This window comes from Etheostoma spectabile, chromosome 11 (genome assembly GCF_008692095.1).
Source record: "Etheostoma spectabile isolate EspeVRDwgs_2016 chromosome 11, UIUC_Espe_1.0, whole genome shotgun sequence".
Lineage (NCBI taxonomy): Eukaryota > Metazoa > Chordata > Actinopteri > Perciformes > Percidae > Etheostoma > Etheostoma spectabile.
This window is the reverse complement of record NC_045743.1, coordinates 9,757,470-9,810,985: the sequence shown is the minus strand read 5'-3', so window position 1 is coordinate 9,810,985 and position 53,516 is coordinate 9,757,470. Positions and strand designations below refer to the sequence as shown.

Below are 53,516 nucleotides of genomic sequence, written 5' to 3'. Positions count from 1 at the left end.
ACAGCTGTAGCCTACTTACAATAAGGCAGGCTCAATACTTTCTACAGAATTTATTGAACATGCAATAATGTAAGACAGAGTGTTGGAGAGTAAAATGAGCACAGCGTAACTCTAGTTTGGGGACAGTTTTCACATGCACAAAAGTCTGTTTGCAGACGCGTAGGTTGGAAGAACCCTCAACCAGCAAACCACCAAGCTCTCCTCTGAGCTCCGCGCTGATTGGCCAGGGTCGAGTAAAGGCGGAAGTCTACAAGCAAGGGGGATTCCCCGAGGGAAGTTCCCAACTCAACTAGGCTATGTAAAACATCCATTGCCATATCCTCTCAGGCGCTTAGTAACTTTGCATCTGAAGATCAGGCGACGACGCTGCGGTGGTGTCAAATAATAAATTCGACTTTAACAGTTACACCGATGAAGGTAAGAGGACACTCACTCACTGGCAGCAAGGGGAACTGATCTGTGGAGTCGTTGCTCGGTCGCTTAATCCGCAACCGGTTGAATGAGCTATGGCTAACCGGCCAGTTACGGTTTAAGGAATACGGAACTGTGTGGATTAGGGTTTGAATGACACTTTAAAGTGCTTCCATACTGTGCCTCGGTGGGCTTCAACGTTAGAGTTAGTGTAGTGCAATTCCTGTGGCTTCATCCAGCAGCCGGTGGTGTGACAGGTAACATTAGTGTTGCTGTGACATTTATAATGGAGATTGATCAAAAATTGATGAGCAGTATCTTTCTTGTTTCGCACTCAAAACGTCCATATTAACTTTTCTAGTGCTGCACCTGCTCAAAAGTTTGTGTGAAAGTCTGTACTAACAGTGGACAAGAACAGACACTAAATGTAAGGATTGTTTAGGCCAGTGGTCTTCTATCAGTGCAAGACATTGACAACATTCAGTTTTTGCAATTACTTTTCAACGGCTCAGTTGCTCATCAACATCATCATTTCTTCTAGAACTGTAAGGCATCGATTGTTCAAATGTTGCTATTGCATGGAAACTGATATACCAATGCAACTGTCAATAGGAAGTATGTTAGTTTAGTCACTGCAACAGTAGCTTACATAAATCAACCAAGTAACTTGATATCACTTTAAGAAGTTATTGACTTCTTTTTATAATTTTTAAAGCATGCAGAGACACGTTGACTGTTGTGTGTACGTTTGGATGTTATAAAACGTGATTTCCCTCACAGGGCTCATGTCTGCTGTGTCAGGGATGACTGTGGAGCACACGGCATGGAAAGGAACATCGGAGACCAGCTCAATAAAGCTTTTGAAGCTTATCGCCAGGTCTCCATCGAAAAGGACAATGCTAAAAAGGAGCTGCAACAAATGGTAACGACGTGAGAAGAAAAACCTGTTCTAACTTTGTGTGAAATGAATCAAACATTACCACTATAGCAAAAATAATAACTCACACAGTGTGTTTACTCATTTTATTGTTGTTGACAGTCAAATAGCTTTGAATCTGCTTTGAACATGATTATTAATAATATATGTAAATAAAAATGTGACACACACATGATGTATAGGCATAGACCAGATTGCAGACATTTGTGCCAAAAGAAATAACAAAAAACACATTTTTACAGAGTGAATTTTATGAGCGATACACTCAAAAACTTCAAAAGCAGATAGAGGACCAGCAGCAGTTGATTTCAAAACTTGAAGCTAAGTTATCAGCAACAAGGCAACCATCAGGTTAGTGAGACGTGCAAGATGATCTCTCTATTTATATGTCGACATGATAATCTACTCTTCTATCGCATTGCATAATGGGTATTGATATTGGATTGTTGTACATTTTACTGAATCTGTTCATATTTAAACTGTTAATTTCCACTGTTTTGGATTCCAAGGAGAAATGAAATGTGAGCCTGCCAATCATCTCCTTGATGGGGCCAGTGCTTTTAAGAAAATACAGTACCCGGTATGTTTGTTGTGCTAAAGTGTGCTCTTTGTATGTCTACACTGTTTTTTCTTAATTCTCATGCTTGAAATCACACATGAGAATCCATGAGGCTTCCTGTCACATACAAACACATTGATAATACCTCTACTTGTGTCAACAAGGATGTAAAGAAAACACATCATACCAAAGGGAAATTAACATAGCAGTAACTAGGAGGGTTAAAATACGGTTGATCCATATGGGATTCATACTGTCTGGCAACTTTTGAGCAGTGCTGTTGTGACTGTAAGATCTCAGCATCATCCTTTAGTCAGGCTGCAAATATTTCATTTTTAAAGTGTTGGTGACCCTTGTTTACAAAGCTCTAAAGCTGCTTTAGATGATAGGTTGCAAATGATAGTTAAGATACATTCTACCCTTGTTTAGTAATTATTTCTAATGAGAAGGGAATGTTCATGCACTTTCATAGTTTTAAATTCATTTGTTTTTCAAAGATTCAAGCAATCAAGGAAACCTAATATTACATAGCTGCTGTAATACTATCAAACCCTCTATTTCCCTGCACACAAGGTGTATCCACTTTCACTTCACCAGATGGTGCTAGAGGATAATATCGCTTGCACAGTCAGCAGCTTGAGCTTTATTGTTCATCATCTAACAGGCCAGGCAACATTTTCCACTAGTAAATGTAAAAAAGTTGTGACGTGTAAATCACACTGCAGATGCATTAACAATATGCCTTTGGATAATTGTTAATAATGATCACTATAAATAGCAATGTCTTCTTTACAGGAGAACCTGGTCACTGCTGCTGTGGCTCCTAATAAGCAAGTCAGCGTTGACTAGTATGTGTCTCTCCTTCCACAAAGACTTTATTGAAAAAAAACATGGACATTATAGTTAAATAAATACAGAGTGAGAAAAAAAATCTATTCTTTGTTTGTCAGTCAGAACATGCTGGATGCATTTGAAGCAATTGAAGGGAAATTCCGGCAGATTCGCTCTCTTACCAGAAGACAAAAAGATCACCTAAAAAGATTCCATGGAGGAATCGATGCATCAAACGGTAACATTTACCAAATATTACCTATTTTTTATTTTATAAAAGAAAATGTGCTGAATGGAAACGGGATTTTTTATGCCAGAACAGCCTATGAGTTAACTTCATATTGCTTTGTTCTTTGTAATAGCAACACCTTAACTGGGACTACTACTTATTAGTAACCTTTTCAAACCATGGCTGACCACCTCTGTTTAAAAAAGGGTTCATAAACACATACTGTAAAATAACCAATGCATTGTAATGGTTCCAGATACTAGCTGTACAATTAAAAATGTAACATCATTATTCATACAATAATCATTATAAATGTGATGGAAATATATATATTATATATATATATATATATATATATATATATATATAATATCTCTAATGTATGCAACTTCTGAAATCGTTGCCAAGCTCATTAAAGCCAGCGCCTGTATGCGTTAACATGTCAACTGAGACAGAAACGCTGTGTAAATCTCATGTTTTTCTGCCGTCTGACAGATCAGCGGTTCTCCATGCCCATCCAGTGCACAGACCGTACAGCAGAGGCAGAGACACCCTTTTCCTCAGCGCAAAGGTCAGCAGTGGATATCCCGCTCCCGCCTACGTCTCTGGCGTCCCGTGGCGCTAGCCCTGAGGACAGGGACTTAGTAGACTCTCTCACCAAACTCAGTGTCAAATTCCCGCCCTCCGCGGACAGTGAATATGACTTCCTGAACAGTACTCCAGAGAGACACATTGGTCTGACCATGCCCACGAAGCGGCCTCTCAGTAGTGTCCCCTCCACATTAACAGAAGAGGAGCCCGTTGAACCCATGCCTTTTTTCTACCCTTCATCCCCCTCCCACTCAACATCATCTTCGCTCTCCCAGGAGTGCGTACGGGGACCCCAGCAGGTGAGAATCACAGGAGAAGGTCTGAGAAAACTAGTAGCAAATTATCAGTCTCTGATTGGTCTTTGCTAATGGAGGAGTGAAACTGTGAAGTCCATAAAAAAAATCCCCTTGGCTTAACTTGAAACATATTACTGTGTAATGTGTGCTGATTCTTTTTTTTACTTAAGCATGGATGCTCTGGTTATATTTGGCATCTTTGCTGGAAAGTGTGAGCCAGATGGAATCACATTACAGTGTCTGAATCTGATGAAACAAGTATGATGGTTTAGTAGGATTTTATTTGCTGATGTGTATAAATGCTTAATAGTTTAAAAATAACGAATAACATGCAGTAAGATCTAGACGCTGGTCCAATTTTTTTAATAGTATGATTCTTTCCTTGGATTATATCAACACAGGCGTTTATAAAAGGCAAGGCTGGTTTGATGGGGGGGTTGAACACATAAATAGTAAGATAATTAAACACTCGAGAATAGCCTTTTTGCCCTTACTGTGGCTGAGTATTTGTGCACTATTTGTGACTATTGGGTAGATGTGTTCTTGTATTCCTTAAAGCAACAGATACTTCAGCTTGAAGGCCAAGCGGTCCAGCATGCTTCAATAGAGTGAGTGTAAGAATTGTTAGGAGCATGAATAATATATTGTTTTCTTTGGTTCATCCTGCTCTGCAGCCTCTCTGGAGCCCTGAGCTGTGTGATGCAGTTGATGTGGGGACAGAGCTAGCGACGCCTCAGAGCAGCAGTCCCGATAAATGTGCTTTCTGCCATGCTGTGGTTCCTCAGGACCGAATGAACAGCCACCTCTACTCGCATTTCTCTCCTAAGAATGAAGCCAACAATTGACAGTGAAAGACTGACAGGCCCCTGGTCACAACTACTCCAAGACTTACTGTATTCATGGTCTAGTCCTGCCTGCCATGAAGAACATGCGCTGTAAAGGATTTGAAATTACACTGCAATAAGACTTGAATCCCTTTATTTAATAGTGAAGAATTCAATGGTACACTTTCTTGGTCATTATATTTTTCTAATATCACTCTGAGATTTTTCTCTAGTACTAAGTGACGATGATGCATAATATGGTATATATGAGCAAATAAAGCAGACATTTACTCTTTACATTTTTAAGTGTATCCATACATAAAGTCACAAGCTGGACAAGATGTGTCTTTATTAACGTTTTGCCACATGTTTATACATTCCTATTTTTAAACATAAGGTGCATTAATAACAATTTCCTATTTGAAGAAATAAGATTTGCTTTGTAAATTTGCAATCATTTCTGTTCAAGTAAGACACATTTGCCTCTTTTTTAAGTTAACAGCAACATTTTTTATCTCACACAAATGCATGCATCAAACCACTCAAACGTTAACCAATCTTTTTTAGAACGGTTGACATGTTGATTAGCACCTTTTTCACTAGCATTACATTCCGTTTGTTTTTTTATGTTTTGTCCTCCAACCAGGGCAATTTAAAGCAGCTGTGTGTCCTTGGTGCAGAGTTGGAAAAATCTCCAACTTTGAAATCATTTTAAAAGCTCGTATGCCATGTATTCATTAAAAGTGATGACAGATGGCAACACGTGTAACATGAATCATAAGCTTATTGTTAAATCAGAAGCCCAATAACTTTGCTATTAATATAGTAATGGTTTTACCTTAGACAGTATTACACTGTATTTATGTAGGCACATTTATTTTAATAGATAAATGAAAATTATATGATGGCTTCACTCCAATAATGCTATAAAAAGTGATAAAAGGGGACATTCCAGATGTACCAGTTTCAAAAGGCATTATAGACTAAGCAATTACTAGTTATGGGAAAATATGACCGTTTTACAAAATGACATAGAGACTACAGGTAATTGTAATTTGAAAATAGAATGGGTAAGGTTTCAGTCACTGATATAATGTATACTACCTAAAATATGACTAAATCCAAGTCTTTTCTAAACAGCAGCATCAGCTTTTGACTTGGGCAGTATTTATTCTCACCTTTGCAAACAATTGCAGTGATTTTCACCATTCAGCGTGATGATGTTTTTAGATACTGTGTGTTGGAACATCTTGCAGCCCTTCAGCTATGGGCTAGTAACACTTGGGCTGGCGTGAAGACTACAAACAACCTTTTTTCTCTCTATACATCTGTTCGGTATTATAACTTTCCAAAATCAAATACTGCTTAATAGACTGATTGACCTGATATCAACTGCTGCACATTTCACTGTGTTTCATAAATAGCTCAGGAAGGGTGTAAAATGTGTGATTTAATAATGCTATCAACTATTCCAAACTAGTGAGTCATTAGCCTAAGATAATAGAGCACTGCTAAAACATAACACATCAGTGTCCACATCACCCACACTGAGGAGAGAATCTATTCAGGGTTTTTTTTGGCAAATACATATCCCTAATGATCATCTCTGGTTAATCTGTGAAGAGTTGAACATTGTGCAGCCTGCATGCTTTTCTCTCTGGGATCATGAACAGCTGCTTGCTCATAATTATGTTGTCATTCATTGTTATTTGGAAGAAGAAACTGGTACTGACAGCTAGTATTTTTTTGTGTGTACTTTTGTACACTATATATTTACACGCTTGTGTATACAGTAGTGTGAACTGTTTGAGAAAGGTCCACTTTAGCTCAAATACATTGTTTTTGCCATAATTTCCAGTAGAACATGAGATATATGTACCATATTTGTCATTGGGACATTTGCTGCCAGAGGCTGTAGATTTGAGATTGACTTAAGAGCTGTAAAAAATAAAAGAAAGAGGACATAAAAAAGGAGAAGGATATGGATTGAGATGGAGAAGTAGCAGGCTGATTACAAGGTGTCAAAATTGCCAGGAGCAAGAAGGTGAAAGCAATCAGGGGTGAGAAGAGTGCAGCATTCGTGAGGGGCAACTAATTATCCATCTCATTTGTGGAGAGAAGCATTTGAGGCAGCTCTAGCCCACTGAATGGTGACAGATTGGTGCGGAGGAGAGGGGAGGTGTTAGAACAATGGAGCCCAGCTCACCATCATTACTGCATGCTAATCAGCAGTGCTTCTGCACCACCAGTCGGTGCTGCAAAGAGTTCGGGGAGACAGGGAAGTCACCGTCTTCAGGGGACCACAGTCATTTTCAAGCAGATGAGAGAGGGAGGAAACTAACGCCCAGTAAAGCTGTTGGCACTTATTGAGCTGTTAGGTTATACTTTGCAGAGACTGATCTCTGTGGTCTGTGTTGTCAGCTTGTACTTGCAAGATGAGCTGATGGTACTGTAGTGTTTTCAAGTGGATTGAGTGGAATAATAGGTCACCAAGATGTAACACAGTATATACTGCACATGTCCTAATGTCATTAAAAGTTTACATCGAAAAATGGAAATGCATATTAATATAAGTGTTGAGTTCTTAGAGAGTGACAGTGTCATTTAAATACATACTATTGTACAAACACTAATGTCCATGACACTTAATAAATGCAAGTTAAATTTAAAATGATGAAAATGAACAATGACAGAGAATAGTAAGCAAGCATAATAAAAGGAACATGAACATATACAACATATATATATATATATATATATATATATATATATACATATATATATATATAAACAGAAAAAGGAGTAAGAAATTTACTATTTTAGGATTTACTTTTTGTTTTAAATACATTTTTAAATTATATATACTTTGTTGTCAAAACTGCAGAACTTATAACTTATTCTAATCAGATTCAGCATTATTATTTCATGAAATAATAAATAATATACTAATATAATAATGTACCAATAGTAATACACCAAAACTAGTTTGCATGCATGCAGCCCATCTCTTAGGGTGTCGCTTAGTAATATATATATTTGTTATATTCAGCTGTATACAATGTATGGCTACAAGTGGGGCTGCTACAATAAACGTTTAAAGATGGAGGATGCAGCAGCTGTGTTTTCTGCATTGAAAATGTACACTCATTCTGTGAAACAATAAGCCATTTTAATAACAGTCTAAAACAGTTTTGTCAATCGGTAAAGTTGCAATATCAAGTGTTGATAAAAAAAACGCACTATTACATTACATGTGCAATTCATGTTCCACTTGTGCACAAAAAGGTAGTCCCAAAAATCGTAGTACTACCAAACCGCTTGACAGCCCTTTTGACTTACACTGTGCAACAACTACTATTGTTTCCGATGCGTGTGCTGAAGGTTTGTTTTCCTCCAAAAAGGCTGTAGACACAGATGTATAGCAGGTCTATATTTTGGGGTTTGCAAAACAGTGAAAATTCTTATTTTCACTGTTTTTAAACCCAAACTTCAATTATAAGTGTAAATCTACTGGAATTAAATATCCTTAAAATCATGTACGTTTTTTTGTTAGTAGAAGCTTTTCACCAGTACCTATTCTTTCTTCCTGTTTTGCTCTCTACACTTAGTAAAACTGTATACAATATACACACACAGTAGGTTTTCCTTTACAATGACCTTCAATAGCACCTGCATTGTAGACATCACATCTGTTATTGGTTCCTGACACTAAAAGATATCAAGCAATTAGTGCTGAAAATATAATCGCTAAACAACAATAATATTTTGAATATCTCAACTCTAGGAAATAAATAGATCTTGATTGGGCAGTAATAGGATTATAATTGCAGACAATAGACACATGAGGCACAATTCCAGTTAAGTCATTATTTTCAACAATTACTCTTCTAAATATTGAAACAATGGTTTTAAGATCGTGCCATTGCCAAAAAGATCTAACACGAATGGGGGAAAAAAGAAGCTTGTTAAAGGGTTTAATCAAATTGCAAAACAAAACAGAGAGATAGCAAGTGGATTAAGGTCACCTGACTAGAATGGCCTCTTCACATCAATGTCATTTCGATAATTAACAACTTTGGAGGGAAGCATATTCAACTGTTTGTGCACTGGTCACCGTTGGCATGAGAGACTGCCAACTCTCATGGCGTTGCGAGCTGAGAGTATCACCTCACAGTTGTCTTGCCATGCGTTGGGCTCCTCGTGCTCTCTGTGCACCAGTGGTGGAGCTGACTTTGTGTTCGATTAAATGTGTTGAAGCCATCACTGCCTGTGCAAAGTCTCAGAACAGCCTCCCCTCTCCATTGTGTTTGTTTCAGTGCTGGTCTGAGAGCCCTGGTTTCTGGAGCAGAGATTTGGCAGTCACAGCAAGTGATGACAGAGGCAGTGGTGAGATCGCACCCAGAACCCCAAAGGAGGCTCACATTTCAGGCGGATGGGAGGCTCGTTCAATACACAGAACACAAAAGCGCTGATCAGTGAAGATGGTGCCATTGTTTTGAAGATCTCATTGTTCAAAGACTACTTTTATGTATATTTTTTACTTGTGGAGGGAGGGAGTGTTGGACATTTGTAAACTTCTAAACTTTTTGAAGACACTTGACTGCCAATTTGAAATAACTGTATTACTAAAAGTCTGGCCCTCAAGATGTCATTCTCCTGTTATCTTTTTGTCGCTGTTTAAACAGTGTTGTTTTTTTCTTCTTGACACATGGGGGTGGGGTAGAGCATGGCGATGTTTGTGGAATGGTAACTTGCAATTCAAGGGTTAAGGCAGCATGAAAGAATCCATTCTCGGTTTAATGACCTAGCCTTGCTGGGAGCGGGAACGACAGGGAACATGCTCTTGACTTGTACTGAATTTGCTAATTAACACCTCCAATAACAGGCTGCCTCTGAACATCACCAATGTAGAGAGAGGAGGAGAAACTCTCATGCATTTTGTTTTTCAGCGTCTGATCCTGTAATGATGAGGTCTATGATTTCTTCATACACTGGAAATTATTTTTGCCTCATACACTGCTTGGAACATTTTCTCTCATAGAATTTCACATGAGTTGTTGCAATGGCTTTGAGATAAATCCTCCCTTCATGAGCTGTGTAGTCACTGATTGGCAATGATGTTGGAAATATTTTATTTTTCCACGTGCTGCTTGAATCCTTATGTAGTTATTGGACATTCTATTTTTCGCACATGCCCATATGGCCATGTGCAGCTTCAATTAGACACATGGCTGGTAGATACACCGCACTTGATTGGCTTTGTCCCTTCTTATTGTTAGACATGAAAATACAAAACAACAGGCTGTCCTCAATAGATATATCTGAAAAGATCTGTCCCTCCAAATAAGGTTCCCCATTCTAGTCGCCCCTCTAGTTTCACACATGCTTATCAGACTCCCAAACAACACCTAGTACAGGTGTGAATATCAAAATCCCTAGTGAAAATCACAGTGGGTACTTGTGTGTTGTCCTCGGAGTCCTACATGCAGCAGTGGCTTTGCATTGGGGCTGAGATGCTGCTGGCTAACAGCAACTGCAGAAACACCTTTGGCTAAGTGTAAGGTGGACATCCTTACACCAAATGTGCTTAATGACTGAAAAACCGCCACCCGGATCTAATTGAAAAGCTGGCAAAGTGTACAGTAGCTGGTTATTGCCCAGTACAATCACACCATAACACAGTAGTTTCACAATTCATTAGCAAGTACTTTAAGAATATACAATAATTGAAAGATGGCTGCATAATTGATAGCAGTTCACACCACATTGAAAGTGCAGTGATCCATCTACTGATAAAAGTGTAGTGTAGTGGGTTACGACAAAGAAGTTAACACTTGAGGTGTGAGCTTTGTACATTTGTGACGACAAAGGCCTTGTCCTACCACTTTGTCAACATAACAGATACAAACACTGTGAAGATGTTAGTCATATTCATAGCAGCAGAACTGAAGAGATTTACAATGTACTGGGTTAGCAGATCATAGCTCTTGTATTCTCACACTGACCACCTTTGTGTCACGAGGAAACAAAAATGAACCTTGTGAGAGATGCTCCATACATATCAATTCATTTATTCAGTGTTAAGAAACCATCTGGCTTGATTAGAGCTGAAAGTCATCCTGGCAGGCCAGTTTCCCGACTGACACCTCATAGAATTAGTGGGAGGACGGCTTAATTTACCAGAGTACACAATTTTATTATCTTGCTGTATTCTTAAGCCCATAGATATGAACTGAAAAGTCTTCCACAAACTCCATTTACCTCTAGTCTTTGTTACAGTATTAAACAGATTCAACGTATCTGGGTGGTTGTTTATTATTCTTAGATAGTGAGATATAACACTTTTTGTGTTCTCTTTGTGGTAGCTGTGAAAATGGCACGCCATATGTAATACACTTGCTTGCTGTTGGTCTTGCCAATTCCCCCCAGATCAGTTATTCCTGTGCCAATGCTCACACTCTCTCTTTGTCCTTGTGATTCGATTGAGCTTTGTGGATTGGATGGCTTTCTTTTTGATGCCGTATCTGGTGTTTAGTTGTTGATTTGATGTCACTTGCGGCCCAGTTAGAATAACCGTTTGAACCAGAACATATGTGTTCACATATACCTCCAAGCACATTTGTTATAATCAGTCAAAGATAGTTAAGTAAATATATTAAACAGGAAAGCAGACACAAACCAAAGCATGCTCCTGCAACGTTTTTTCCTTTCTAATTCTGCACAAAACAAATTGGCTGCAGATTTCGTTCACACCTTTCGTAACCTGGGGATAGCAAGCGCAATTCTCCCTCGTCATACCTGTGACAACAACCTGCAAAGTGCTCCCAGTGCCCTAATCTGTGAGCTAGAGACCTGCTGCTGCTGCATGTACTCTAGATGTTGTTTTCTTCTTCTTTAGCAGCTTGTCCCTGTGGTTTGTTACGTTTACACACCCACCAGAATCACACAAGGTAAAAGAGAATATGCGTGTCTCACAAGCTACCATTTTTTTCTTCTTCTCGAAAACATGGTCACGTTCAATTAAAGGCAGGAAAGGCATACTGATGGTGTTTGATTTAGAAATGGCAGTCAGACCATGATTTTAGCATCAACAGATGGCCAGTAGATTGGTTTAAATGAGTAACACCACTGCCTGCTTTAGAGTTGGCTCAAGTAGTAGAGTAGTGTACTACTGTCTTATCATATCTCCTTGTGTGAATGATGATGTCACCATGATAGATGCTACTCAAGTGGGATCAGACCTGCTCAGTGATGCCTGTGGAGACCAGCTCTGGGAGATCCCTGTCTGGCTGCATTATTCAACAATACTCCTTACCTCTCCTCCCAGGGAAAAGGGACTGTTGAATATTTGAAAGATAGAATTAGGTTTTTATTTAAGTGTATAGATGTAGTTGGGAGATGGTGGGGGGGGCATAGAGATAGTGTGCCAGTCGGTGCAGCCTGGATGGTCACCAAGGCAACTTGCCGAGTTTTTTGAACTGATCTACGGGTCTTCTTGGCCGTCTCACTTGGGGGACGTTTTGGAAAAGTGGGCTTCTTCGAGCGCCTTTTGACTGCAACTATGAGTTGACATTGATAGTTTCATAATTATGGCCACCAATTAATTTAGAATTTAATCAAACCTCACACTGAGCATTTCGGTCACCTGGATGTCCATTTGTTTTATGGCTGTGATGTTGCTACTCCAACATTTAAAGAGCTGAAATTGCAGCTTAAGTAAAACTATAGCGCTAATAAATCTTTTCTAAAAAATTGAAAAAAAACAGTAAAAGGTTCTGAGTCTCCTCTGGACTCCTGGGCTGTTTTGTTAAATTGAATGTATCAATATTTCATTTGTGACATAAGAAAAGAAATCTGCTCATTGATAACTCACCAGACATTGTGTTAGACGGTTATGGCTCATTTTCAGAACTTCAGAGTAAAAAAAACAAATAAAAAATAACATGGCTGCAGAACCACTGCTCAGATCCTGATGAGCCAAGATGGGTATCGATCCATCTGGCTCTGAAGACACTGTCATGTCACCTTTGCATTTAAGTGTTATCTTGTCAGCTTCAAATGATCTAGCTGTCAGATCTGGAAAAAGCTGGCCTGTGTGATGCTGCTCTGTCTCTAATGTCCAGCTGTTGAAACAATAGTCTGTCCAAGCAAGATATTTGAATCCAGATATTTGATGTCTTCTGTATGTCTTAAGACGACCAATAATCTCTATATCTAATTATTTGGATATGTCTTCATTATTCTACATGTTACATGTGATTGTGTGTTTACAGTTGAGCCTGCAGCTTCAGTCAGATTTCGTCTTCATCTTTCCTTGGTGTCACCCACTTCCTCAGATAATTAAAAAGACAACTTACAATGATTGTTAAACAAAAGTTCAGTAGAAGCTCAAACCGAGTGTAAATTGCTTCAAAATTGATTCCTTCTCCACCGCAGATAACTGATAGTTAAGGTTGGGAATCCAGCTTTGCTGTGAAAGGGCACAAAGACTTTCAACCAAGGTGTGGTAACAGGGTGAAAATTTGAAAGCAAATTTACTCCTTGCTAATGTAGCCTACATTGCCCCTAATGATTACACACCCACAGCACTCATTTTCCTGTTTTCACTCACATTTGCTGCAAATGTTTTTAGTCATTCTATGATTTTTCCTCTCCTTTTTTTCTTCTTTTCTATTACACAAATCAGTGTCCAATATTTAATTTAGTCCCAGTGTAGCGGGTTCATTTCCTGGTCATTTAAGGAGTGGATCACTTCCTAAAGGCTCTTGGAGATGCTGTAGGCCTGAGAGCATGTCAGGCTGCTATAAGGGCAACAGTAGGACACCAGCCAGTTCACACTTGTTGGGAGCATATGGAAAGGCTGTGCACATGGATTCTTTCTTGATTATATGGTACTATCTGTATTTCTCATCTTTCTAATCAGTGTGAAATGGTGGCACTGTGTGAGATTCTTTTCTCTATGCCATTTCTGAAACGTCCTGTAGCATGTTTGCAGCTGTATGGATTAAACATTCATATTGGCAAAAAAAGCAAATGGATCACTACATTTATTACCAATTGGTAAAGTTTGTGAGTAGAAAAATAATGGTGTTTGTTTGTGACAGCCTAGATGTGAGCGATGGAGACACAAATCATGTCACATTTATTTTTCCTCTCAACTTGGAACATGGTTCTCATCCCTGTAGAATTCAGAACTGATCATTAACCTTTCTTTTAGTTCCTTCCCTTGCCTGGTCACATTTCCTCTCTATTTGATTCCTGGCCCCATATGCCACTTTCCTATTTCCTGCCTGCAGACAGCAGGGAGTAGCTCTATTATCACCTTCCGAGAGCTGTCTTTGAATGTGAGAGGCAATTCCATTTCACTCAGCCATGGGGTGGAGGAGGATGAGGAGGAGGAGGATGAGGAGGAGGAGGAGGAGGAGGAGGAGGAGGGAAAAAAGCACACCATAGAGTGCACAGAAATTGGTTTAAGGTTACTTCTTATAGTCAAATGTAAGACTATGTTGCTTTTCCGCTTGTACTGCTAGTATTATGCGATGTCTGTTGTGAAGGTGCAGGGTTGCAGTCCCAAATCAGAGCAAAGGTCAAGTACCGTGTATCATGTCTGGTTGTTGTGTAAACACTTTATCGTCCAGTCCATTTTAAAGTCATCTTTTGAAATATTAACAATCTTAAAGCAGCTATATTACACTGCTGTGAAGCTGTGCTAAACATATCGAAGATGCTTCTAATGCCTCCACTCTCAAGTGTGTTCTTTCCATTTTGTGACATTTTTTCTCAATGCCTGTGTTATTTTTGGGCTTCCCAAGACGTATTTCAGCTTTTATCATTCTGTAGTTCTTTGGAATGGTAAGGCTCTTGACAATATTGCTCCTGGATAAATTAAACATGAGTTACGTAGAGTGATAATCTGTGGGCCTCTCTTTTCACACTGCATTCCCAATGAGCTGTGTGTTGGCCTGGTGTTGTTGCCTGTGATTTTAATGAAGATTATTCTTGTAACACGACAGTCGCCTGTTTGCTCCTATACTCCCCCAAAATATTTTCTCTTCAAACAGAGAATGTTGTGTTCTTTCGAGGGATCTTTGCAGCATTCCTGTTTTATTTGAATTTCTGTTGCAGGTTAATCACTAGTTAATCACAGATATGATTAAATATATTTAGGTACCAAATTTTGGACGTTGATTAACCAGGTAACAGGTTTCTAAGTTGTTGTATGTAGATCACACATTCATAATCATGTCAACCTAGCTATCGATTGAACAATACGCTGGTAGACACAGCTGTCACTGCATAATTAGTACCGTATTTATTTTCATCCTGTCTAAGAAATGCAGGCATCGCATCGAAAAAGGCAAAGCTTCAGTTACTGGATTGGAGCTTTCTGTTTTCGATTGTTCAGCTTTAGGCTGATAGTGCTAAGAGAGTAGTGAGTAAGTGCACACTTCATGGCATGACTACTCTTAAAATGGAACTGATGTTTTTTTTATAAATAATTTCAAAGTAACAAATATCAGCCTCACAATCACAGCAATTCAATGATATTCATTTGGCATAAGTCAGTTTCATTTCTGTGTGCTTTTCATCAGAAATGGCTCAAAAAGTAGAGTTAGTCTGAATTTTTTATGCCGTGGGCTTACTGGGGACAGTGGCCATGTTCTTCACTTGCAGATGTCTGACAGTGCATGGCAGCAGAAATAACAAAATGGTCACAAACCCCAACTGCATTCCCTGGGTCACACAGCCTTTTTAAAATTTAAAGAGACTAGCAACTAACCAAACAGTTGATAACGGGTCAGTTGCAGGTGATAAAAGTAGTTATCGTAAGGACATTAGCCCTTAAGAATGACAAATAACTTTGTTATTCTTGACATTATATCTTCACCATTTGTTAAGACAAATAATACACATCAGAGCGCATGATGCAGTTGTAGGCATTACTCTCTGAGGGTGTGTAGTACCCAGAAGGTTACAATATTTCACAAGTGTTACTTTGCTACAGAATTGGTACGAGACAAAACTCACACATTTAAATTATGCATTCATTTTTTTTTTTACATATGTCATCTGTATTAACGTTTTTTTAAATGGGATGGCTTAGTACATTCTACCATAGAGTAATACTATTATTTCCATAGGAGTGTGTTAATTACCACACTGTCACTGTCCTGTGATGTAGAAACAACTGACAGGGATAGCAAGACGGAAAATAAAAATAACTGACGACATCTGCTTTACCCTCCGCCTTATTCAAGAGATAAACAAATGTTGCACAGGAATATTAAATGGCATATTGATGATCTTTCATTTAAAACTGAGTGTTGAATAACAATAGAAACTATGTAATGCATCAAATTTGAGTGGTACATGGTAACATCATCATACCTATGAATGAACTGGGTTCACATTCAAAAATCTATATTCTGACATTTAAATGTCTGCAAACTATGATAAAAGCTAAATTGCATGTGACTTTGTTTACCTGATAAGAAAGTAGTTGGAGGATGTAATTAGTGGTTGCAGGAATAGAGAGATAAATTGTTGAGTTTTTTAAGAAAATAGTACTGGTTTTCTTTTATTGTTCTTAACTCCAGATAAAGAAGCACATGTATAAATATTTGTTTTTGGGTGAATGATCTCTGGAGTGGAGGCTCAGGTATGGTATTAGCACATGTGCCATGTCACTTGTATTTCCATTGAACATCACGATCACCTGTCCTGAGGTTAATTTGAGCTTTGTGGTAAAGAACCATGTTTGGGTTAGACCATCAATAATGAGCAGGTGTAGGAGTGCACTTCTGCGTAGACGCGTGTCTTGGTGCGTCCAGGGAGGACGGCTAATAAGGGTTTAAAAGCCACAACTGTCCACTCCGCCCCTTAGCAGGCCTCCAGCTGTCCTCCCTGTCAGAGAGCACCCTGATTCCCTCTGACAGAGCAGATCACTGATGGCAGGAAACCACTGGGGGGAATAGTTATGTTAGCGAAGCACAAAGAACCAGCACACTTGATCATGATTAGTAAAGCTAGTTAATTAACGACTTAAGGTAAATATGTTTTTATTTTTATTTTTTTAAATCAAAGAGCCATGAAGAAAAGAAGAAATACATCACTTTGATTTATTGATGGAAATTGCAATGTGACGTCTGGCAAACAACATATAAATAACTAAAAGGCCATCTTAAATGCATTCCCATGAAATTTTTAGTGCCGCTGTAATATAAGCCACTACCTGTCATGAATCCCAAATAACCTTGGCTCTATCCTCTTAGTTCAGCCCAGTGTGCCTCATTCCTTATTACTGGCCTGACAAGGAAATGTTTACCCATCCGACAAGAGACAAGCCATTTCATAGTCGGAAAAAGCAATTTCACCTGACTGGAGTAGCACACTATGTCCCCATATCCTTGCTGGCTATAATTTTGTTGTCATTTTGTGTGCTGTGATCATATCATTGAAGTGACAGAGCTGGGCATTAGGTAAAGTCCCTAAGCCGGTGCTCACTTTCAGGCTTTTTCTCTCCTTGTCATTCACATTGATTAGATTAGACCCAGGTGGCAAGCAGGTTCCTTTGGCACAACAATAATAAATGGTGATACAGCGGCTTGAAAAAAAGAACAAGCACATTGATTTATGCTTAACTGAACATTGTTAACCAGAACTAGTTTTATGAAAAATGTTTTTATTATTATTATTTAAAAAATAATTTTAGATATTACATATTTCTAATGGAGATATTTCAAATAGGTTTGTTGCACTTGAGTTTAATGTCTATGTGCTTGTATTGACAAATTGTAGATGTATACATGTCCTTACAGGAATGAAAGTTAAGTATTTTGATTTTGGAGTATAAATGGCAAAAATACTCTTCATAGGGACTCAGTGCATTAAACTCAGCTGGTCAATTGGGGGTTGGTACTAGGCAGAAGATCCTAATCTGCTCTAGCTATCTCCCAGAGGGGCAAGGTTGGCCACAGCACCCCCCCCCCCCCCCCCCCCCCTTTTTGGTTATGTCCACTAGCTGGCTAAGCCAATAGAAAGAAAGGACTTAGTCTGATAAATATGCACCAGATCACCTGGGGAAACAAACTGAGTTGCTGCACGGGTGATTCAACAATTGGTTTGTTCAGGGGGAGAAAACAAGCCCCACTTATTAAAAATCAGTGGTGGAAGTTAACCATAATCCTGTAATGAGGAGAGCAGCGAGTGGCCCTATTGCTTGGGCACAGACAAGCCTGTGCTTGCATGTTTCACAGGAATAGATTGCTGGACCCAATAGCGCTATACTGTAATGACCCCTCTTGTTAGCTTCAGAGATTCATGGCTGCTCCTTAGAGATACAAACGTGTGGATGTACCAGGGAAATAGGCCTTGATTGGTATTCTCTTAACCTTATCTGGTTCAGATTGCATGGCACATACCCTCAAGTTAAAGACACTGCAGGAGAACTAAATCATGAGTTATTCAGTGAAGTGGAAATTATCAGTTTTTGACACCGTAGTCTGTGATGTTGTACTGCACTGATTTGCATTGAAAAGTGTTTCTAATATTTTGTCCACCCCCATTCACACAAACGAGGAGGACAGATAGATACTAATTTTAATATAATGCAATTGAATAAATCTTCATAAACTTACCACAATGTTGTATGGACACCTTCCTGACACATTAAGCTCCATGAAGCTTGCAATGAGTTACGTTATTGTTCAGGTCTACCCAGTGAACCAAAACATAATCAGTACAATTTAAAAAGGCATTTCAACCACAGAAAAGACAAAGCACTCTCCTTGAAAAGCAGTTTGTGTTAACGTGATAATAACCTTGTTACTAAGTTACGCAGGAAGGTGTTTGTAGTCTGGGATTTTAACTTGTAGCCATTCTAATATTTTATTTCATCTTCTGACAGCATCATCAACATCCTGACAAAGTTTCATTACACTGCAGTGAGGACTTCAGGGAGGCTAGTAAAGATAAAAGGTCTGAAAACGGCTAAAGCTTTTTTCTATTTTAATTTGATGTAGGCCTGATTAAACATAACTTTAAACAAATGATCTCAGCTCATCAGACCTGCATCCTGCTGACACCGAACATGGTTTTGATTTGAATATCACATCACATTTGTGGAAAATGCTTTATAGGCAGATCTCATGTATAAGTCAGACTTAATATACGTTGACAGCCTCTAACTCTTACAATAGCTTCTCCAAAAGACAAAAAGAAGGATTTTGATTAAATTCTTTAAAAACTAAGTCCAACATATTTAAGATCTTCCTTTACTTTCTGTGAGATGTTCTGTATTTTCCACAGCAGCCCTGTTATCAGTCCACTGGTTCATAACTTTAGGGCATCAAATATTTATCAGCACTGGGACTCATAAACACATCTTCAGTGGGACGCCATGATTTCACGCTATACCACAAACATTTTAAGGCATCAGATGCACTGCCTGTCATGGACTGTCATTTTTGGTGTGTTAATAATATATCTTGGGTTCTTCGGTAAACATACTTTGGCACTCATGGCACATAAATAGGTAAATAACGCGGATAAATAGGTAAATAACGCAGCTGGCGTTCCAAGTGACAGTAGAAAACTATCTATCACCGTTATACTTTATATTTCTTATTATTCGCATTCATATACAATAACATAAATAGTCGGATCTATATATTTTAATCAAATATAGGCCCAAATCAAACAAATTGCTTTGCTCACAGCGCTCCTCAGATTGTCCTAATTAAGAGCTGTCTAATTAAATTACAGCCTTGAGTTAACCAATGACAATACTTGTTTCATTAGCAAAGCAGGGAAAGTGATGGAAAGAAAATCTTTCCTGATTGCAGGATGGTGTCAATTGGCTAATTTGCTGCCTTCGGTAGCACAAGTCACAGCAAGGCGTTTTCATCGTGTTAGATTAGGGAAGGCGCGTGCAAAAGCTTGTGACATAGTTTGAGTTGATAGTGGCTTCGTATTGAGCTATGCAAGTCGAGAATTGCATCTCGCAAGCGAGTGATCTCTCCAAGAAATTTATGAATGTGGGCAGTGGCTTTTCGAGCTCCGATGGATCAGAGCTTTCATTGCAGGACCATCCTATTATATCTGCAAGTGATAACCTAGAGAGAAGTTCACCTCTGAAAAAAAACTCTAGGGAGATGACGAATCAGTCAGAGGCAGACAATTTTCCCGACTCCAAGGACGCATCAGGGGACGTCCAGAGGGGCAAACTCTCTCCTGGTCTTCACGGAGTCTCTGACATCCGTCATAATTTCGATGGATCTGCAGGAGAAAGGTGCATCTTTTCTCCATCTACCCAGCCACAATCAGTCTCAGCAGTGACCAGTGCCATGTTTCCTTACCCGACCCAGCATGGACCAGCGCACCCGGCTTTTTCTATTGGAAGTCCCAGCCGTTATATGGCCCATCATCCGGTCATAACTAATGGAGCTTACAACAGCCTTCTGACCAACACTTCTCCTCAAGGCTACCCGGCAGCAGGCTACCCTTACGCGCAACAGTATGGACACACGTACAACGGAGGGGCTTTTTACCAGTTCTCCACGGCGCAAGCAGGACTCGTTCCGGGGAAAGCGCAGGTGTATCTGTGCAACAGGGCCCTGTGGCTGAAGTTTCACAGACACCAAACAGAGATGATCATCACAAAGCAAGGACGGTAAATGCGTGCATTTTGGCTCATCTGTCACACACCTGCAAAATGTTTTGGTTACATCACTGTTATCACTTTTATTTACAAAATGATAAATGTATGTGCATGTGTCCCCAAATTAAAAGCATAACGGATTTAAGGAAAAAAACATCAATCCATCTTGATTTGTGTGCCTTTTTTCGTTGTGAGAGGCGTTTTCTAAATCTGTTCCTTTATTTTCTACAGACGAATGTTCCCATTTTTAAGCTTCAACATTTCTGGCCTTGACCCAACTGCTCACTACAATATATTTGTGGATGTAATACTTGCTGATCCAAATCACTGGCGATTTCAAGGAGGCAAGTGGGTGCCATGTGGAAAAGCAGACACAAATGTAATAGGTATAATTAATTTCTTCCTATCGCACATTTAACATTTTTAATTCCACAGTAAAACCTGTTTTTATTATTGACCACTGTATGTTGTTGACCGTGCCTATTTTAAAATGTGTACATTTTTTTTTAATTAATAAACCATAAACCATGTGTCTTAACTCTGTATTTTTGCGTATTCTTTTTCAGGAAATAGGGTTTATATGCACCCGGATTCACCAAATACCGGAGCGCACTGGATGCGTCAAGAAATATCATTTGGAAAGCTAAAGCTTACAAACAACAAAGGTGCCTCCAACAACACGGGGCAGGTAGTGCAACATCACATCCATTGCTTCAATTACAAATATATTTTTGGATTATTTAGGCATTTGTAAAAACAGTTGAAAAAATGCAACAACTTAATTATAAGTTTGCATCTGTTCTGCTTTAATCAGCTACCCAAAGTTTGAAGCTGAGTTTTTGACGTGCGTCTTTAATTAAATCTCCAGATGGTGGTTCTCCAGTCTCTCCACAAGTACCAGCCCAGGCTCCATGTGGTGGAAGTAAACGAGGATGGGACAGAGGACACCAGCCAACCAGGAAGAGTCCAGACTTTCACCTTCACAGAAACGCAATTCATCGCCGTCACAGCTTACCAGAATACCGATGTACGACCACTTCATATGTCACAAAACGCTACAAATGTCGACCCAAAAAAGTCAATTATCCACTTAAACAAAAAAATATTTAAAAAATACACAATGTTCTATATGTTCAAACAATAGTTATTTTACTTATTTATTTTGTATTTTGTATTTGATTTTAATATGAATCAAGACAATGAATGAGAGTGACGCTCCAGTCCGCTGATCTCCAAACACATGCGGATTTTCTGATCAATTTGTTCTCTTTCCACAGATTACGCAACTGAAAATCGACCACAATCCGTTTGCTAAAGGATTTCGGGACAACTATGACACGTAAGAATTATTATTTTTTTTTTTTAGGATTTTTGGACATTCATTCGATTGTAAGCTTTTGAGTGTATCCTATGTTCCATTAGGCTGCTGTAATATACATCCATGCAACTGTTAATCAACAGCCAGGTTACTTCTCATTTAAAAATGTAAAGGCATTTCTGAATATTTTGTCAATTGATATCCAAATTGGATGGGGCTCATAACATTTAAAAAAAGAATTGAATAAAAAAAAGAAGTGTTTTGTACTTTTGAATTGACTACATCTGTAGCGAAGACACATTTTTTTTTTAGAGAAACATGAATAGGCCTATCACAAATAATGGTTTAAATTGTTCTGTTATTGTCTACCCCGTTCATGTGAGTTCGGCTTGTCTTGCTCTCAAAATAAGTGCATAGCGATTGTAATATTGACCCATAAAATTCAGATGTAAAACAACTGAACAAAGCAATAACTTTTTGGCAATGAAACCTTGCATGTAGCCGATCTTTGTATAAAACAACAGGCCTGTTTGGAAACACTCCACTTGCGCAAAGGTTAGATGCGATGCCATAGCCTAAATGTTTAGAAATCATGTAATTCTCTCTAAAAAATACTTTTCACATATAGCCTATGATGTGTGAGAAAGCTAAATAAAGTATTGACTAAATGTAGATTGATCTTCATAGCGCACAGTGTAGTCACTGAATTGTTTCAATGTTTTTCTCTCCATCTTTTCAGTGTCTACACAGGCTGCGACATCGACCGCCTAACTCCATCACCGGGTGACTCTCCGCGTTCACAGATCGTGCCGGGTGCGAGATATGCCATGCCTAGCTCTTTCCTGCAGGACCAATTTGTCAGCACTTATGCCAAATCTCGCTTTCACCCTGGCGTGGGGACTGGTCCTGGCACGGAGCGCAGCGTCCCACTCGGCAACAGCTTGCTGTCCCCGCAGCAAACCGACGAGCCCACTGTTGCCACCCCCCCGCAGCGATGGTTTGTCACCCCTGCCAACAACCGACTGGACTTTGCTGCCTCGGCATACGACGCCGCTGATTTCGCCGGTAACGCGGCCACCTTGCTGTCCTACGCAGCGGCCGGAGTGAAGGCTCTTCCCCTGCCGACTGCAGGCTGCTCCAACCGGGCTCTTGGCTATTACGCCGACCCGTCAGGCTGGGGAGGACGCACACCGCCACAATACTGTGGCGTAAACAGCAAATCCAGCTCTGTATTTTCCTGCTGGCCTGCTAACTCTATCGGGGGCAGAGCGGGCACCAACTACCTGGCTGAGGAGGGAGACTCCATCCCGACAGAGCGGTCACCGATCGGCGGCTCGGAAGAGACCAAACCCAAAGACATGACATCTGAGTCCAACTGGATAGAGACGCCGTCCTCCATTAAATCCATTGATTCGAGCGATTCTGGTATCTTTGAACAGGCCAAAAGGAGAAGAATCTCACCTTCTGCCACGCCGGTTTCAGAGACAGTGTCCCCGCTAAAATCTGAGCTGCTGGCACCGAGAGAGTGTGAGAAAAACTGCACAAAGGACATTGGTTATTACAGTTTCTATCCTCACAGTTAAAAACAACAAAACGTGAATCTATCTATCTATCTATCTATCTATCTATCTATCTATCTATCTATCTATCTATCTATCTATCTATCTATCTATCTATCTATACAAATTAATAAAGATGAAAAGGACTTCTTCACAGTTAATGGCCAAAGTGTAAATTCCTCAATGGCTCCGGCGCCTTGTTTCCATAAAACACTGTAATTGTGAATATAATGTACATAATATTGAACATTTGGTGATAGTGATTGGATGTACACAGAATAGATTAAATCTGATTCATAAATAGCCTAGTGTTTTAAAAAGCTCTTCTGTTGAGTAGCCTAAACGGTTAGTAAAGAAAGATATCGATGATCTTGTAAATAAAATGTTCTTGTGTAGCATATGCTGGCATATTAATCCCTGTCAGTGAAAAAAAAATGTATTTTGTACTTCATCAAAGCTGTAGGCTTCCAACAGTTTATGCCGACAACTGCTATGATACCTGTGGCACAGAAGTGGTAAATGTTGGTAATGTAGACTTTTATTTTAATTTTTTATTTCAGCCGGTTATTTTTCATAGCCTGTAGGCCTATGCTATGCTGTTGTGAAAATCTCTGTATCCGCTGTAATGTGATTGAAACATAATAAATGATGTTATCATCAGGACATCAGTAAATCCTCTTTTTTATTATTAACATGCTGCTTTAAAAAATGATTTGCATTTTAACATTCTTACAGTAAATTCTTCTTCTTGGAAATTCTTCATGGACGCATCATCATTTCAAAGGAAGGAATATTTTAATCTGACACACACAGACACACACAGACACACACAGACACACACACACACACTCATATGTATATAAATACATATATATATATATATATATATTTATATATTTATATGATCAATTAGAAATGATGCTAATTAAGAAATGCTTACATGAGACAATCACGTGTCTCAACAAAAAATCTTTTTTTTTCTTCTTAAAATTGGAGATTTTGTGTCCCTTTTGTGTGTCTACTAATTGGTCCAGAATATGTGAAAAAAAAATCGTGGATTCAAAGATCTGTTTACTAATGAGACTTGCACGTGACAAAAACTGCACAGCCAGAAAAGAAAAGTTCAATTAAAGATAGCACAAAAATAGTGTGAGACACTGATAACGTGAATGGATCTACACTGTTTCAATGTGTATTTCGTTTTTTAAATATCGGTCATCCAGGTGGTGTTTGCTGTAACGCTTATGAAAGTAAGCCTACCTGATATTTTTTTTCTCTAGACTCAACAATAAGCATTGTTGCAACAACATTGGGTTGGAATGCCTTTGCCAATCTAAGATGGTAAAAACTTAATAGTTAGCTAGAAAAAAACAAAACAACAACTGTGAACTACGTGTGTTGACAAGGTTTCTGTTCGGCAGCCAAAGAAAGTGACACATCAAAAGAAAGTCTTGCTTGTGTGAAAGAGGAACAGAACAAGACGGGGGCTAAGATGAACCTCACATGACACAGTTTATAAAATATCTTGCGTTTTGTATTATTACTATAACTGATTGCACATTGATTGGTTGGTTAATTAAGGATTGAATGAGTCAACCCCTATTCGTTCTTTGCCTGCATAATTGCATTTTTAATGGCTTCATTTGAAAAATATGTTAAACACTGATATTAAATTAATCAAGTCAATTAAAACTGATGCATAGCAAACCCAATATGCACTCAATTGGAATTTTGGTGTGAAGGAGATGCTCACAGCTGTCAATGAGTCTTAAATTGTGTGCTGTCAGCGACAGGCCTTCTCAGGGATAAACAGTAGATGGCGATATCTGAATACATGTCCTGTAATCATCCAACTTTATTAATACAGTATGTAGCCCTTTAGGAGGTCAGTCAAGTCCAGGTACAACTATGAGAAATTTCTTTTAATAAGCCCTGTGTATGTCTCAGTTAAAGGCTGTTGGGATTTGCCTCTGGATTTAAATGGTTTGTGATCCCCAGATGCCGTGGCGGTGCTTTACTATTATTATATCAGCTAAAGGAATCCCTGCTGTTAAAAAGACTCAAAACTGCAGTGCTATAAATGGTTTCAGCTGCTGCCCACATTGTCTTACTCATCATTGGGTGCCAACAACCCAGTCACCACTGCCGTTGCAAGTGGGGATCATTTCAGAGGTCCGGAGTTAGAGGGCACCCACATCGACTAGAAGAGGGGGCATGAGGCATACTAAACAATTTTTAGTATGCCTCATGTTCTTGTTATGTCAAATCAAATGCATGTTCTTTCTGCTCCACCATAACATCCCAAAACACTAAAACAATAAGAATGTAATCACTTCTTATCTGAGAATTTGCTCGTTTTTGCTTTTGCTCTGAGTTTTCCTGTCTATCCACCGGGGGGTACAGTATTGTTAAGCAGGAATATACATCTGCTAAGACTTTAAGTTCGTTTTAGCATCTGCTAAGAGTGACGCGTCCACGTCAGCTGGCAGAGATGCGCATGTTTCCACGAACGAGGCGGACAGCAAGAGAGGCGCAAATCACCACCGAGCTGCTGACTACGACGCTGGTTATTAACACGTGACCGCTGTGTGGTCGCTCAGTTCTGCTACACCTGCCCGGATTATACAAAGCGGAGGTCTGGGCTTCATCTCTCTGGCACGGTGATACGGCTGAGAGGGGAAGATGGACACCACGGACCAAGGTGCTCAGATAGAACCACTGCTATCAACGGTAAGGAAACCTAATCTCTTGAGACAAATATTCACTCGGGTAGATTCATATTTCAGGATGCCTTTTTATCCAGACTGTCAAACTTAATCTATGTGCTGTAAACTGCCAGAAGACAATGATAAAAATGTAACAATTCCTTCAGGAAGCAGATCGTCAATGTGTTTCCACAGGTGAAAAAGTCGCTACCTGTAGAGCTTTGAGCAGGTGTAGCTCACTTGCAGAGCTCCACTCACTTACAGACAAAGCAACATTATATTCAATCTATTTTTTTTGTGAGCCAAAATGTGACTTTATGTTGGCATGTTGTAAAAGTTAACCTACTTTCTGAATTAAAACATGCAGTAGTCGGTGATGTCTCATTACTTTGTGTTATATATTACTCAAAATATGCCAAATCCCTGCTGGGACAGATATTCGATTAGTATAGTAAATTCAGACAGAAGTGACCTTGGGTCATTTTAGGTTTCAACACAATCGTAACATGGATTAAGGTTTAAGTACAGTAGCAAATTTATGATGGTACAACAACAAACTCTCTGTGGAGGAAGTAGTAAATCCTATAGATGTATAAGAAGTTTCCCAGGGGATGTTTTCAGAAACGCATGGGCCCAATCCCCATTGGTCTCTACTTATCACTTTGGAGATTTGATGTCATTATTTATATGCTCTTTACATCAAAACAGATTTTTCCATTTAGCTGAAGGTTTTAGACTGACAGGCTTTGGGCTGAGAGCGTCTTTGCTCTTGTAGTACTTTTAGACCCATGTGGCTTTGGGTTCAGTTAATCTTCATCTCATTTGGGGCAACACATGTCTGAATGTGAAAGTGTTTTGAATGGCCGAATGAACTCTTCTACAAAAGTGCTGATTTATTATCTTTCAGGTTAATTCTTCCTTTTGCACATCAGTCGGGCGCAGAAGTTTGGTGAGTTACATTCCCTGGATTCATGGCTTCTACCAGTATTAGGATAAAAGTTAAAATAAAAATAAAAAACAAGCACATAAAATGTACTTTTTTGTTGCATTGTGGCCATTTTTTAATTTTCTTACATCCTATTCTAAAGAGTGCAAGTAGAAGAGAGACGCACAGGTGGAGCTGCAGAAACGTTCATTGGAGGGACCAAGCTGATTTTAATCTACATGACGAACGTATAGTTCTACTTTACATAGGTATAAAGAGGGAAGAGAGGAGGGAATCAAGCTCTGTCTTTGATGAGATGCTGCTGGGCAGCAGCGATGATGTCACTGCTGTAATCTCATGATGATAGACTGGTGGCTGTCAATAGATGCACAATCACAAACACTGTTCTTTGGCATAACCGTAGAGCATCTGTGTCAGGGCATTGTGTGAAGCAGGGCAGCAGGAGTTTGTACAGCAGAGCTCAGCTTTTAAACCGTGTTGCACCCTCAACTGATTAAATAGCAGAGGACACAGAGGGAGACCTTATGCATTCTGGAAACTTGGAGGCTCCTTTGCTCTTCAAATACCAGGTAGGACAAGCACCTCTTTGAAGTAAATATTCAAATTGTTAAGTGGTTAACAGAGGGCAAGGCGTGTTTCACAGGACAGACATCTGGGACAATTTGTAGGAAGGGACCTCTCTCTCTGAATCTCCAAAATGAGCGTAAAATCTTGGCGAAAATACAAAAAGTGGAAAACAACTTTCTTCTGCTGACCACTACTGATCCATCTTGCAGCTTGGAGATAGATGCAGACAACAAATCTGCCAGAATGGGGGCTCAAAGCTGTAAAACAACTTAAATTGGATCTCTGAAAAAAAAAACAAATTTGATACTAATGTGTCTTTTAACAGGATGTTGGTGTTTATAGCAAAAACATTTAAGGATTACTGTGTATTTTGTGCCACATGAAAGCCTGTGCAGTTAATGCTGTTATTGCTGCCACTGATGGTTCAAAAATTGCCACAGCCATCTGTAGGGATCAGATCCAAGTATGTGCCACATCCTGTGATATCACTTCACAGGATGGTTTGCCAGCCCTTTGAAAAGATTTCGCTGGTGTATAGATGATTAGTCTAAAAAGCATGCACAGGCCTCTATACTAAAACTCTTCTTTGGATTCCTGTTTCTATGCAGAACCTACTTTACCTCATCTGATCTCCTTGTTCTGATCACCATGTCCAAATTAGTAGATCAATCTGTCATGGTTATGTGTTAACGTCGAAGCATCTCTTTGTCCAATCAACCCCTTTAACAGTTAATCTAAGATCCAAAATACATTAATGTAACCAAAACAATTTTTATATAGCTAAGGATGTACACCAACAACTTTGGTCTCCTAACAGTAACACTCACTGTCACTCTTTACACATTGACCTGAAAAACACTAACAGACAGCACTACAATATGTATAAATATTGGCTTTTGACATATCTTTTAATCATCTATTTATTTAGAAAACTCAGATTCCATTACAACAACAAGGTCACTTCTATATTACATTATTATTTATATTATGCTATATAATATAATATAATATTATTTACTGTATATATATGTACTATGTTACATAGATTGTGCTACCCTACAGTATATGTCTCAGAAATGAATCAGATAAGCTGCAATATGCAGATAAGCTGCAATATACTTTAGTGGGTAATTTATTGTGTTTTTGAAGAAAATCATTCCTCTGTGGGTTTGAGGAATGGAGGCTACATCCACAAACAAATATATTTCCATCCTAAAACACATAACTTTTGCTACGCTTAAGTCTAGTGTCCACACTACGCCAGGGTTTTTGAACCTCTAAAATAGAGACTTTTGAAAATGCTGCTGACCCTGTTTGAAAATAGTTTGAAAACTCCAGGATTGTGTTTTGGTCTGGACGGGCGGAAACAGTGACTTTTAAAGGTCCCGTGGCATGAAAATTCCACTTTATTAGTTTTTTTTTAACATTAATATGCATTCCCCCAGCCTGCCTATGGTCCCTCAGTGGCTAGAAATGGCAATAGGTGTAAACCTATTCCTGGGTATCCCGCTCTGCCTTTGAGAAAATGAAAGCTCATGTAGGGCAATCTGGAATCTTCCCCTTATGATGTCAAAAGGGGAAAGGTTACCTCCCCTTACTCTGCTTTGGCCGCCCAGAGAGAGAATTTGGCCTGTATGGGATTATTTTTGTGTCTTTTTTCCAAGCAAAACTTATTAGGTATCAAACAAAAACATTATCACCTCAAAGGTAAAACGTAATACTTGTAAACAAAACATATGTTTAGTCGTAAACTATTGTTTTTTATTTGTTTGATAATATGTCCTTTTGTTTACAATTCCCTCTGCTTCTTTCTCAATGATCAGGCTTTTGCTCCCAGCTTTCTCGTTTGTGATTCCAAAGTCTTTGTTTGCAATTCTGACACAAAGCTCTCATATGTACACTGCCTTACAGGTGTGCGTCCCCGTTGGCTAATGAGTTTTGGGAGTATTTTTAAGTGACAGCTCTGCAATTTACAGTGTTAAAATATACAAAAATATGTTTGTCATCTTGTCAGTGCAATAACAGAAGAGACAGTGTGTACAGATAAGAATAGATCTTATTCACAGCTTCTACATTGTACAACTTAACCAACACCCTAGCTGGATAATAACATGTCATAATAGACCATATAGCTACGTCACTGACCTACCTGGGATAGCATTGTAGTTCTGCTTGGGTCCTGTAGGTTCTACAGAGAAAAGACGACAATCAATACAGCTCCATTGAGTGAGGCCTCACTAAGCCTACATGGTTACTATGGCAAATTAGCTCAGTAACGTAGCAACAGTATGCCAAAGTTACTTGGTTTGGCTAGCATTTTTTTAGAAGTTAGCTAACGTTAAATGCTAACTTTACAGCTTCACTAGCTAGTTAGTAACTTAACGCAACAAAACAGCAAACGTCAAGTAACCATGCTTGCAACGTACTGTAGATCACAGACAATATGTATGATCAATACCCACACTTTATTAATCTTGTAGGAATCCGCTCTTTGGACTAGTTCAAAATCTCCAACGTTAGCTGTACTGAAATGTCAGGGAAGGCAGGCAGGCAGGCACTGAGCTGGGCAGTAATGATAATGAGGTGACCTCAACTTCGATGTTAAAATTTATACATCATACACATTATTACATCCGTGAGGATGAAAAGTTATTTTACTGCTTCAATGCAGAAATGTTATATACGTGCACGTCACTTATGTACATCCTACATAACTTTACCGTTTTATTTTAAAATTCCTTAAAATGTACCTTCATTTTCAATTCAAAATGATTTACAAACTTTTTCTTTGAATCTGCGTGCCGTGCAAAGTAAATGCAGATCAGACTGTGAAATTATTATCAGGCTACAGGCCGTCTGTTGAACCGGGTAGTAGCCTAAAGATTAATATCTATACCGGCGGTAACAGGTTGCTGTTTGTAAAGTTAGATTTGATTTATAAAAGATGCTAGCAAAGCAACACAGTGGAGAAAATGACTGCAGAAACACCCCTTAGGTCGGTGTGGAGCACAGAAAAAAAGATTTCACTGACAAATGTCTTTTAAACACAGGAAGCAAACATCAATTCACTCCTGCTGTACATAAGGTAGGCCACAGTCCGTCTGTTGTCACTGATCAATTGGTTATTATCTCTAAACCACTTTTCAACTTTTTTCAGATTCCTTAAAATGTACCTTGATTTTCAATTCAAAATATGCTTTATAAACTTTATCTTTAAGTCTGTGTGTTCCTGCTAGGTATGTACACAGTCAGGTAAACAGTACAAAATAAAATAACAGAAGAATATAATTTAGACTTCTTTGGATTCCTTGTTTATTAGCTTATACTTCCCATTTCAAGACAAAACAGGAAAAACACATTTTCAAACACAGTCTCATTTTCTTTTTTTCCAGGACTACAAAACCTAAAAAAAGGACATATAGGCTATCTATAGTTTTTTAGTTTCTGAATTGAATTGAATAATTAAATTGAATAATTGAGTGAGGATTTTTTTTTTTTTATAAATGGCAAAATGTACCCAACTGTAGTCCAATTCACAGGGATGTTACACACAGGTGTATACAGTTTATTTCACATACAGGTATCTGAGCATAGTGCAGATTTAATATGGGCTAATGCGTCTGGTGTTTTAGTAACAAATACTGTCAGTTTAATCTGAGCAGGGATGTTTATCCATGCCCTGTGTATTTGTAGACGGATTATCAACATCAGCCTTGTGGCCTGGCCAGCACATGTGGCACTGCAGCTGTGGACAGCAGTGCTCTTCATTATCATAATGCCTTGATGGTCAAATAGTGGTCAAGATGGCTCATAGAAAAGCTGATATCAAGTAAGCTATCAGAATAAAAAAAAATACCTATTGTAAAAAATGCTTTGATCTATTTGTAAATTCCTGGAGAAGGGATGGATTCTGCAGAGCTCTCTTATTGTATGCTTGTTTTGCCCTCTCAATCCCAGCTGGGACTGCATGAATTTAAAATAAATGACAGTGTTAAAGTGTTTTACTCTTAAAAGTCCACACCATTGGTGTACTAATCAACACCAGGAGTGTTGATTTGTCACAGATTTCACCTATTATTCAGCTAAACGGTTTGTTGATTGATGAATGTTTGCAGTAGTAATGGTGGTTTTCTTTTGTTATGCATGCATTTATTGTTCATCAGCTAACGTTACTGCTGAAAGTGTAAAATGCAATAGTAAGATGGAGTCAGTTTTTAACAAAACACTACCTCTGTTGCCCTACAACGGCAGTTCATTCAGTCTGTCAGTGTTTGCTTCAACAAGATAAGCGAGACAACTACTGGATCCTCATGGCAATTGGTGATAACATTCATGGTCCATAGAGGGCCAGTACTAATAACTTTGGTGATCCTAAGACTAAAAGGGGAACTTTTTCGAGTTGAATGGTGGTCGTGATGCTTCCCCCTAGGGCCCGTGAGCGGAAAAACCACCCTCGCAACTTTAGGCCAGAGAGCCACCGGCTGAAGCATCAGGAAGTATTGGGTGATATCAGGTCTTGCAAGGTAACAAATTTCTTCACGGCACTGCACACATACGCCCATTCAGGAACCAGCTAACAAGGTAGCGATGGAGTTTTTCACACTATCGTCATGGCTGAGCCAACAAAAAAGAAGCAGAAAGCTAGGAAAGCGTTGTTGGAGGAAAGGAGAAAGAGGAAATAGCAGACTGACCGAGCATGGAGTCAGACACAAGTAAACATAGGAGCTGCCAAATATCTATTCCAAAGCTGAAGGAGGAGCTCTATAGAGAAATCTGCAAGCTAAAGTGAAGAAATGGCCAAAACTGTATAGCGCCACTTTGATAAAGCATCAACTGCCCAACTCCACAACAAAGAAGTTATAATAATAATAATTATATAATATATTATTATCTTATATAATTATTATAAACTCTTTGTCCACAACATAACTAAATTCCTTTCAGCTTGCTAGCTTGCTTAGTATGGTAACCTGCTAGCATTATTATGCTAATGTTAGTGGTTAGACTATATGTTAATTATTATATGTAATGTTAGACTTTTTTTGTTGTTGCCCCTTACGGCTATTTAGTGAAAAACACCCGCTACAAATGTGGTCCAGTGCCAGTGGTGTTTTCCGCCCTCTGGCCATTAAAAACTTAATTAGCTAGCCAAGTTAAGCCAGCAAAGCAAAGGGAATATTTGTGTTTTATCTCAAGTGTTTTCAAATAGAAACTTTTGGTTTTACAAGAGAAAAGACTTTGAGTCAGATATGGGTGAAGATCAAAGCAGCTGCTGCTGCACCAGATCTGCTGGCTGTGCAAATAGGTAACTGGTTGCCAAGATGTTAGCCAAAACCATTCCAGCTAACAGTTAGCTTAGGTGTGTTAATACTGTATGTCAGAGGTACGTTATGTGCCTTCCATGTTATGAAGTCTTCCATGGTTTAAGAAATGATTCTCATGTGGGTGGTCATATGTATATGTGTATGTGTGTGTGTGTGTGTGTGTGTGTGTGTGTGTGTGTGTTTGTATGTGTGTGTGTGTATGTGTGTGTGTCTGTGTGTTTGTCTTCCATGTCAAAAATGTTAGAAAACGTTGTAGTAGAGCAACTGACCCTTTTGCTAGAGAATCACGAGTTTGCTAGAGAATCACGAGTTTCACGAGAAAAAAACATTCTACGGAAACTGCACTACTTGAAGTTTGTAGTGATATTATGATGTCAGCTGACTCTAAGGAATTTACAGTTTTTGGTCCTATTGGACCTTTGCTTTTGACTCTATTTGTGATCTTGTTGGGATGTCTGGATCAGTTTTAAAATGGTTTTCATCTTACCTTTCTGGTAGAAACTTTTGTGTTTATGTGAAACAGATTTACGTTGATAGCTGTGTTGTGGTTCTGAATGAACAAGTAGCACTAAATCACATTCAGTCACCTTTTAAACTACTGTGTGGCCAATTTTTCCATCAGTTGAAACTGCAGAGTTGTCATGTGGGGTACCTCAGGGTTCTGTCCTGGGACTTATTCTTTTCCTTTTGTACATATTTTCTCTAGGACAGATACATAGTCAATTTAGTGATGTATCACCATCTGAATGCGGATGATATCCAACTGTACTGCTTGTTTATGGAAACCAAGTTCTCTAAACTTCTTTAATCACTAACTATTTGACTAGTAACGGTTGTTACGTGACGTTCTGTTTTCCTTCTGAACTCAACTAAAACAGAAACACAAATTATTGCCCCTGAAAATCGAATCCATCAGATAAAGCAGCACATTGATGACTTAAGCTTGTCTGTCAAGCCGAGCCTCTGGAGCTTAGGTGTTGTTTTTGATTCAGCTATGTCCTTGGAGCTCCACTCTAAACAATTAGTTAGGAACTGTTTTGTCCAACTGAGAAATATTTTCAAATGATCAACACTTGTGCCTAAGGGCAAGTTATACATGATCATTCATGCTTTCATTTCTTTACGTTTGGATAACTGCAACAGTCTTTTTACCTGTTTGAGTAACAAGAAGCTTTACCATCTCCAGGCTGTTCAGAACTCTGCTGCAAGGCTTTTAACTCACAGTAAGAAAAGAGCACACATCGCACATGTTTTAGCAGCACTTCACTGGTTACATGTCCAGTATAGAATTCCATTTAAAATCCTGGTTCTTACTTTTAGAGCCCTGCACGGTCAAGTTCCTCTACACATCTCTGACTTGATACAGCTTTATACACTCACCCGTAGTCTGAGGTTATTAGGTCAGAGGCTATTAGTGGTTCCACGCATTCATTTTAAAAACTAGAGGGAATCAATCATTCCAAGCAGTGGCTCCTAGTCTGTGAATGATGGTTCTCTATAGCTCTATAGGCCCATCTGCTCTAAGCCTTTTACTCTTGTTAGCTGTCAAAAAAATGTAACTGGTTGTGGTTAAAGGTATATTAGTCTATATCCTCAATGTTCTACTCCTGGGATTGCTCTGGTGCGCAGGAAATTCCGCCGGATTCGCCGATGTAAGTTTCCTTAGGCTTTCTTTGTGTTGGAATTTTAAACTCTGGATTTATGAGGACTATGGTTAACTGCTCCTCAGATCTCTGCAGGGTAAATCCTGACAGCTAGCTAGACTATCTGTCCAATCAGAGTTTTCTCTCACATGACTAAAACAACTTTTGAACATACATGTTCCACCAAAACAAGTTCCTTCCCTAGGCTATTTTGCAGCGCCACTTAGCAGTGCCCTTATATACAGTATTTATGAACACTGCAATCAAAATCCCCCCTTGGCAATTATGATTGGTTAAAAGTAATTCCAATAAACCAGAGCAGATTTTTCTCCCATCCTGGAATGCAATGTGGACTAGCGTTCCGCAGCATGTGGTGGATGGTTTGGCCAAGCGAGAACAGCAGTTTAATAACATTTGTCACGTGTGGGACAGGTGTCCAGTACTACTGAGAGGGTATCATTCTGGTGGTTCTGTAGGACAGGACGGTCCATGGAAAATCTCTTGTGCTCAAACAGCGGCCATTCAACAATCTCTCTTGTAATCTCACAAAAACTCTGAACTAAAGATGATTTTCTTTTAACAATGCTTGTTTTCTGCTGCTCTCGTATATGAATGTATGCGTGACCTGTCAATGAGTTTGGATAAACTCCAGGTGGATTTGCGTCGTATAACTTGCTTGCCTGTTGCAATGAGTTAGTAACATAATATCAAAGTTGATGCTCCTAAAACCCTTTCATTTTTTTGGAATGCAGCCTAAGTTTTTTTATTTTCATTTCTCTCTCCTCTAATTAAGAAGTGTAATGTATTGTTGCAACTGGAAAAGTGTTGGTGGAAAAGGAAGATGATGGATAAATCAGAGATAAAAATGGAAAGAAAAAGTAACTTGACTGTGAGGCAGCACCAAGTCAACATAAAATTTATTTCATGCAAACTTCAGGTTACATACGGGAAGATATGTTGTTTCTTGTTCCAGTACAGCTCAGATGAGATATTGAATGAAAATAGTGTATGACTGGTGCTCTTGAATAATGTCTATAATGTTGAATATGTGTTTATCTGTGTTTGCCGCTATGTGTCCAACAGAGGAATGATAATGAGGCTGTGGTGGACAGAGGAGGAACACGGTCCCAACAGGGAACCAACTTCGGGCAGGAGGATCTCGAAGGTACCTGGGCTGCACTAACTGCATCTGGAATCCAGCAAGCTTCAAGCTGTAAAAGGCAGCTGTAACTGAGTCTGCCCACTTTATCCATAAAATGTCTGCTTTCCTATTGAAAGCTATTTTAAAGGTCCTATGAAATGGTGCTCTTTGCATGCTGTTATATAGACCTTAGTGGTCCCCTAATACTGTACCTGAAGTCTCTCTCCCAAAATACAGCTTTGGGGCAGAATCACAGCCACTAGAGCCAGTCCCATTATGATATTAATGTTAAAAAAAACTTATTAAGTGAAATGTTCATGCCATGTGACCTTTAAAGTTAAAATACAAGAGCAGAGTGGGAGGTAGAAACTGTGGGTGAGCTGAATTTGTATCAGCAATTTCATAATCACTAAAAACGTGGACAATCAAAACAAGATACAATCAGCATGATTTTTAAACATTGGCTAACTAAAGGCCAGCAGCTTTCCCCATCTGAATCTATAGATACAGATAGCAATACACAGGTTTTTAGTTGTTGCTTTTAAATGAAATTAAAAGGCTTCAGAATTTAAAGATGCAATAGGTAATACTTATAAAACTAACTTTTTGTCATATTTGCTGAAACTGACTTTGTGTTTGAGTAGTACTACACAAAGCAGGTAATTGAAAAACACCACCACCAGCTTGTAGACCAATTTGCAAAAATCTACCGCTCCCTGTTCCCGATGCACCAATCAGGACCAGTGGGGGTGTCTAACTGCGTGTCAATCACTGCTCATGCACACACATTCAGGGGCCAAGGAGACCGTTTTGAGCTTTAGCAAAACGGGGGGAGGGACTGAGTAGTTGTCAAAAAACTTTGGCTAAGTACTGGATCTTAGCAATCCTACCTACATTACCTGTAAGTATGAATATTGTTAAAATACAACATTTTTGATACCTTTATCTTTAAGGGAAACATAAGCCACTACAGTAATCTATTTTGGGTACTGTGCTCCTCATGCTTGACAAAGTTGTACTTCTTGGAATAATACGACCACCGAAAGATTTAAAATGCGATCGGAATGGGAGGGGTTGAAAAGTAATAATCAGTTGGATGTCATACACATTTTCACCACTAGATAGGAGAACTTGTTACACAATGTAACTTTAAAAGTGCACACATATTTCAATACTTTGTGGTAATGTCTGAAGTTCTATCATGGACTCTGTAACATGATTTGTGGAAAAAATTCCTTGGTTACCTTGTTTCAAGCCATTCTAGCATGGTATAGAAAGCCTGCAAGAAGACTCAGCGTGATTTGTGCCAGTTCTCATTAATATTCAATGAGCTAAGCTGCTTGACTCTGATTGGTAACAGCTAGCCAATGAAAGCCTGACTATCAGTATCCTTTACCCAACGCAACTGGGCGTGCTCATGAATAGTAATGAGCTCAGGCAACATGACATCAGACTGACCAGCTTTTGTAATTGGCCTGATTTCTCCGTTTATTTCTTTTCAGTGGCTAGAGCTGACAGAGGAGGTAGCAGTTCATTTTCACATTCACAACATAACACAAACACATATGGACCTAACTTATTTCAAAAAACGCAAGTAAAAACAGTTATGTGTAGCAGGGCACCTTTAAATAAGCACTGTATGTGGTTGTCTGAATCTTATTGTCCTTCTGCAGTGAGCTTATAAGTGCAAACAGACATGCTCTTTCTCTCTTTTACTCATTCTCTCGCACGTTACAATCCTCTAACTGCTGTGTGATATGTCACCAGGTCACAGGACTCTCTATATCGGGGTCCACGTCCCTTTGGGCAGTACCAGGCACCGCAGTCATCGCAGACACCATCACCATGGAAACAAACACAAGAAAAGGAGCACAGTCCGCGCCCCCACCTTGTTGGAGGGTAGAGAGTCTCCTGTTTATGGTATTAACTACAGTAATAAACTTGCACACATTAATGCATAGAAAAAATAAATTTCTACCTTTGCTCATTATCTCTTACTATCTCAATGTACTTAGTGTGACCATTTCAGTTCAAAACACTACAATTTCTTGTGTTCCCAGACACTCCCTCCCAAAGAGTGCAGTTCCTGCTGGGTACTGAGGATGATGATGAGGAGCATATTCCTCATGACCTCTTTACAGAGATGGATGAAATCTGTGTAAGGGATGGAGAGGATTCTGAGTGGAGGGAAAGTGCCAGGTATTGTTAGATTGCTATGTCATCACAGCATCTACACAAAGTCATGACCTAAATGACCTTACTAAAAGCTTTAATTGAATGGACGGGTCCTGTCCACCATTCCACTTACTGATGAGAGACAGTATAGTAGCTGTGTGTCTGTGTGTCTAATGTGTGTGTTTCCATTACATTAAGTAATCACAATTTATTGTTGTAATTGCTTGTGGAATTAACTTGTTGTTACTTTCTTTCTTTGATAATTGTCAATGTTAATCAAGATGTAGAATGTATTTATCATATGAATTATGTCCTCTACTAAAATGGTAAATCAGACATGTTTTATTTACAGTGATAACTTAATGAGAGGCAATAAGTAAAGAAAGTAAATGAGCATAATGTGAGGAGAGAGGGACCCACAATGAATGAGGGTTGTTATTGCAGCTAGAACAGATGGCCGGCCAGTTTGCCGTCTGCTAGCCTCTCTCCTGACTGGTACTCAAACTCCTGTTACAGGTGGCTGAAGTTTGAGGAGGATGTGGAAGACGGAGGAGAACGATGGAGTAAACCCTACGTAGCCACTCTGTCTTTGCACAGCTTGTTTGAGCTGCGAAGCTGCATTATCAACAGCACTGTGCTGCTCGACATGACGGCTAATACCATTGAAGAGATTGCAGGTAAATATTGTAATAATACACTTGTAGCAAGTGACAAAGTTGCTGTTTTTGTCAACTTTAGAACTCAGATAAAGTTGTCCTAGTGACTATTACATTCTGTAATGCTCCTTTTCCTTAACAATGTACTGTGAAAGCTAAGAATAGATTGATGCACAAAATTCAAGTTGCTCTCAACTAGAACCGTGAAACATGTATCCAAATAGCTTGTCATTGTCAACCTTAGACATGGTCTTGGACCACCAGGAGTTATACTCACCACTGGGAGATGAGCTCAGAAAGAGAGTGCGTGAAACACTGCTGAAGCAGCACCACCACCAAAACGAAAAGAAGCTGGCTAATCGCCTGCCGATTGTACGCTCCCTTGCTGACATGGGTCGACGGACATCCGAGCTCCACCTGGACAAGAATGGTGAGAAAAAAAATATTTAAATGAAGCATTCTGAGAAAGAAGAATCAGTCTTTGGTTGAACTGGCCACAACATGTTGAAATACTATATGTAAACTGTGAGAAGGGGTCCAAAGTAGAAGTAACTTTGTTGCAAGGGGGTCGCAAATCAAAAAGGTTGGGGATCACCGCCTTACTGGATTCTGTAATGAATGTGGTCAGTAGTGTTTAATTAAGTGTAGATGCTTTGTAAATGTGCAATATGTGTATGTGTCTTCAATGCATATGGTCTAAATATGGTCTTAAGCGCGTGTTCCATCTTCTCTTCATTCCTGATTCTATCCACCACCCACCATCTGCCCACCCACCTGCCACAGCCCCACTTAAATCAACAGGTGCTGGTTTATACTATATTCCCTTGCCCCTTTACCAGCTTATACTTAAAAAAACATATTGTAGAGGGGAATATTCTTATGATTCATGTTGATATTGGCAACTTAAAATAGGTTGTTTTTGTTGGGCTGAAGTGGTTGAGTTAAAAAGGAGATTAAAAAGCAATGTGCAAAGTATGTTCTGTAAATGCGCAAAGTTGTTGGCGGTCTTCACAGCACAAGTAATATTTATCCCACCAAAATGTCTAGTAAACTAGATAATTATTTAACAAACCAAACTGTTTGTTAAATAATTTACTATAATAGTTTACTAGACATCTTGGTGGGACATCATACGACATTTAACTTCACTGGTGTGGCATTTTCAAGCTAATTTCAACAAACTCTGATAAGCTCCACGCCATGTTTTGTGAGTGTATTAAACACTATAATTAGTTATAATTTTTTCTCTAATGTTTAATGAATACAGAATTTAGGCCAGACCTGCCAGGCAGCTTGGAAGTAATCATGTTAACATGAGCCTGGTTTTTTTTGAGACAACAGTAATGAAACCTTTGTGGATTTATCCACAATAGCACCGGTAGATGTTGTCCTAGGATCTGTGTGTGATCCTCACACAGAGATATTCTAGAGATATTCTGCGTACTTGGTCAATTTCATAATATTTAGTAAAATCATCAGTTGCTGAATTGTTGAGACATTTTGGAATTAATTCATTATTCTCTTTTCTGGATTATCCAGGTCAGATGACGGCTTCCCAGTCTCAGTTAGCGGGTTCAGACGGGAAAGGGGACATCAGTAAAGAGAACAGTTCTGTGGACTTTAGCAAGGTATAGTACACACACTGTGCCTGTAGTATATACAGTACTGTGTTTCTCAAGTTATGGGCAAAATGTCCAAAAACCTTTCTTAAGTATTTACATTTCATTCTACTTTAGACTACAACTTCACATGTCAGAGATTCACATTTGGCAGCCATAGTTAATAGATAATTTGTGAAGTGAGATTACAAAAAATATATCATAATTTTTTTAACTATTATTCATTGTCATAGATATAATACCTAACAATATATAAAGTTATAAGAATTAGCTTCACCTCTACCACCTGCAACCCAATACAATGCTGCCTACACATTAATCTATCTGTCATCTATCAATAATATTACAGTATTATAATACATATATGTATATATATATATATATATATATATATATATAATATATATATAGAGAGAGAGAGAGAGAGAGAGAAAGAGAGAGAGAGAGAGAGAGAGAGAGAGAGAGAGAGAGAGAGAGAAACAAAAATATGGTGTTTTTTGAAAATTAACCATGTAAACCTATTCTGAACCTCTAAATACAATAATGAACCTGAAAATGAGCATAAAATGAGCACTTTAATGTCAGAAGGGACTGATTACACTTTTGTCAGAGTGGGTATTGTATTGTGGAACTGTCAGGGTACTGCATATTTGTGTATCTGTAGTAGCCCAAATGTAGCCCAAATGTAATTCTTACTAAACATTTATTTTGGCAAATATTATATATTAATTGTGTGTTTTGAACATAGACCAGGAGGTCCTTGTCGGTATTTCAAATGGAAAGGTAATCTAGTAAAGGATTAGGATTATAACCATGCTAAGTATTACAGCCACTAGACAACCACACACAGCAAATTATACTTTTTGCATAATGTATAGGAGTTTAATCTTTTGTCCATGTCCAGTGTCCAATATTGTTATTAACTATTTCATGTGCTTTGTACTGTTCTCCCAAAAATTAATTAAATGTGCTCTGCTTATATGGAGTGTGTTTTTTCAACTGTTGAATTGAATGTACCTAAGCATCCATATTGCACTTTATATACAGTATTTATGAACACTGCAATCAAAATCCCCCCTTTGCAGTAGCTGCATATTATTCTGCATTGTAGTATTTACTTGATGCACACGGCAAAATAATCACTATTAACTGTAGGATTTCAGAAACCAGCACCATAACAGTGTTTATGGAAGAAAGTGGCTCATCAATAGTGTTTATTTTTTTATTGTTTTTTTAATTATTTTTTATGTGTTTATTTTAATTAGTGATTACTAACAAAACAGAGTGTAAATTGTAATTTCCCCACTGGGGCTAAAAAAAAGTATAAATTAAAAATTAATTAATCATAAATAAATTATAATTAAGTACATCCCAAATAATATTTGGTATGGTTCTAAACAGCCACACTGAAGCTACATGAACTCTAACAAATAACTCTTCTGACAACACTTAGATAATTATATTATTTTATAATATTTATTGTATTATATTATTGCTGAAAAAGCAACACTTTTAACATTCCAAAATCTTCTGTACTATGCCGTTCCACTTCATAAAAGAGTGTAAAGAATACACAGCTACTGTAAGAAGATCAATTTCATAGTCAGGGATAGCTTTTTTACGCTTTTAGGCAGCATACTTCAGGGAAATGAAAGATACTGCCATCCCTATAAAATTTGATGCAACGGGTCAAACTAACATCTATATTTTAATAATCTTTTGTAATATTTTATTGTATCACATCTGTGACTCACATCCTGCACAAAGCCTGGACAGCTGGGCCGTCCAATCAAACCATTTCATTTGGGGCTTAATGTGAGGATAAACGTAATTATTGACTTATTTATAGAATGCATTAAAGACCTTTCTTACTACTCAGCTAACCACCGGAAAAGGTGTAAAGGCCTTTTACATGATATTCTAAATACTATACTTCCTCTTTCAGAAAGACCTTCATTTCATGAAGAAGATCCCGGCAGGGGCCGAGGCGTGTAACGTGTTAGTGGGAGAGCTGGAATATCTGAAGAAGCCGGTGGTGGCATTTGTCCGCCTGTCACCAGCAGTCACACTCAGTGGGCTGGCTGAAGTCCCCATCGCCACAAGGTTGCTATGGGCTGATTCAACTAACCAGTTCAACAAGCCATAAATATATTTTATTTACTCAGCTGAACCCTGTTTGACATTTGGTAGATTTAGTTATTTAGACTTAGTTGGTTCTGATTGAGATTAAATTTGTTAATGTAATTAAAAATGTATATCTGTTTTTGTCTTTAGGTTTCTGTTTATTCTTTTAGGGCCATTGGGTAGAGCGCTTCAGTATCATGAGATTGGAAGATCCATTGCAACACTCATGACAGATGAGGTGATAATTCACTAAAGAACACTTAATTACCATGTTAGCATTCTGCAGGGGTCATTTATTCATTCATGTTTTGAATAGTGTGGATTGTTTTGAATGTCAACCAGATTTCACACTCAGATATTCTGCAGGCACTTTGCATAAATTCACAGTCCAACAGAACTGAACAAATTCCTGAAGTGGTGGAACATTTCTCAGCATGAAACACAGCTCAGAGCTTTAATCGAATGTTTTTGGCGATTAGTCAGCCCTCATGTCCTGCTTTTTGTCTGGGATTTAGGCTGGCATCCATCATCACTGAGAACGAAAAGATGGGTTTTCACAAAGTCCAACTTTGTTATACTCTGTGGAATTAGTAGATCTGATGATAATGGATATATTATTGTAGGGAATTGTGAGTCAGTCACTGTTCTTTCCTAGTTAGCATCATCTGGCAGATCTTAGCAGACCTCAACTGCTCTTTTCTGCAAAGAGCACTGTGCACTGCCCCCCCAGATGGAAGCCAAACACTGGTTATTTAGACAAATTTCCATGACACAGAACTGGATTTAAATCAGCAAAATACAATAGTACTGGGGGTTCTGCCATGGTGTGAGTTAACTTTCTTGCATAAACTAAATGTTGTCCCTCAGTAAACCAAGGATGTTTATGAAAAAACTACTACCTCTGTAACATAAATGTATAATTGGCCTTTATTATTTTCAGTTTACTGAATGATCTTTCTCCTGCTGCCACAGTTACTGGTATAGTGCTAAATTGCCCCAGTGCAATGCAAATGTCATCATAAATGCGCTCAACCTTCATGTCATTAATCCTGTTTAACAACTCTATGGGTGTTGATGATCCTGAGAATGTGGAACTGTATATCCTTTTCAGATGGACTTTATTAAAGCAACAATAAATGCTATGTTTACTTTTGTTATATTTATTAACAACATGATCATTGGAGGCCTCCATGTCCTCCCACCTAGCGGCTGAGCCCCAGAAAGCATTCCTCTTTTTACTCCCTCATGTGCAGCCCTACTTGCACTGCATTCAGTCAAGGTCTGAGTCAGGAGTGCAGCCTTCATTAATCTTCCCTATTTTTCTGTCTCTAGGTTTTCCATGATGTTGCCTATAAAGCAAAAGACCGCAATGATCTGATCGCTGGAATTGATGAATTTCTCGATCAAGTGACAGTCCTGCCTCCAGGAGAGTGGGACCCATCCATACGGATAGAGCCTCCAAAAAATGTACCTTCTCAGGTTTGTAGGCATTGTTTAGCTGGTTTTCTCTTTCAGATTTCATTTGTTAAGATTTTGTACTTGGAAAAGATCCCAACTTGCTTTGGATTGTTTGTTAAACAGGAGAAGAGGAAGAAAAGTAACATTTTACCTAACGGATTAGTAGAGGGCGAAGAGGAAGAGGAGGAAGGTGGCCATGGGGGTCCAGAACTGCAGCGAACTGGAAGGTGTGGAATCACAAAGGGAAAGAATGGGCAGTGTTTTTGTTTATAGTGATTTCAGGACAGCGGAAGACATGAAAGTGGAGAGAGAGGGGGAAGGACATGCAACGAAGGGCCGCAGGTCGGAGTCGAACCCGGCCGGCTGCGTTGAGGAGTGAACCTCTATATATGGGTGCCCACTCCACCAAATGAGCTACCCAGGCGCCCGTTTAAAGTGATTTCTGATCACTAGCATTAGAATAGCATGAAGTCTGTTTTAGAGAGGTGAAGAAATATTAATAATACATAAGTGCCTCATACTAAACTCTGGAAATGCTGTACTGTGGCAGTACAGCATGCAGCCCATTCATTTGCTCACTACGTTGTGCAGATAATCTATTAACAACTGGACAGCTTCACACCACACTACATTTATTGTGTTATTTTTTGTAAATGTAAAATAAGGCATTTTAAAAGCCTGTGTTTTCAATTGGGTTATGAAAAAAATAAGTGCTTAGAGAATATGTAATGTAACTAATTGAATGTATACCAATGCTAACATAGTGCACTAAATAATGCTTGGTATGTTGAATAATTGTATGTAAAATTACAAAATAAAATACGTATTATTTCTGATATTACATTATTATTGGGGTAATTTGACATCAGTCTTTCCTTATTATATGCTGTCTAAAATGTACACAAAACCTTTAAAAATCAAGCCAGTGAACTGAAATAATATAACTTTTCTACAAACTGTACACTGTAATGCTGATTGGCTATTTCTGGGTAAACTTGGTCTGTACTGTGGTTGTAGTCATAACGTGGTTTCCATAGAAACATCCTGCCTGGAGATTTCTATTTGCAGCTACACTTTTACACACCTACACTATGGTAGGGGCCTATCACACTAAGCCACACGTTGGGAAGACAGCAATGGAGGGAAAGCAAGTAAAGGAAAAAGAGAAAAATAATTATTTTAGAACATTTTTTAAGAATAAAGTGAAAATTAATTCATGTTGCTGTTTAAAAAAATCAGGGTATCTGTTACAGTAGTTTAAAAAATAAAATAATTTCACGTGTGATAAATTTCCTTTTTATGTTTCCAGGTGGTTTGGAGGTCTCTTTCTAGACATCAAGCGCAAGGCACCCCACTACCTGTCCGACTACACTGATGCTTTGAGTTTACAGTGTGTGGCCTCTTTCCTATTCCTCTACTGTGCCTGCATGTCCCCTGTCATCACCTTTGGAGGACTATTGGGCGAGGCAACAGAAGGACGCATAGTAAATCACATGTTCTTTACTCTAAATGTTCACAGTGTTCTGCCAAGACTGGCTGTACACTGCTGTCCACTGCTGCTAGCCCCTCCGTACAATTAACCAGGCGACAGTTGTAGTTTAATATGGTGAAGGTTTTTTAAGATAACTATCCATCAATAATCTCTCTATCCTTTCCCAATCCCCAGAGTGCAATCGAGTCGCTGTTTGGAGCCTCACTGACTGGAATGGCCTATTCCCTGTTTGCAGGGCAGCCCTTGACCATTTTGGGCAGCACAGGGCCAGTGCTTGTATTTGAAAAAATATTGTTCAAATTCTGCAAGTATGTTTTCTTTTCATGTGACTGTACACATAAATCATATAATTTAAATCTACTATTCATTTATTCTATACCTTGCATTATTTTGTGTTTACATTGTCTAAAGTTTATCAGCTTGCTGTGGGATAACCTGTGGACATAAATGAACCATCTCACAAACATCTGGCCTCCCTAAAGACCATTAACTGTTCTGATTCTATGGGCAAAAGACCATTTCATTTCAATAATGACTTCCTCCAATCCACCACATCACAGACAGTAAATACTCAATACATGATGTGGTTTGATCTCAAATCCATCCCACTTTGACTTTTCCTCTTTAATCTCCACATAGGGAGTATGGCTTGTCCTATCTGTCTCTGAGAACCTGTATTGGTCTGTGGACTGCTTTCCTTTGTATCGTGCTGGTGGCTACGGATGCCAGTTCGCTCGTTTGTTACATCACACGTTTTACAGAAGAAGCCTTTGCCTCACTCATCTGCATCATCTTCATCTATGAGGCCTTGGAGAAACTTATCCACCTGGGAGACCACTATCCCTTTAACAAGAACAACAACCTTGACAAACTCACCATGTACTCGTATGTGAACACTTATTCTCACACAATATCCTGTACTAAATGCAATTCTTGGAGGTACTGTAAATCCCTGACAGATTAGGATTATTCAGTCACCCAGATGTTCATGTTCCTCCGCAGATGTTCATGCGTTGAGCCTTCTGACCCCACCAATGGCACCCTGAAGTATTGGGAGACCACCAACGTCACTGCCTCAGAAATCTACTGGGAAGCACTGGAGGCCAAGGTAGGACAAAAACTTGTCTTTTTAAAGAAAAAGAAGTAGGAATAAAGTAAAGAATTAAAAACAAAAAACAATTCTGTCGGTTGTGGTGGTTTCCGGGACAGAAAGGATTGAGTTAAACAAAGACAGACTGTGCATTTAGGTTTTCCACCTTAAAGTGGCATATACCCTCCCAGATGTAGGAAAGTGAACAGAGGAGATTAAGGGCATGTCAGATGGATTAGAGTGGATTACTCATTGCAAATCACTATAAAAGCACATTTTGTTTGTACTCCATTAAGTTTTCTGTAGACATTGATGCTCAGAATAAAGCATATTGGTTGTAACCTAGAGTTTGCTGAATGTTATGTATTGCTAATTATATGATGAGTATGAATAGCTCTGGCCTCCTCTATCTGTTGTTGTAGGACTGTATTGAAAAGCGTGGGGAGTTTGTGGGCAGCGCCTGCGGTCCTCATGGACCCTACGTCCCTGATGTCCTTTTCTGGTGTGTCATTCTCTTCTTTTCCACCGTCCTCATGTCCGCTTTCCTCAAGGAGTTCAAGTTCAGCAATTACTTTCCCACAAAGGTACTGTTCCTCACACATTATCACTACATGAGATTGCATTATGATCCAAGCATGAAGACAATTCTACCACTGCTGCATTGTGGATTAGGGCAGTGGTACACTCTGGTGGTCAATAGTAGGTACTTGCACAATAGAAACAAGGACATTTGAAAAACGACGACCTCCGTTTCCTGTAGCCCTTTTGTTTGCATTTACTTTGGGTAAAATAGATGAAACTGAATCATTTTATTATGTTTTGCTTTCTATCAGGTGAGATCCATCATCAGTGACTTTTCTGTTTTCCTTACCATCCTTACTATGGTATTAATCGACTATGCCTTAGGTATCCCCTCTCCAAAACTACAGGTTCCCAGTGTGTTTAAGGTGAGGTTGTCCGCAAAAGAACATTTTATCAAAAAATTACGGAGTAACATCATTTTCAACAAGCTATTAACTATGTCTAAGCAACAACAAACTCATTAAAATGTATTTTTATCAGCCAACCAGAGATGATCGAGGTTGGTTCATCAACCCGCTGGGGCCTAACCCCTGGTGGACCACAGTCATTACAGTGGTCCCAGCTTTGCTTTGTACCATCCTCATCTTCATGGACCAGCAGATCACAGCTGTCATCATCAACAGGAAGGAACACAAACTCAAGGTACTTAACCGTCCCAGCTTTTAACCCTGGTTGCAGACTGCAATACTAATAGTACTTATTGAACTGTATAGGATCATGGAGACATGCTGATGTGAATTCAGGATGTCTGAAAGTGCTTCAAAATTTGCTCAACTTCAACTTTATTTAGTGGTGCTTTCCCCTTTCAGAAAGGATGTGGGTACCACCTAGATCTGTTCATAGTGGGGGTGATGCTCGGTGTGTGCTCTTTGATGGGCTTGCCCTGGTTCGTGGCAGCCACCGTCCTCTCCATCACCCACGTCAACAGCCTGAAGCTGGAGTCAGAGTGCTCAGCTCCTGGGGAAGTGCCCAAGTTCCTCGGCATCAGAGAGCAACGCTTTACCGGCCTCATGATCTTCACTCTCATGGGCTGCTCTGTCTTCATGACATCTGTGCTGAAGGTCCAGCACTGTCTTTTTATTATTTGGGCATTTTCATCCATGTGCGGTTATTCTTGTATGTGTCTTGTGTGATTGAAAATATTCTTCTGTAATTGTTCTGTACATTTCTCAGGGCTTCATAATTTTGTATTCATTCTGCTAAAATACAGCAGTTCCTGGTGTACATAATTGTGTTACTGACACAACCCTTTTATTGTTTCTCAGTTTATTCCTATGCCTGTGCTGTATGGAGTATTCCTTTACATGGGAGCATCTTCTCTCAGAGGCATTCAGGTAAAATAATTAGAATTTTACTGTATTTAATTTAATTTCTAATCTCATATTATAATGTATCACTAGATGAGGAAACACAATGATAAAACCTTGCCTTATATGACATTTGATATGACTGACTCTGGTTTTAGTGGTCCAAATCTAACTGGTGTTGCAAGTTAATAGCATCTCGCATATAACAACAAATATCTTTATTAGCTTTTATTTGTTTAGTTTCTAATGTGATTATCAAACACTTCCTGTGAAAGACCTGTGCAGAATTTCGGTTGTAAATATGAAAAAGTTTTGAGATAATCTACATAGCTAAGATTTGACAGTTGGCCAGTGCGGTTACATTTTAATTTGTAGACGCTCCTACCGGATAATCTGTGTAGACAGTTAATTCTCACCGAGCCACGATAGGGGATTGCTTCTATATTGTCTGGCTGCCCAGATAAAAAGTGTTAATTGGCCTCTAGTGTGTTCCCAACATTTAGAGAACACCTGGCTGTTCTTTAATTGCACAGTTTACTTCTTATTTTTTTCACTTAAAAGTACTTTCTATTATTGGTTTTGACTGGTTTTGAAACTATATTTAAACACTTTTTGGAACAAAGATCTTTATTGCTCAGGATGCTTTTTTTAAGGGATCCAGCTTGATGTTCTTACACATCCGGCAGACACAGAGCAACTTTCAGCTCGATAGACGTTGGACTGTCCCCCATCTAGTCAGTAACAGTGTGTGTTTGTCTGCTTTTTGATGCTGAGCAGGCAATGCATGGTCGGTTTCTAAGAGCTGTTTTGTTAAAAAAGTCTGCCAAAATGAAGACCTTAAAGATCATAAAATTGCTGCAGAGCTGTATTCTCTGTGGGTTTTAGGTATCTTTACATTACATCTGCTTGTAATATGGACCTGGGGTTGTTGAGACCGTTCAAATGATTAAGATAGATGAGGTAACTTAAAGTGGCTTCCGCGCCGGCAACAGCAATTAAGTTTTCAAGTTGTCCATCCCTTTCTTGGGAACGCAATATCTCTAGAAAAAAATTCTTTAAAATTGGCACAAACATCCACTTGGACTTAATGATGAGCTTGTTTGATTTTGGTGGTCAAAAGTCAAGGTCACTGTGACCTCACAAAACACGTTTTGGGCCATAACCTAAGAATTAATACCGTGACAAAATTTCACATAAATGTCCACTAGGATAAAATGATGAAGTGATGACATTTAATATCCAAAAGGTCAACTTCATAACTATCAAAATGTCCCTCAAATGATTTTTTATGGCCATTATTCAGCGCCATGACTCAGAAAAAGAAGGGGGAATTGTGATCATATAGATATATGTATATATATATATATATATATATATATATATATATATATATATATGTATATATATAATATATGTTGTGTCAATATATATATAACTTGTTTCAACTGCCCGCCAGTTGGCCAAAAATAATGAGGTTCAATAATTGTTTTATCATTTTATCCTCTCCAGTTCTTTGACCGTCTGAAACTGTTCGGCATGCCAGCCAAGCACCAGCCAGACTTTATCTATCTACGACATGTACCCCTGAGGAAAGTGCACCTCTTCACCATCATCCAGCTCAGTTGTTTGATCATGCTGTGGGTCATCAAGACCTCTAAGGCTGCCATTGTCTTTCCCATGATGGTGTGTAAACATTCCAATTATAGCATCAGCAGGACCATAACATAGGCAGCAATCTAAGTCTTTACTGTGGTGTCAGAGTTTTCTGTGTTTCAATTCTGCAGGTGTTGGCTCTGGTGTTTATCAGGAAGCTAATGGATTGTTTCTTCACCAAGAGGGAGTTGAGCTGGCTGGATGACCTCATGCCAGAAAGCAAGAAGAAGAAGCTTGAGGATGCTGAAGAGGTGTTGTTGCTATCATGAACAAATAACTATGTACAGTTTTATTAGAAGATGCATGTCAATTTCATTTACAGTAATTTAATAAATATTGACATGCATTTAAACTGTATTTTATTCAACCTTTAGGAGGAGGAGCAGAGTATATTGGCAGAAGATGAGGGAATAGTGCAAGTGCCATTAGAAGAGTGCAAGTAAGTTATATTTTACTTACAACTAATTTACACACCAGTTTTTTTTTCTTAATGCCATTTCATGTACAGCACATTTTAATCTGTTGCATAAAGATGAGCAAGTAAATTGTCACCTCTTTTCACAGAGACATACCCATCATCAATATCACAGATGAAATGTCAAAAGGTTCTTTTGGAAATACTTGGATTGCGAACAGCTAAGACATTTGAGGAATAATCAAAACATCTCAACTCCAAACATTATGGTAATACATTTTGCAGGTTTGAATATATATAGTATACTCACTCATAGCTTTTAGTTAGTTTTGTGTTGACAGAGATTAAAATACATTAAAAAAATTATTATAATTATTGTGTCTACACTGCGTGTGGGCACTAATGCGCAACATTCCAATAAGGAAATGCTGCTACGGTTGTATTTATCTACAAGGTTGGCTGCTAATTAAATCTTTGGCTTCTTGTCTTGTTTTTTTATATCTGTGGCTGTTTTAATTTACAGCAATATTTCTAGAAAGCATTATGAGAGTATTTATAAAAGTCAGGCACATCTTACAAAATGTTTGGCACTGAAAAGGTCCAACAAACTAAAGATTAACTACCATTTAGTTTAGTTTAGTTTAGGTTTTTGAATTTATATTTAGGGAACAGTTAGGCATTTTGGAAAATGTGTCTACAAACATTCTTGTCGAGAGTTAGGCGAGAAGATTGATAACACTCTGTAATCTGTACTGTTAATATGAAGCTACGGCCAACAGACAGTTAGCTTAGCTTGGAATAAAGAATGGGGAAAATGGGAAAACAGCTAGCCTATCTCCATTGAAAGGTAAAAATATCAGCCTATCAGCATCTCCTTTTACAGCTGTAGTTATTATACTTTTCAGATTTAAAGTTTTCATTCATAACATTTGATCTAATCATTTGTCCAATACATGCGGTATATAGTAATATAACACTCTGGATAGGGCCTTCTGCATAATTCTTCTTTTACTTTTGAAACTTTAAGTACATTTTGCAGATAATACTTTACTTTTACTTAAGTATAATTTGGAATGCTTGACTGTTACATAAAATGGAGTATTTTTACACTCTGATGTTACTACTTTTACTAAAAGGGGACATATGCCATTTTCAGGTTCATACTTGGGTTTCTCCACGTTTACATGCTGTAATGTTCAAGTGCTCATACTGACTAGCTACACTGTATTCTCCCTCTGGCACCCTAAAGGCACCGTTTCTGAATATGGGCATTTCTCAGTGGGTTGAACGTTTAGATACATTCACAGTCTTTTTATAGCCCTTCAACTTGCTTTATTATAACATGGAAATCTCACTTTTTACAATATGGGAACTTTAGGTAAATATTCTTGAGTACATGTTTCACCACTGCCAGTAATACATCTTATTTAAAACACAATATATGCTTAGTACATATCTACTAATTAAACATCTGTTTTTTTCTTTATTGATGCTCACAGTGTTTAACTGGTGTCCATGATGAGAAATGTAAGACGAAGAAGAAGGAGGACAGTGTTGTGAGTCTTTGTCACCATCCTTTTTGTGTGCTCGGAAACAAATCTGCATTGTATGCTGCAGTTAATCAATGTTCATGTTTAGTCTTGTAAATCCCTGTGTGTACTGTAAGTGAATAACTGTTATCTGATGTGTCACAAATATTCTGCTTCTTCATGAACTAGAGAAACTTTCTATTTTCTGGTGTTGTCAAATTGTACTTTCTTGATCTAGATCCTATATTGCTACACTGAATGTTACCTAAGAAAATGTAAAATGTCTCATCTTGCTAAGAGACAGTTTTCAAGTTTTTAACATGAAAAACCCGCAAAATATATGTAAGATAAATCATATGTTTATGGGATGGGACCATGTTCAAAGGGAATGAGCGTTTTAAAGTGATTGATAAAGGGCAATATATTAAGAACTAAATGCAATAGCCCTTTCTGCCAGAATGTCAATTTTCTCTTTGAATGATACATTATTCATCTAAATTCTATTTATTTTGTGAAATAGAATGAATAAATAACATTTTATTCAAACATAGATTTACAGTATTTTGCCTCCTGGTGGATATGTATTGCTCATGTTGTAAATGCAAATTTGCATCATCTTTTAAAGTTTTAATGTTTATATAAAATTCAGTGAATCATTAATTTAAAATTCTCATCATTTAACCCAATTATATTATACATCTGAGGGTCAAATAAAGCTGTGAAAATAGTGTTTGAAGAGAATTATGTATGGGCTTATTTAAACAGAAATTTCATTATGCATTTCTTGTCAATGTTATTGTAATTTAATAAATTTCTATGAGCGCTCTTTGTCTTATCATTGTCACAGACAGACAATCCTAAAGGTGTGTGCACAGCAACAATCAAAAGCTGGGTGCAAATAATTATATGCAATTATGCAGAATGCAGTATAAAATAAGTAAGAAACTGCATAAATAATGCATGACTCGTTGTTTAATGCTTAAATTAATGTGGGATGTATTAGGAATTTCTTCTATTAAGAAATGATCAACCCACTGAATTCATGTGAATAGTTAATAGATCACGTACTAAATAAAATGCATGCTACTTCATACATTTATTGACACACAAGTTATATAGAATTAAGACATTTAAAAAAGCATCTCTGAGAGCAGAACAGCAGCTATTCATACTCATTACTAATAAATGTGAACTAAGTAATAATTTAACGATACATAATGAACACTTGTTTTTAATAACACTACCCTCTAGCTTGTGACATAAAGACTGTTGGGTTGTGCAGCATGTAGAGGTTGAGAACAGTTAATGTTCTGTTTCAGAGAGGCTGATCAAATGCCTAGGTCTCTGGTGGCCTTTCCTGTGTAACTGGAGTCCAGTTAATGTGATGGCAGACACTGTATATTAATGTGTGAAGAAAAAGTTTTAAAAAACAACAACAACAAAAATCCATTAAGAATTAATTATACTAATCACATAGTGACTTTATCATTGCCTAAAGGTGTGCAACAGAAATTAATGAAACCTCCTGATGCAGTAATTCATGCTTTACATCATTACCACAAAGAGTTATGCATTAGTTAAGCAAATTTTGTAAACTTGTTAGAGAGTTACAGAAAGATGTTTAACATTGCTCAATCCGTAACCACAAAAAAACCTTTTCATTGTATCCCTAAAACTCAGAGAGCATTAATCTGGTTCAAATCATATATCAGACATAACTTGCAAGTGATTAGATATACTGTAGATGCACATGCTTGACCACACACTGCATGGACGTAATGCCATTACCATTGTAGGAACATCCAATATCATTGATGCTAAGCATAAATGTCCAAACTTCAGGGATTTGGCCTACAAATAGACTGAAGTGGGCAGAG

At 38.4% G+C, this 53,516-nt stretch overlaps 3 protein-coding genes across 5 annotated transcripts; all 3 read left to right on the top strand.

Moving 5' to 3' along the window:
• Positions 1–221: 221 nt before the first annotated feature.
• Positions 222–4,975, top strand: tank (TRAF family member-associated NFKB activator). 2 transcript variants are annotated; one of them, XM_032530054.1, is made up of 8 exons: positions 222–417; positions 1,192–1,333; positions 1,591–1,699; positions 1,858–1,928; positions 2,703–2,755; positions 2,858–2,976; positions 3,463–3,857; positions 4,529–4,975. In XM_032530054.1, the coding sequence occupies exons 2-8, from the start codon at positions 1,235–1,237 to the stop codon at positions 4,697–4,699; spliced, it is 1,017 nt and encodes a 338-aa protein (XP_032385945.1). In that variant the 5' UTR covers positions 222–417; positions 1,192–1,234; the 3' UTR covers positions 4,700–4,975. The 2 variants fall into 2 exon arrangements, with proteins under 2 accessions (XP_032385945.1, XP_032385946.1); XM_032530055.1 differs by having other exon boundaries at positions 417–668.
• Positions 4,976–19,556: 14,581 nt separating this feature from the next.
• On the top strand, positions 19,557–23,863 carry tbr1b (T-box brain transcription factor 1b). Its single transcript, XM_032530234.1, has 6 exons — positions 19,557–20,348; positions 20,568–20,722; positions 20,903–21,024; positions 21,205–21,363; positions 21,614–21,675; positions 22,394–23,863. The coding sequence occupies exons 1-6, from the start codon at positions 19,657–19,659 to the stop codon at positions 23,235–23,237; spliced, it is 2,034 nt and encodes a 677-aa protein (XP_032386125.1). The 5' UTR covers positions 19,557–19,656; the 3' UTR covers positions 23,238–23,863.
• Positions 23,864–25,691: 1,828 nt separating this feature from the next.
• slc4a10b (solute carrier family 4 member 10b) lies at positions 25,692–52,465 on the top strand. Of its 2 annotated transcripts, XM_032529966.1 has the most exons (26): positions 25,692–25,943; positions 26,826–26,867; positions 35,482–35,563; positions 37,307–37,459; positions 37,600–37,738; positions 38,231–38,391; positions 38,615–38,800; positions 39,910–39,998; positions 41,935–42,092; positions 42,264–42,351; positions 43,446–43,592; positions 43,695–43,798; positions 44,881–45,055; positions 45,238–45,371; positions 45,703–45,948; positions 46,066–46,171; positions 46,576–46,737; positions 46,987–47,100; positions 47,216–47,377; positions 47,545–47,796; positions 48,001–48,069; positions 49,552–49,725; positions 49,827–49,946; positions 50,070–50,134; positions 50,260–50,379; positions 51,610–52,465. In XM_032529966.1, the coding sequence occupies exons 1-25, from the start codon at positions 25,896–25,898 to the stop codon at positions 50,333–50,335; spliced, it is 3,252 nt and encodes a 1,083-aa protein (XP_032385857.1). In that variant the 5' UTR covers positions 25,692–25,895; the 3' UTR covers positions 50,336–50,379; positions 51,610–52,465. The 2 variants fall into 2 exon arrangements, with proteins under 2 accessions (XP_032385857.1, XP_032385858.1); XM_032529967.1 differs by lacking the exon at positions 26,826–26,867.
• Positions 52,466–53,516: the final 1,051 nt, after the last annotated feature.

Bases quoted from the DNA above. Each gene is read 5' to 3' on its own strand.
- slc4a10b (XM_032529966.1), top strand. From the start codon at position 25,896: ATGGACACCACGGACCAAGGTGCTCAGATAGAACCACTGCTATCAACG. The intron at 43,799-44,880 runs GTGTGGAATCAC...TTATGTTTCCAG, and splicing joins GAACTGCAGCGAACTGGAAG to GTGGTTTGGAGGTCTCTTTC. The intron at 46,738-46,986 runs GTACTGTTCCTC...GCTTTCTATCAG, and splicing joins GCAATTACTTTCCCACAAAG to GTGAGATCCATCATCAGTGA.
- tbr1b (XM_032530234.1), top strand. From the start codon at position 19,657: ATGCAAGTCGAGAATTGCATCTCGCAAGCGAGTGATCTCTCCAAGAAA. The intron at 20,349-20,567 runs GTAAATGCGTGC...TATTTTCTACAG, and splicing joins ATCATCACAAAGCAAGGACG to ACGAATGTTCCCATTTTTAA. The intron at 21,364-21,613 runs GTACGACCACTT...CTCTTTCCACAG, and splicing joins CAGCTTACCAGAATACCGAT to ATTACGCAACTGAAAATCGA.
- tank (XM_032530054.1), top strand. From the start codon at position 1,235: ATGGAAAGGAACATCGGAGACCAGCTCAATAAAGCTTTTGAAGCTTAT. The intron at 1,700-1,857 runs GTTAGTGAGACG...TTGGATTCCAAG, and splicing joins AGCAACAAGGCAACCATCAG to GAGAAATGAAATGTGAGCCT. The intron at 3,858-4,528 runs GTGAGAATCACA...CCTGCTCTGCAG, and splicing joins GCGTACGGGGACCCCAGCAG to CCTCTCTGGAGCCCTGAGCT.